Source organism: Pteropus medius, unplaced genomic scaffold (assembly GCF_902729225.1).
Source record: "Pteropus medius unplaced genomic scaffold, Ma_sr-lr_union100, whole genome shotgun sequence".
In the NCBI taxonomy this organism is placed as follows: domain Eukaryota; kingdom Metazoa; phylum Chordata; class Mammalia; order Chiroptera; family Pteropodidae; genus Pteropus; species Pteropus medius.
Window position 1 is genome coordinate 1 of NW_024342475.1, and position 71,191 is coordinate 71,191.

The 71,191-nt window shown below is 44.9% G+C and overlaps 2 protein-coding genes, 1 long non-coding RNA gene and 1 pseudogene across 18 annotated transcripts; 2 read left to right on the top strand and 2 right to left on the bottom strand.

Moving 5' to 3' along the window:
- Positions 1-399: 399 nt before the first annotated feature.
- Positions 400-8,530, bottom strand: LOC120605217 (uncharacterized). The gene is made up of 3 exons (XR_005653554.1): positions 8,298-8,530; positions 1,188-1,546; positions 400-803 (listed from the first exon to the last, which is right to left on the bottom strand). It is a non-coding gene; the product is annotated as an uncharacterized LOC120605217 (long non-coding RNA).
- A 2,772-nt stretch (positions 8,531-11,302) lies between these two features.
- On the top strand, positions 11,303-50,942 carry CD177 (CD177 molecule). Of its 16 annotated transcripts, none has more exons than XM_039866047.1 (8): positions 11,305-11,566; positions 15,094-15,159; positions 37,452-37,565; positions 48,293-48,430; positions 48,972-49,078; positions 49,820-50,005; positions 50,148-50,282; positions 50,484-50,942. In XM_039866047.1, exons 5-8 carry the CDS (start codon positions 49,039-49,041, stop codon positions 50,711-50,713), a joined length of 591 nt encoding a protein of 196 aa, XP_039721981.1. In that variant the 5' UTR covers positions 11,305-11,566; positions 15,094-15,159; positions 37,452-37,565; positions 48,293-48,430; positions 48,972-49,038; the 3' UTR covers positions 50,714-50,942. The 16 variants fall into 16 exon arrangements, 12 of the variants coding, with proteins under 12 accessions (XP_039721981.1, XP_039721982.1, XP_039721983.1 ...); XM_039866048.1 differs by having other exon boundaries at positions 37,465-37,565; XR_005653551.1 differs by lacking the exons at positions 37,452-37,565; positions 48,293-48,430; positions 48,972-49,078; ... (1 more) ...; positions 50,148-50,282; positions 50,484-50,942 and adding exons at positions 19,027-19,249; positions 19,511-19,656; positions 20,132-20,272; positions 20,605-20,752; positions 21,294-22,675 and having other exon boundaries at positions 11,303-11,566; positions 15,094-17,782.
- LOC120605371 (uncharacterized) lies at positions 42,323-42,441 on the bottom strand (annotated as a pseudogene).
- A 6,925-nt stretch (positions 50,943-57,867) lies between the features above and the next one.
- Positions 57,868-60,879, top strand: TEX101 (testis expressed 101). The gene is made up of 5 exons (XM_039866038.1): positions 57,868-58,636; positions 58,758-58,901; positions 59,033-59,218; positions 60,283-60,411; positions 60,574-60,879. Exons 1-5 carry the CDS (start codon positions 58,573-58,575, stop codon positions 60,801-60,803), a joined length of 753 nt encoding a protein of 250 aa, XP_039721972.1. The 5' UTR covers positions 57,868-58,572; the 3' UTR covers positions 60,804-60,879.
- Positions 60,880-71,191: the final 10,312 nt, after the last annotated feature.

A 71,191-nucleotide genomic window follows, 5' to 3' on the forward strand; every position in this document is an offset into this window, starting at 1 on the left:
AGCAAAAGGAGGGAAACGCAGGGCTCGGCCTTAGAGGTTTCCACACATAAAGCTCCAGCGTCCTCTCCCCCATGGGATCAGGACACGTTATCTACAGCCACATCAAAGTGTTTGCCAACCAAAAGCTTATCTGGGTCCACAGTGCATATTGGGCTTTCATTACACTGTCTGGTGTGATCGACAAGGGTCATTTCATCAACTCAGTCTCAATATCCACTTTTATCCCTGGCAGACAAGATGGCTCAAAACCAACCTCTTAACCAAATGCTAGGTTTGCCGAGGGAGCAGCCCCATCCCGAGACGTATGTTAGCATGAGATCATACGGGATCCTAGGTGTATTGAATGCAAATGGTGGGAAGTGCCCTGGGCTGGAGAGACTGAAGAAACAGGCTGACAACTCTAGTCTGATATCACGAGTTTATTAAGGAAACTTACAGAGGAGACGTGTCTAGATGGGCGGCAAATAATATCGATATCCTCCACAATGTGAGGCAGGATGGATAGGAGCACTGGGCCTAGACCGCTCCAGATAAGGGGACAGCATGTTACATGCTTGCCCCAGGGAAGGCAGCAGCCTTGTCCAGGAGCCAGCACAATGGGGAACGGTAGATCCTACAGTCTCTGAGGGCATTTAGGGGAAGCAATCTCTGTTCTGGTCCAGATCTGGCTGGGTCAAGCTTGTGGTTCCAGCAGTAATCACATCGGGAACAGTCTCTCCTCCACACTCCACCCCTCATGACCGGCTCTTACAATCTCACGCGCCCTCCTCTTCCGCAAGGTGCCCTGAGTGGTCAGTGAGGGGCTTCATCAGCACGGAGGTAGTTTGCCACGTTGCCGATGTTCCATGGTGGAGACAGAGATCACGGCCACAATAAAGACACGTGCGTGGAAACAAAAACACATTAGAAAAAGAAATCAAAGTGTAAAGAACAGTTTCCCAACATGCCCTCATGGACCAAAGCAGTGTGCTCCTAGGTTGCCTGGCCTGCGGTTGGATCGCTTAGAGCACAATAAACGTTAGCAGATTTATTTGGTTGTAACACTAAAATCAAATTAGATGATGGCACAAGTGCCCAGGCTACAACTTGATGCTACCGGAACAGCACAAATCCCAGGTCAGAGAGAGATTTGTGGATGCTAAAGTAGCTGCATGCTTGGGCATCTGTCCAGGCTTTGTGAACCTTACCTGTTCACCAGGGCAGGTGGTGCTTTCTGGATTCCAGAGGTGAACAGGGGGATAATATGCCAGACCAGGATCCCTATTTTCTCTCTATTTCTACGGTGTACGTACCAGTCCACGGATAGTTGCTTCCAATGGCCAGAGGATGACAGAGTCCCACCAGAGACTGAGCAATTCCTCCCCACCTAGGAGCATGAAGTGACTGACTCATCCCTGTGGAATGCCCCATTGCAGATTCGAATGAATGGTCCCTCTTCTAGGAACAACAGGGTTCGGCGCCTTCATTATCATAGCACATGGGCCCGTGGGAAGCGTTGGGTTACCACTATGTTCATTGTTTTCTGCACTTTTAACATATTGGGTACCTGGTGTCCCGACCTGCAGGACCTAGTTATTGCGTAGAACCCGAGGAGGACCGCACCTTGAAGAAAATATGGGCGGGAGAAAAGAGTGGAGGCAAGACAGTGTTCTGATCAAGCCTCAAAATTTTATTTTCAAGTGGTTATATTTATACACTCAGGTGGAGAGGGCAGGGGCGGGACTGATCAGAGAGTATTTCGTTACAAGCTTATTGGCGACCACCAGAGAAGGTGATTTCTGCCTGGCTGGTCAGAAACAGATGGGCTGTGTGAGAAGTTGCAGGCTCCCGCTCTGCAGGCGGCGGAATGGGGATCAAAGACACGAGATAAGGCCGGCACTTCCCAGTGCCCTGGCTGTCCAAATGGTCACAGATAGCAGAGTTTATTCAGGATGTGATTCTTATCTTTGGGTGCAGGCTTTAAGGCTCCCGACATCTCCTCCCTTTCTTTTTTAGAAAGGTGGGCTTTGACCGAGAGAGGGAACAGAGGCCCGACTCCTCCCGTGAGCTTTTAATGAACTCACCAGCTATGGCTCTTGGTATCTTTTGGGGAGGAGAGGCAGAGCCGGTTTGTGTAAGATTAATATGATACCAACCTCTATGCAAGTCAGGCATGTTCTCAGGAAGGACTAGAGAAGGCACAGAAGGGCCCTTCCTTGCGGTGCTTTGCCCGTCACTCTGCTCGGTGCCCATACCTCTAGACCCTCCTCCAAGGGTGAGGTAGGCATGTCTCTAGTTTCATGCCGCCCCATGTGCGGGGGGGAGCTAGGCCTTAAAGAAGTCGATGCAGGCGCAGTGGTGTTTTAGAGGGGTTAAGATTTCTAGGGTGCCGGGGATCTTGCTCCACATCGTCATCATCCTGAGTTGTCAAGTGGTGGTAGTGGACGGCAACAGCTGGTTTAACTAGTTGATCAACCTGTGCTTTAATAAAAGCAGTTAGTTTTTGCACTGCCCAGGGGCCAATCGACAGTAAAAGGAGGAACCCTGCTAGAGGTCTGAGAATAGTAGGAAGTAGGGTGGACAGCCAGGGGGTTTTAGAGGCCCAACTTTTATACCAGGCTTCGTCCTTTTCTCTTTGTTTTTGCCGGGTCTCCAGATTTTTCTTTATTTTTTCAATACTGTCTTGGACTAACCCAGTTTTGTCTTTGTAAAAACAACATTCTTCTTTAAGGGCAGCGCACAGACCGCCTTCTTTAAGAAATAGAAGGTCAAGACCGCGGCGATTTTGAAGCACTACCTCAGAAAGTGAAACAACAGATTCTTTAAGGTTATCAAGGCCTTCTTGCAGATTTTGAATGTCTTTATCTATGGCCAAGCTAAGGGTATGGAATTGTTGATTTGTAGTAATTATAGAGGCAATGCCGGTCCCTGCTCCGGTGGCCCCCAACCCCAAGAGGACTGCCAGAGTGATGGCAGTTACAGGTTCCCTTTTGACACGCGGGGCACTATGATAAAAGGGAATCAAATCTTCAGGAGGATGTATTGAGACCTTAGGTAGCAGCACAACTAGGACACAATATTCATGATTTTCTACCAATAACTGGGGAACAATAGATGGGGTTATTCCAAAAGAGCAAGCAAAATACATTCCTTGGGGAGCAACAAGGAAATGGTGTTGTGTTAGAGGCGTATGGGAGGTATTGCAAATAGGCAATAATTCAGAGGGAAGAAGCAATGAGGTACTATGAATGCAGAGGCCAATTCCTGACAATTGGGCCAATGTAAGCCCGGGAGAGGACTCAGAAAAAGGAGAGTCCACCCAGCGTGTCTGCCGTGAATCATTGGTATAGGTCATGTCTGGCGAGACAGTTGCAATGCCTTCATAAAGAGGGGGAACAGGGGAAAAACACATCCAGCAATCCTCATAGGTCGAGGTGTTAAGGGACTGTGCAGTGGCATTAGCTAGGGCCTCTAGGGCCTCACCTGTGGAAAGCCTAACGGGGGGCAAACGGGCTTGATAAGCAGTGCTTTGGGGAGGGAGAGGAGTATTCTCTTGGAGGGGTGTTTGGGGGCTTTGCGGCCGAGACAGGGCTTTATTTGGGCCTAAAACAATTTTTGGTTCAGTATTAGGTGAGGAGCGAATTAGCTTCACCTTGAATGTGAACCCTGGATCTGTTCCACTTACATAGGCTCTCAGGCCCCATTCATGTCCCCTTGTCCATCCCTCAAGGGGTGCTCTTTTCCCTTTATCGGTAAAAGAAGGGGAGTGCACCATCCTTGGGTTGTATGTGCACTCTGGCATTCAGGGGTGGGTGTATTGTTACGCCGGGAGTTACTCCAACCCTTTTTAACGGTTATATAATCCCATGTAGAGACAGGGTGCCAGTAGGCGTCGCCAGTAGTTTCACATCCCCAGGAGGCACAAAAGGAGGAATCTCTGAATCCACATCGATAATTAAGGTTTCTACTTCTGTGCCCGCCTGGGCAGACATAAAAATCAGATTCTCTAAGAAAGGTCCTCCTACGGGGTGTATTACACCCTGCAGGGGCAAAAAATTGATCTCTCTGGTGGAGGCTACTAGGTGCCTTGGAAAGGGGGAGAAAAGTATCCGGGAGTCCCCAGGCTGGTGCGGCTCCGGCAGCTAGGCCGCATAGGTCTGGAGTAAGTGTAGGCCATGGGGTTGTACTTGCCAAAGTTGAGGTAGTATAAGCAATGTCACCCGCTTCATTGACGACAGTCCAAGTAAAGTTGAATATTCTATGCGCGATGCAGGAGGGCAGCAGAAACATGAGCAGAAGGAACATCATTCTGAAATTAAGCAGAGAAAGCTTCTCAGGGGTCACCCTGGGTAGGGTTAAATGGCTTAATTAGCCTGTGGGGTAACCAGTGTGTTTTTTTGTGTGGCTGAAGCATTATATTTATATTATTTATATTTATATTATATTATTATTTAATATTATTTATAATATTATATTGTTTATAATATTATTTAATATTATTTATAATATTATATTATTTATAATATTATTTATTGTTATTTATAATATTATATTACTTATAATATTATTTATTATTATTTATAACATTATATTATTTATAATATTATTTATTATTATTTATAATATTATATTATTTATCCATAATATTATTTATTATCATCTATAGTACCATTATGTTATTTATAATATTATTTATTATCCAGTTAATATTTTAATCATTCCACTATTACTCAACATTATTTATTATCATCTATAATATTGTTATATTATTTACAAGACTATCCATCACCATTTATAATATTATTACATCATTCATATTCATATTATATTATGTTGGGAATAGCAACGGGGGAAGGCAGCCCAGGCTGTAAGGGCCCCATGATTTGCATTGTTTTATTAACTTCTCTTAGGTCCTGTAAAAGCCTCCAGGTACCATTCTTGAGATTACTGGAAAAAGAGGGCCCCAAACGGCCAGCCTGTAATTGTTCCTGCACTAAACGGAGGGCGGCCGAAATCTTATAAGAGGGGAGGGGCCACTGATCAACCCAGACAGGATCCCCTGATTTCCAATGGATCTTATCCGCCTGGGGTGCAGGAGGATCAGTAACCCTTATGAAAAATGCTCCTTATACCCTAGACCATGACGGTTTGTTTTTGGGGTGGTCTCAATGGGTGAGTTAATTCCCTGATTAGATTTTCCAAGTCCTTTACCAGGTATGAACCCAGATTGTAACATTTGTTTGGTGACCACCTCGTTAGGGCTGCATAATATTGCCCCCATTTGTGCCAAAATATCTCTCCCCCACAAGTTAACAGGTAGACCTGGGACCACAAAGGGTTGGATTTGACCAGAGTTTCCTTCTCCATCTGACCACGTAAGAATCTTGCTACTCTGTAGGGTATTATGAGATTGGCCAATACCTTGAAGGTGGGTGGAGGAGGGCTGTAACGGCCAAGAGGAGGGCCAATGTTCTTGGGAAAGAACAGTGGAATCTGCACCCGAATCAAGTAAGCCCTCAAAAGACTTTCCATCTATAGACAGCATGAGAAGGGGTCGCTCCTTGGTAAGGGGTTGGACCCAGTATGCATCCGAGGACCCGGGATTTGAAGCACCGCGGTGACCCCCCTTATGAGGGAGCCCCTTTGTAAAAGGCACAGGGAGTGCTTGAGCAATTCTTTGGCCAGGAGAAATATTTAAAGGCCCTTTCGTGGCCGCCGCCAGGACCTTTATTTCCCCCTCATAGTCAGCATCTACTACCGAGGGAAAGATGGTAATACCAGATAAAGTGGCTGAGGCCCGTCCCAGAATTAGGAAGTATGTTCCAGAAGGGGGAGGACCGAAGACCCCAGTATTAATGACTTGGGGCCCATCCTCAGGTATTAATATTGTACCGGAGGTGGCACAGAGGTCCAATCCTGCGCTGCCTGGGGTGGCTCGTTGGAGGGTGCCTGGTTGTTCGGCTGTCGGGGCCCCGTAGCCGGGAGGAATTGGATGGGCATTGGGCCCCGGGGCTGGGCCCTCTTCCCGTTTCCCGACAAGGGAAGAAGTGGGTTGCCCGCGACATCAGTTTTAGAGCGGCACTCACTAGCCCAATGCTTCCCTCTCTTACAGCGCGGGCAAAATCCCGGAGCGCGGAGTACGGGAACAGGAACTGTAGGGGGAGCTAAGATCTGCCCGGTACAGGGAAGTGAGCATTGTCGGGCAACATGTCCAGGTTGTCCGCAGCGGAAGCAACACCGAGCGGCAATGGGGGTATTTTGGGGAACAGGAGTGTTACTATTAGCATGTTGCATTACAGCCCCGATGGCCAACTTTATTTGATGGGCGGTGGAATCGACATCATTGCATAAGCGAATCATCCCATGAATATCGAGATTTCGGATGTGCCCCTTTAAAGCCGCTTTACAGGCAGCATTAGCATTTTCATAAGCAAGCTGTTTTACAAGTTTCCCTTCCCACATATCTTATCAGCAGTCCAGGTGGCCATGGGAGACCGGGGATTTTTCTGGTTGCTCACTGCCTGAGTTTCCCCCCTGTCAAAAAATTCTGTTTTCCAAGTTAAAAACTCTCCCCTACTCAGCACAGATTGGGCCACTTTTGTCCATTCTCCCGGCAACAGAAAGCCATCGCCAGGCAAACTTTCAAGTATGGACAGGGTAAAGGGAGCTGTGAGGCCATAGCTCTTTATAGCACTGTGTAAATCTTTGACAGTTTTAAATTTTATCCGTTCTACAGTAGGCAAAAGGTTCTGATAGTCTCCCTCATTTTCAGAATCATTATGTGGGCTTTTCTCTTCTTCCTCAGATTGTGCCACATCCTCACAAGCTGGGTCATCAGGTGTGCTGGCTCTAGAGGCCTCTTGGGCGTCAGTAGACGCCTTCTGAGTTGTATCCGGGTCCTGTGAGGGTTTGGTACCGGATGGAGTCATGATGGGGAAAACAAAGGGTTTGGTCCGGGGTCCCTTAGGGGGCTTAGATTGAGGCCCCGAAAAAATAGAATTTTGTAGAGCGGAGACTTCTAATTGTAAATTAGCCAATTCACTCTGTAAAGTAAAGACGCTTTTGAGGCTTTGAATTTGTTGTTGCAGTTGTTTCTTTGTCTCCAAAAAGGGGTCAAGAACCGCCTGAGGGATATGGAGGGGGTTGTAAGGAGGGGGGCACGTGGCAGGCTTCCCTGCAGCAAAAAGGGTATGAGATGAAGGCCAAACAGGCTCATGATATTTGGCGGCCTCGTCCTCCAGAACAGTTGCATCTCCGGGATCAAGGGGTTCAGGGCCGGGTTTTGGGATTATGGGGTATATTTGAGAATAAGGGCCTCCAGACGGAGACGAGGGCTCTATGTCCACGACTACAGAAGGACGGGGGAAGAGGTAGCTCCACCTTTAACGGATGGGGGGCGAGAGAGCTGTTTGAGCGTTTCAGTGGCTACCGATAGCAGCTGTCTCTTATTACTATCAGTTTCGGCCCCTTCAATGATATCTCGAATGAGTCCCCAATAACTGAGACAACTAACAGGGACAGCATTTGGTCCCTCTCTTTCTAGTAATCTATTTAAATCTTTTCCTACTTTTTGCCAACTCAAGGGATGAATATCTGGGCCGCTAAGAATGAACCACGGACATTTTTCATCAACAAAACAGAAAAAACTAACCAAATCCTTTTTCTTAACCCTAACTCCTCTCTCCCTTAACGACTTCTTTATCTCTTTGATAAAGGTCTCCTCTCTGGAGATTGAATGGCCCATGTTAAAAATGGGACAGCAATGACTTACCCGCCGTTCCGACGTCTGGGGGTCGCAGTCGCCGGGAAGGCACTCCTAGTTGCGTGCACGCCTTTTACTTGTTGCGCTGTCCGGTGAAGGTCCGTGCCTCGAGCCCCACGTTGGGCGCCACTTGTCCCGACCTGCAGGACCTAGTTATTGCGTAGAACCCGAGGAGGACCGCACCTTGAAGAAACATGGGCGGGAGAAAAGAGTGGAGGCAAGACAGTGTTCTGATCAAGCCTCAAAATTTTATTTTCAAGTGGTTATATTTATACACTCAGGTGGAGAGGGCAGGGGCGGGACTGATCAGAGAGTATTTCGTTACAAGCTTATTGGCGACCACCAGAGAAGGTGATTTCTGCCTGGCTGGTCAGAAACAGATGGGCTGTGTGAGAAGTTGCAGGCTCCCGCTCTGCAGGCGGCGGAATGGGGATCAAAGACACGAGATAAGGCCGGCACTTCCCAGTGCCCTGGCTGTCCAAATGGTCACAGATAGCAGAGTTTATTCAGGATGTGATTCTTATCTTTGGGTGCAGGCTTTAAGGCTCCCGACAACCTGGGTCAGAGTTCTGCATCTGGCATACCAGGCAATAGGCCCCACAGGTTCATCATTGAAATGTATTAATGCCTGGAAAGCACCTTTGTCCACTTGACCAAGGAAGGCTTCCCAGTTAGTAATGTTATCCGTTCTTTAAGGACATTATTTCCATTCCACCAGCCCTCCGGCTTGTGAATTATTATGGAAGTAGAACAACCGTTCGTTATCCTGTTTTTATGCTCACTCTTGTACATCACAGCCTTTAAAATGTGCCTAATGGTCAGTATCTACCAATGGGGTACATATACATAGTCATTAGATATATTGTCCCTTTATGCTAGTGGCCTGGTTTTCTCACCAACCTGGGAAGGTTTCAGTGAAATCAGATGCAGTGTTGACACACAGCAGCATGTTGGAAGCCCTAGCTCAAGGGAAGATGCCCGTGCAGTCAAGTGCCTATCCATTACCAGTTGGGGGCTTTGGTGCGTAGATAGGCTCAAACTGGGGCCTTTGCTACTCCCAAACAGGTGGCTTGGCTTAGGCTCCAGCACCTCTTTCTTAGCTATGTCCGATGCCACCGGGCATAGGGTGCCCATTTTTCTAATGTGTAAAACCTGCAGTGTCCACTGACAGGTCCGTCGCTAAAGTATGTATATCTGCCCGGGCATCTGCTTCCCGATCACCTCGAGGTGTGGATGCCTTATGAGCAGGGACGTAGAACACAATGAGATCCACCTCAGGCTCTAGGATGTGATCTCAGATACCTTTTTACGTCTCTTACTTTCATAAAAGTTTCGTCATGATCATCTCCACCTCCACCTCCCATTGTCCTCACCACAGAATCAATCCTCTTAGAATAGCCTGTCAGTTTCCAGGGCTCATGCGTGATTACCAACCCTATCACTCTTATCTCAGCCCATGGATCCTGTGATTTGTTCCTCTTTTTTCCAAGATAATATCAGTGGGTGGTTCAAAAGAAGATAGAGAGGCTAACTCGGCTACAGCCATCGGGACATTAAGCCCCAGTAGAACTTCCCTTGTTCCTTCTTCGCATGTTGCAGGATTCGACAAGGCATGGGGCCAGGAGCGCTTGGAGGTTTCACAAATTCAACTGAGTCTGACAGGATCTCTAGAGAAACAGGACTATGTGACAAGCACTCGTCTCCTCTAAAAAGGCATGCCATTTGCTTCGTGGAAGATTCTGAGCCATAGCAGAGGCTGGTCAGTAGATCATGTTCTTGACACACTCTCGATGGAAAGAAAAGTTTTTACTGTAACTGGTCGTCCTATTAGGGTGTATATCTGATCTGTGCCCCCTTCCATCCTTGGGAGAAAAACCCAAGGGACCTCGATCCTTTTGGTGTTTTTGCCATAATGCTTATGCCATGCCTTCCGAGGTTCCTGAACTATCTAATGCATGGCTATCCTGCCTGTGAGACTCCAAGAGCTTTAATCTGTCAGACTAGTATTTTTGCCTTCTCAGGCAGCCAGTTGTTCGGGTCCCCACTTCTATATATGTCCCTCCTTAACTGGGTGATGAAGTGGGTGAAGGTATCACGGTCAATGGGATAGGAAGGCTTGCTAGTGTCCCAGAATCCCCAGAAGAGCCAGTGCCTCTTTTATATGTTTTATATGGCATAGGCTCATACTTTGTTAATGGTAGGCTTGGGGACAACATTTCTCTTACCTGACAACATGACCTCGAATGAATTTACTGCAGTGCCTGGACCTTGAATTTTCTGCAGACTCACCACCCTCGTTCTTTGTTATAGGTGGTCCAGCAAAGCCTGCAAGGTTTTCTGTAGCAGAAGCAAATCCTCACAGATTAACATTATCTCATCAACACCAGGAGCCTATTTCTCAGAGGTCAGGAAGAAAAACTGTGACAGGTCTCGAGCCACCATCCCGTGGCATATGGCAGGCTGTGAATACCCCTGACAGGAGCTCTTGGAAAGCAAACCCCAAGAGGGAAACAGGTTTTCTCACGGTTTCTTTTCTACTGGGAGGGCATTAGCCTCTGGCAGTAGAATCATTCAGAAAATATACACACAACAGCGAGAATATATCGGTAACCCTTACTAAGTGGCAGCTGAACAGAGTCCAGCTTAAATGCGCTGTGGTGCGTGAAGGTATCCTGAAACCGAAAAATAGGGCTAGATCTTGAGCAGGGAAGAACCCGACTGTAGTCTTGGTTTTCCCATTGCCCCGACTCTTTGAGGAATTGACAGCTGTTGTTGACCCATACAATATACCCTAGAACTTTATCGTTGTCTTTTTACAATGCATCATAAGCAATTCAACACACCCACTAAGCCTAACTGTTTAAATATCTTTTCAAGACTCTATCGTCTGAAATTTGGGAAACTTGTCAAAATATATAAAAATATGTGGACATTGACTAAAAAGATCACCTTACAACTTTAACTGAAAGCATGTCATACTTGCATGCTTTCAAAGTTGTTTTCCTTATCATTCCCATTCGTTTTAATGACATACGCTGCAATTTAACTCTTAAGATTCTCAATTTCTAATGAAAACTAAGAATCAAACAATAAACATTCTTTGGATGGCCAATTTATCAAGACATATAACCCTAGAACATAGGCTATTTCACCGTCTAATATATTGCATGTGTGTTTCTGTGTGTGCGATTGTGTGTATGGTTGTGTATGTGTGCATGTGTGTGATTGTGTATGCGATTGGGTGTGTGTTTGTGTATCTGTGTGTCCACCCATGGGCATGAAGTGTGTGCTAAGGGCATTAGATTGAGGGACACACAGAAACATGCCCCTAGGGGCACTGGAGCTCGCACGTTAGGAAGGGAGGCCTGATGAATGACAGGCCAAGAGGGGACAGGGCCCAGGGTGTAAGGTAAAGAGAGTGACTGCAACCCAGATGGTGTCAGATATCCAGAGAGTGAGCAGAGACTGAAGAATGACATGAAGACCCTGGGGAGACAGAGGCTGTGATCATTTCAGAAGAGGAAGTGGGTTAAGCGTGGGGTGCAGAGCAGAAGGGGGTTTCAACTGCCTTGGGGGAGCATAGCCAATGAAGAACTGGCTTGAGGTGGTGAAAAAATACCCAAATTTCAGTTTCCAGAGCTAAGGCAGGGTTTCAAGTTTTCAGTTCTTAACAAGCTGAGACGTGCGCACTTGCTCCCAAAGCTGCGTCTGGGTCTCGTGGTGGCAGCATTTCCTGTTGTGCTGTGGGAAAGTTAATGTCGACCTCCAAACATCAAGTCGTCCTTCTGCGGAGCTTTCCACTTATGAAGATACCAAGATTTATGAGTAAGTGAACCAACCGAGGCCCAGTTGGAGGCGGTACAGGAGCCTGGGCATGAGAAGCGGGCAGGGGAGGGCAGAGGGCGCCAAGACCTTGGCGTGTTCAGAGCCCAGAGAATCTACAAAACTGCAGACGGTAGGGCCAGGAAGTCGAGCACCAGCCAGAGTTTGGAGTGTATAGAGCGCAGAAGAATCTTGGAAACCTGGGGGATGGGTGGAGGAAGGAGATCAAGAACTAGGAAGACCTGGAGTGTGGGGAGGCAGATCTAGAAAAGATGAGTGGAGGGAGGAGAAGCATGTGGGTGGCCAGGATGAGCCTGGTGTGCGCAGAGCCCAGAAGAATCTAGCAAGGAGGAGCGAGGAGAACAGAAGAAGGAAGGGGAAGGGGATGAAGAGAGGGCTCTACCCTGGAGCACTGGAGTTGAATGTCAAAGTTGATTGATTCTAAAGGGGTTGAGAGAAGTTGCCTGCACTTTTATTTCTTTATGCAAAAGAAATGAGGACTTAATTCTATCCTGTGGTGCTTCGATCTTAAACCTTATCATTTTTGTGACAGCACAGAGGCTTGTTCAATTCCATAGGCTTCCCCATCCAAACTCTGTTCTCACAGGTTTGGGGGTTTCTTTAAGAGACAAAGCTTAACCTTCCTTCTCTGCCGACCACATTTTGTCCCTCCCCAAGTCACCCGCTCTGGGCCCTCTTCATTGCTCTGACTTCCTCATGTGGCCATTTTCTGTCTGCGGCCATTTTCTGTCTGCGGCCTTTTAAGCTTACCTCCCAAGTCTTCTCCTCCCCTCACACCCGGAAGTGCCCTCTTCCCCGCCACGCTGTTGCTATGCTGCCCAGGCAGGTTTACAAAGCCTCCTGAGGAGTCCGTTCTAGAATTTTACCTTTGATACCTCCCATGCCCTACAGCCCACCCTGGCTCACACCTCTCGACCCTCCTGCCCCCATGTGGATGTCCACCCTGCTCGTCATGTTTCTGTGCCAGGTGGAGACCTCCCCTCCTAGTCAAAGACCCACCGGACACTCACCCCCAAACGAGAAGGCAGTCACCGTACAACCAGCTCTGAGACCACATTCCTGTGAAGCCATCCCTCATTCTCTCACTTTCCAGTTCTTCTTTGTCAGGCAGGCGGACTTAGGACCATGACGAAAGCAAAGTTCAGAGTCAAGATTTCATGCCAGTAGTTGATGAAACCACATCCGAGAAATCAGTCCACACAGTTAAGACAGAGATCTGTGGGTGCTCCTGTCGATGGTTACTATAACGAACGAGATTGATAGTTAAAGCCGCAATCTCCTCTGTTGAGTTTTCACGATGTGTCGTCTCATAAAAAATAATATGTCAGGTTATCTTTTAAGAATTCACTAGGAACAAATAAAAAATGAAAACATCAGAAAAGTAAAAGAGACTTCTCAAAGATTTTGTAGGTACAATCTAGATCCATACACAAATTTTAAAGCAGGCTCATATTCTAAAAATTTCCATAATGTTATTTTTATACAGATGTTTAATAATGAGGCCGCAATCTCCTCCGTTCGCTTCCCTCGAGGTGTAAAATCATAAACATCATACGAGGGGTTGCCTTTTAAGAAGTCACAGGATTGTGCTGGGTAGCTACCTACCTGGAGCACAAGCAGAAATTAAACCAGAATCTGACGTTCTGGTTGGCGATGCATCATCCTTTGAAAGAAATGTGTGATCTTGTTCTTTAAACCGTTCACATGAGAGAGGTTGCATGCAGCTGACGCTATCTTGGGGAGTAGGAAAGTCAGCCCCTTTTCAATGAAATCTGGACACACTTTGTCCAAGAATGGCAAGGCTAGCCGCATTCCGTAAGTCATTAATTTACCTCTCACAAATTTCCATAGCACCATTGAGAGCATCATGGCCACAAGAAGCACTACTTTCTCCTTGGCCATCTCTAAGAGATATGAAGGAAGTGAATCCATTGAAACCACCGAAAGAATTTAGCGTCAGGGTCCAGAGGTTTCAGGCCAACAATGACTGCATGCTGGGAGCGCCGGCGTATTATACGGAAGTCTCAGATAGGCCTCTCCCCCAAAGAAGTCTGGCCAATGAGAGTGTGGAGCATAAACGCACCCCACCAATGTGTGGGCGCCACGTCAGCTAAGTACAAACAGGGCAGGCGGTGAGGCAAATCTCCCTCTTACAGGGCATGAGGAACGTACAGCGGTTTAGCAGAAACGGAATAGTTCTCATGTGTGAGGAGTGACCATTTTTAAGTTATAGTAGTATTTCTAAAGAAGTCCCCAAAGAAGCAGGTGTTGTTCTCATGAGCCCATAGATGCCGGGAGGGGTGCACCACAGCCACAGGCCTTATGCCGACACCCTTCTAACTCCATGTACACTTTCACTTCACCTTTAAGGAACCGCATGGCAAGTTAATGAGAAGTACTCTCATGAATCTCACAGACTCTTGACTGGAACAAGTTTTGAAATAGCCATAGTGTTCACTCCCTAGAGGACGAAAGAGCCCGGCTACCGACACCTGCCTCATGGCCTCACCGAGTGCTCACTCCCCATTGGTCACTTGGGCATCCACCTCGGGGCAGACATTTCTGTTCTCACCTCTTTGCTTTCATTGTCACTGTGGCAATCTCAGTGTGCTTGCCTGATAGAGAGTCAACAAACAGGACACTGGATGGGAGAAAGAGCTCCAATTGGGTGAGATGCCTTGTTTTTATGCCTGCTCTTGTTGGCTAGTGGGCATTGGGCTGAACCATCAAGAACCTGCCCCAGTAATGGAGGTTTAAAGGCCGAGGGAGGCAGCAGGGAAAGGCACGGAGAGAGAGGGTTCTGTTCAGAGTCGCGATGGGAAATTGTAAATCCCGGGATTAGGAGGATCTACTGGTTCCATGGAAGACGGCGTTTCCGAGGAGTCTAAGCTTGCGGCTGAGGATACTGATTCGGGGAGCGGGGTGGGTTGTGGACCTACCATGTAAGGGGGCGGCAGCCAAAATTATTGTGATGAAGTGGAGGGTGCTGTCCTTCCAGACTGGGGTGGGTTTCAGAATGCAATATTGAAACAGAGGAAATGTTAAGGTTCTTGAAATCACACAACACTGCCCGGGCATAAAGGACAAGAAAGAACAGCAGAGGCACAGGCCAGCAGGAGGCATGGCACAGGGGCTCCGTGGGAGAGGTCGGTGAGCATCCGGAGTGGGGCTAAGAGTCTGGGAGTGACAAGGGATTGAAGGGCTGAGGACACCATGAACATAAGAGACTTGAGGTGAGGGCCTTAGAATGAGTCAGGAAGGGAGTTTGTGAAGTAGTCTGACTGTAAAAGAAAAGGAATTGCCGTCTGGCAGAAGGTGTGAGTGCAGGGCAGGGGACAAAATGCACAGGAAGCTCTTTGCAGAGTGTTTTTCACTGTCCGCCTCTGACCAGGGTGACGTGTGCAGCTTGTTTAAAGCGTGGTTTCAGGTCAGATGCTGTCAGCATCTCTTGGGAGTGCTGCAGGAAAGCAAAATATCACCCCCTCTTCCCAAACCCTCCTCCATCCTAGCCAATAAGCATGCCATGTCCCAGGGATCTGTAGGTGAATGTGTGAAGGCGATTGGAGTTTGCACAGGTGTGTGTGCCACATGGGTTAGGGATTGAGGTGAAGAACACTTTGGGAGCATGTGGGGCCTTTCCTTCTTAACTAGTCAGAGTGAACATTCTGTGAGTCCATAGGTGAGAACTGTGTGACAGGACACAGCGCTTGAGTGGTCGGTGCTAGTGCTCTTTGTAACCTACTTCTGTGTTACCTGGGGCGTATCACCCCCATTTATTATAACTGATGCTGTCTCCACCCAGCCTTGTGTTAGTGAGTGTGATAGAAACCAGGCAATAACGATGAGTCCTGGCTGCCTGCACGTGTTACCTCCTACATTCAGACACTCGGTCTCTCCCGAGGCCAAGAATCTGGTTGGCAGCTATGGATCTATTGCTGTAGAAGGCATGGCTATGCTTTAGATGCCCAGGAGTCTGCACGTAATTCTCCTATTATGTTTCAACAGAGACTTGACAAAGCATTATTCTCCTAACATGATCAGACAAAGGTGCAAGTGCAGTAACTCGGCCTCTAGTCTCGAGAAGATGTCCAGCGAGGCTAAGGCCACTGGAGCCATTAAAGCTTCACAGTCGTAGCAGATCTTTGAGTGGTCACAGATGTGCATGGTCCTACGGCCCATGGAACTGTCACCCTTTGCTGAACTTGCTGATCTCTAGATCTGATCCTGTCAGTGGCATCATTCGTACCTCTGTCCTTACCGATGTCATTTTCATTGATCATTAAGGAGAACACGGGTCTCGTGTCTTCCAAAGCCGTTTAGAATCCTAGTCATTTCTGATTCAGCTGGTCCGATTATCATGTCGTCATCCATAATACTCATTGGGATTATGTGATGTCCTGCAGCTTCTCTCGAACCCTTTGGAATGCATAGGCAGACAGGAACGTACATGGTAGTTGTTCCCATGTAGATGCTGACAGTTGCTGATCCACTTCCAGACCAGTTTTGGAAACACTGTTTTCCCATGAAAAGCCGTATGCCCCGCATTTGAGAATATGTCTGGAACTACTCTAGTTAAGATGCATTTGTCACAGCAGGTATATTTTGGTTCAATAGGTTATTTTCGTAATCATGGGCCATTATTTGTCTGGATTTTGGAGAAACGAGACTGATGAATTAAATGGGCTAATGATGTAGACCATGATGCCTGTGTCCTTCAGTTTGATGGAGGCGCTGATCTCTGTCACTTGTCCTGGGACGTGATAGGTTTTTCTTCTCTAGAATTGTAATTGGAGGGGACAGAGAGGTTTATGTCTCCAATGAACATCACTTTTGTTTCCTGCTGTAAAATCTTTTACTTACAGGTGTAGAAACCACTGTGAGAATCGTATTCACAACTCTATATATGCATTCTTATTATATAACAACAGTGGAGGAAATGACCACAAGGTGCGCCCACAGACCCAGTGGGCCCAACGTGAGACAGACATATGTATCCAAATGGTTCAGGAATCCATGAATTTCTGACCCCTTTATGTCAATAATCTATGGTGGTGTTTTGATTCATTGAATGTCAGGTGAACCTGGGCTCGATATCCAAGAGCTCTGGAAATACCTGCATATACTCCTTGGTTCCAGGTGTCCAGTTACCCAGATGATGTCTATGCGTCCCCTTCAAAGAAGCACCAAGGAAGCACAATGCTACACCTAACTCGGTGTTGTAGGCACACTACTCTTCAGGCATCGGACATCTTTATCATTTAAGAGTCTGGGTGGGAAGGACTCTCAGGCGTTATCTTGGCAAAGGATCATCACTTTGTATTGGGGCAGCTGACCCCTGCCTTCTGCTCCTCTAACTTCATGTCTTGATTTTGTCTATCACGTGACACCCTTGCTGGCCTTTCATGCTGCGTTCCTGAGGACGCCATCTTCAAGAAGCCATCTCCCTCCCCGGTCTCTGCAGACCAGGCTGCCCTCAACAGTGCTGCTTCTTATGTAACCATGCCCATCTATCTTCTGAGGACTACATGCTGACCTCTTGCCATTGCCAGATCCTGTTTCCTGTTGCTACTCTAGAGCCGCGTCTGGAACAGCACCACCTGTTTCCAGCACTGCTCTCTGAAGGTTGCCATCCACTTGCATCTCACTGATGCTCTGGTCCCTTCATTAGTGCTGTTCTCATAGGCCCGTCTGAGCATTCTAGTTGTCTGGTTGCCTTTTGACTTATATGAGGCCCGTGCCAGCATGCCCACTTCTAGATGGATTAGTCCCTGACCTCACGCAATATTGCGGTGCGTTCCAGTTCTGACGTGAACCATGTAGAGTCAGCTTTGACCCCGCTTGTGGGTGCAGAGGGGTCCACAAGACTAACTTCAGATCTAGCACTGCTCCCTGCTTTGGAGTTCCCAGGAATTCCTCACTCTTACCCATTAGGTTGCGCTTAGCAGGACCCGCGCTGGCTGGATTTTTGCTAGAAAGATTTATAGGACTCAGGAATGCTATCATTATGCTTACAGTTTTCTTATGGCAAAGGGTGCAGTCAGATTAGGTCTGAAGCGCTCCTGAATCCCACAGATGACGTAGCACTCGGAAAATTCCAAGGCTTAAGAATTTAACATCCTTCACCTGGGACCGAGGGCAATGACCAGACAACTACTTGATCGTACAACACTGATATATGCCGTTCCTGCCTTGTGAGAGGTATTTCAGTATCGTTACCAGAATACATGCCAGGCCCTTGACGTGGGGTTACAACCTGTGTGGCATGAAATGGCCGTATGAGGACACGCTCCATTCTTCAGCTTTGTGGTCCATCTCCAGATGAACTCTTATATCTGGTTCACAGATATAAGGGTGTTTGTGCTCTTGTTTATGCATAGGAGCTGCATTCTGTTGCTCCTGTGAGGTTTATCCCCTCTCCTCCCTATGGCTAACCAAATAATTTCTATTTTTGGTGTGCTGAGGCTTGACCCTTTTGTGAGTCTGGGGACCATAGTGGGGTAGGGACAGCCTTGATGGGCAAGTGTTGTCTCAAAAGACACTTGATTCATCTGAAGCTCTGCAAAGCCTCTCATGAATGGGTATCTTAGTTTTCAAAGCCGTTGTAACAAACAACCACACAAGTAGTGACAGAACCACTCACACATTGAATATCAGAGTTTGAAAGGAGCATGATATGGCTACAATGAAAGTGTAGCATAGCACTGCTCTATCCGAATCCAGTGAGTAGGAGGGAAGAGGTAGGGCTGTCGGGATGAAGGCGTGCGGGAGGAAAGGTCATTTTCTTGGTACTTTTTCAAATTCTTCTGGCTTTATAACAAAGGAAAGGCCAAATTTTTTACGTATCTGTGATAGGCCAAATAAGGGTCCGCGGCGACATTCATAGCCTAGTACCTATGAACTGTGGAAGTTACTTCAAGTGATCGAGGGGCCTTTGCAGATGAGATCAGGTTAAGATCTTGCCGTGGGGAGATTATTCTAGATTATCCACGTGGACGTTGGACAGAATCTCAAAGTTCTTGAGGGCTATCAGGACATAGGGGGAAGAAAGTGATGTGAGGACGGGGCGGGGAAAGCAAAGGTGATGCGATCGAGGTCCTTGAGCCAAGGCAAGAGCGGAGCGTCCACCAGCTTCCAAAGGCAAGAACTCCGTTTGTCTTCAAGGGCCTCAGAAATGAGCACAGTCCCGCAAACACTCTGATTTTATCCCAGAGACAGCGACTGGCAATTTTAGGATCACAGCCTGTTAGATATGAATCGGTTGTCCGTCAATGACATGAGTCCTAAGGTGTCACAGCATCATTGGCAACCTAACAACATTGATAGCAGTAAAAACTATAAATAAATTTCAAAGTAGTAAGCCTTGAGACGAAATTGTTTATTTTTTGCAGAGCTGCTTTTTATGTCATGTAAAATACAGTATATATTTATCTTTGAAACAACAGGGCCTGAGAATCACACCTCTGAGAATGAAAAAGAGAAAGAAAAAAAGACTGTGCAGCCTAGGATCTGTTAAACTGCATTTCATAACTAGAGGAGCAGAGATCTGAAACCAGCACAGAGGGATGTGTCTGTGTAGCAAGGGCTCGAGGAGGAACTGTTCAGCCACAATTCAGAGGCCAAGAGACAAATGTCTGAGCACCGATCAAAGTCCAGTGCAAAGTCCAGGTAGAGGGTCTGGTGGGTGGAGAAGATGTGATTTATTAAGGCAGGACCGGGAAAGATTCCCAGAAAGGAAGTTCAGTTCGACGTGTTCAGGGCTTAGGAGTCTGTAGGATGGTGCCAAGGAACAACCTTCTATGGTCAGAGCTACCCTGTGAGGGTAATAAACATGATAAGAAATTGTGTTAGGGTTCTCCAGAAAAGCAACTTGTATGTGCGCGTGAGAGTGACTGAATATACATTTAAAATTAATTTTGTATTGACTAGGAGTTGCCTCACAGCATCATGGAGTCTGGGAAGTCTCATGATCTGCCATCGGCAAGCTGGAGACCCAGAAATGTCGGCGCTATAGATCTGACCCAGGCCGGAAGTTCTGAGAATAGGACGGCCACGGTAGAAGTTCCAGTCCACAGGTAGAGGGGAAATGTCTTTTTTTCCTATTTGTGTTCTATTCAGCCTCTCGAATTATCGCACGATGCCTACCCCAATAGGGGAGAACCACCGGTTGACTCAGGCCACAGACACAAATGTTAACTCACCTGGGAACACCTTCACGGACATATCCTGATAATGTTTCACTAAATATTGGACCACTCATGGTCAGCCGATTAGACACCTAAAAGTAGCCATCACAGAAGTCAAACCTGTCATTTAAAAATATGAAGAATTTTTACTTTTGAAAGAGGTAAGGTCCCTACAGGCGATTGACTTCCAGTGTTGACTTTGAAAATCTTCTCCCATTTGACATGCCACAGATACAATCAAATTTCCTCCTCAGTCTCATTGTTCAGGTAGTGTACTCTCTTCAGAGAGGACTCGTAGGCGAGCGATCAAACTTACGTGAACCACAGCTAATTTAAGTCCTTTTCCCTCTACACATCATTGTAGACATTGAGATGCTACCATGTGACTGCGTCATTATCTACTTGGGGGCAGAAGGCTGCTGACTGAGATGGAGCAGAACAGACGTGGATTCCGGGGCACCGAGAGAAGTGGAGAATGACGGTGCTGGGGCTTGTTTGGAATTTGGTATTCCTTAAGGTTCTATTTTCTCGAGGAAGGAAACTCTACTTTTCTCTTATGCTATCATTAACTCATGAACACTTAATATACCATCCATCGTCATGAGAAATAAAACATTGATTTTTTTTTCTGCCTGGTTTCCCACCGGGATTTCAGAAGTCTTTCTTAGTATGCTTATTTTCATGGCCTTTGGTCTTCGCGTACGTTCGGTAAGACTGTGCCATCCCCGTGAATAGGATGTAACTGGAAACGTTGGGGAAACAGCCACGACTTTGACTCAAATGTCTTAGCTGCCAATGATGCCCACATGATCATTAATGATCCCACACTTTAAGGAGCTATGATCGATCCGATGATGCTATTGGAACCTTGAGAATTCAGACGTCAACCCAAGCAATAGAGAGACGGGTGAAATCCGAAGGTGAATCCTCCCAAACGTGAGAGGCTCTGAACGGGTCAGTCTGACAAAACGACGGAACCTAAGCGGTGAGTGCCCAACCCAGTAAAAACTATACAGGTTCAGGACAAATTGAGTGACCTAAAGCAGCCAAGCTTTAGCATTCAGATTACCCTTCCTTGGAGATGATGTTTGATCACAAGGGACGTAACGTTAGAGAAAAATGCACTTCCATGGAAACGGCCAGGAAGCGTAGGATTCTGAGAGATGTGGTCGTGGCCCCGTTAATGGTCTCTTGGCTATTTGGCACCTGTAGATCAGTGGCTGGGAACCTCTAACCCTTTGTAGATTTGAGGACCCGATGGAGATGCAGACTGGGTTTTGGCTGAAAAGAGTTCATTGAGCTTCCCTGCACTGTGCATGTGGCAGTTTTGCTACGACCCAGAGGTCTTCATGTTCCGCTCAGAGTCAATGAATTTCGGACAGCTGCTTCCTGACTACCGACCACTGGCCGCCATTTCCTGAGAGCATTTCATGTAGAAATGTAGTTGCAATGTTGCAATCACAGAATCTTTCTCTGCCCTATTGCAATGTCCACACGTCTTCTTAATTGTTTTTTACTTGTTCCAGGACTCTGGCAAAATCTTTCTCAAAGGCTCAGTCTCATCTCTTTGAAATGTCATGCTGTTGGAGCTTTAGGAACCCTCCTGGTGGCCCTCTGCATGGGAGTAGGAACCCAACTTGGATGAGTACTCTTACAACCAAGATGGAAAACTGCATCCCGTCAGGATTTCATGAGAAGTTTTATAGTACAGCCGGTTGGCCACGCAAAGGCTTGTGATTCCCTCTCCCCAGTCTGATGATCCCTCCAGCCCCATGTTTCAGAGAGTTCAGTTTGTTCTCATGGCCTTATTATGCTTGTCTAAATAAAGTCCTTCTTGCCTCTTTCACTTTGTCTGATGCAAGTTTTAATGTGACATTACCCTCCTGTAATGAGCTGATCCTGTCATCTGGCACTTGGTGTCAATCCTTCCCATACTTTCAAGCCTTCCTCCTTCGTTCCTCATGTGGCTGCCTCCTCCACAAGAATATTTCCCATGTTCCTCTCTCCCTTCTGACTCGGTGTCCACAACAGTAGACAACCTGACTGCCCAGATCCTTCTGGGACCTCAGGTAATCGAAACATCATGGTCCTCAGAATGAAGAGCACTGTGAGTCAAAACCTGTTGACACGACACAAACCTGGAAGCGCACACCACCCCGGGAGCCCTCCCCATCCATCATTTCTCAAGCCACATGCATTTTCACTTTGCATTCAAAAAACAATATCACACAGATGTAAAAAGTATATCATGTCAAAGATGCAGGACAGCCTGATGACGATACTGAATCCTGAATAAGGCCCCGGCATAAACCCTGTAGTGGACTAAAGGTCCTGGCTACCACCTCCCACTCGCATGGCCTCCCTGTACGATTAAGCCCCAGAGTCTCCTCCTCGGGCATTGATCTAGATCAGACATTTGTGTTTTCACCTATGTGTTTTTCCCCCCACAAATTCGGTGTGCCGGTGTGAGTGAGAGATGACAAACAGTATGTGGAAGTAGAAAATAGCTTCTACCAGGTGGAGTGTCTTTCTTTTATGACTGTTCCTTTGGGCTAATGAGCACTGGGCTCAATCCTCAAGAACCTGTCCTGGAGGATGGGCAGTGGTGAAACCCGGGGTCAGGCAGCAGGGAATGGCATGAAGGGATCGGGTCCCATGGAGAGTCGGAATGGGAAACTGTAAAGCCTGGGAGGGGTTTGGCGTGTTGGCTGTGATTTAGGATCAAGAGGGTGCACTGGTGCCATGGAGGAGGGCTCTTTCAGGGCACTTCAGGATGAGTTTGAAGAGTCGGGGTTGGAGGTGGGCCGACCAGTTGATGGAGAGCAATGGGAAATGTTGCAGTGAATTTGGGAGAGCCATATTTCCACCCTAAAAAGGGTGTGAGTGATGAGAAATCGAACATGAGCAAAATGGCTAAGTGTCTAGCAGACTCAAATAAGCATACTTATGTTAGGGACAAAAAAAGCACCAGATCGGAGTACCCGCTGAAAGGAGACAAGGGATGTAGCCAAGTTGGAGAGAGAGGTAAGCATCTAGTTGGGGACCAAGAGTCTTGCCAGTGATGATGGATTGAGGCTATGAGCACTTGAGCTGAAGGCATTCGGGAATTTGAGTTGGGAATTGAGTTCGAGCGCAACGTCCTCAGACTGAAAAAGGGATTTGGGATTGCAGCCCGGGGGAAGGTAGTAAATGCAGGGGAAGGGAGTAAATTCCATTGTGAGCAGTTTCCAGGACAGTGTCAGACTTTTACAGGGTCTGCCTCCACCAGGTCGACCCGTGTGTGGATGCTTTCTTAATGAAGTCTGACGTCCAAGAGTTTCGGGATACTGTGGGAGCACTGCAGAAAAGGGAACGTCATCCCATTTCTCAGGTCTCGGTCACTCTGGTCGGCCTATTGGTCCTGCCCACAGGGAATTGTGTGGGAATGAAGGTTACAGATCCTCTGAGTAACGGTAAATATGAGCCTGCGGACAGGAAGTGTAGGGCTGTTTGCCAGCTGGGGTGACTATGGAGTGAGTGGAGTCTTTTCTTCTTTGTTGGCTGGTCGCAGTGAATATCCCATGAGTGTGTATGTGAGATCCGTGTGACAGGTATCACTGCTGGAATGGTAGGTGCCAATGGTCCGGGCCACGTGTGCTTGTCTAATCCAGGAGATATAGCTTCCATTTATGAGGCCAGCTGCTGTCTCCACCTGACCTTCTGTTGGTCGCTCGAGGACTCATGTCATCATGAGCACTTCTGGCTCCCTCGTCACATCACAGCCCACATTCACACACTCCATCTCCTCTGAGGCTTGGAAGCGGGTCGGGACTTGTTTGCTTTTTGCTGTCGATGGCCTCACTGTGCTCCAGAAGTCTGGGAGTGGGCACTGTCAGCCTCTCATTAGATGCTGCTAGAGTTTGCACACAGCACTTTTAATCTCTCTACGTGGGCTGCACATGGTACACGTGCAGTAACTTGCCCTCAGTTCTGGAGAGTATGTTCCACTTTGCCCAGATTCTTGGAGACCTAAAGATTTCCCAGATGCAGCCGATTGTGGAATAGTTACAATATCGATGGCCCTACATACCACGGGACGCTCACCTGTACTTCAGACACATGAACACTAGTACTCTTCCCGTCACCGAAGTAAATCTTTGTCTCCATTGTCATCAACAGCTCAGGAGCAGCAGCAGGAAAGGATTCAGAAACTTAATAAAAGGTAATGAATTATCTGATTTCAGGCTGAAGGAGGAAAGACAGCTTTCTCACACAGAAATGCTACCAGAGGCCATTGCTCCTTCCTTGAGCCCTCCGTCCATCCAGTCTGCTCCCGCTGGTGATCACCATATCTGAGTCTCCGATACCTTGGCTGACTTTCCTTGCCCCAATGCAGTGATTCCCTGAGATTTCAGCTCATTTTCCTTACAGGAACAACCAAGGTGTTGTCAATGGCTCTTCCACACAATTTGCCTATCCTGACTCATGCTGCAGAATTTCTTAAACCTGTCAGAGGCTCACAAACTCCCAAGAAGCAGCATCTGGCCTTGCCTTCCCCCATAACCTTTGCTAAGCAGCCCCACACCGGGACCTACTGGCAACAAACCTCGTTTCACAGTTTCACTTCTATCAAGAACCTTCTATTTAACTACAAGTGGCAATCCCTGGCAGATCACTTTTTTTTTAGCTCATACCAAGAGGCCCAGAGCAGGGCACAAGCAGCGACCAACTTGGCTTGCACCTGAGCCCCTCCCATGATGCCCTAGAACCAACACCTTCGCAGACTAGGTGTTGACCAAGCCAGAGTAACACACGACCACCTCCAAAGTGGTAACACCCAAATGGAAGGCTGGAGAAGCACCAGCGTCCCGCTAGAGCGAACCCTGCTCCGTACCATCAGCCCCTACACAGAAGTCCCTTCACTGTAGTCCCGGCCAGTCCTCACAACCAATTCACGAGGGCAAATCCCTCCCATTACTTTCAAATATTACCAAGACTCAAGTAAAATAGGAAGGCTCACATGACCCACACAAGAAACACATAGAAAGCACCTGGCTCAGGTAACCAGGGAGACTGCTTCATTGAATCCACAGGACACCTACTACACAAGCCTAGTCTTCTAAGATCGGGAGAAGTAGCACCCAGAAAAATGTAGTTACTTACCTTGGAGGTCCCATAAAACTGTCAGCTGATTTTTCAACAGAAACCTTGAAGGCCATCAGAGACTGGCACGAAATATCAAAAATGATAAAAACTAAGGTTCTACAACCAAGGTATCTCCTCCCGGCAAACCTATCCTTTAGAATCAAAGACCTGGTAAAGAGCTTCCCAGACAACAAAAAGCTAAAGAAGTTCATCACCACCCACCAGGATTGCAAAATGTTATTGTACTTCCTTCAGAAGAAAAAGAAGAAGTAAGAATAAAAATATGAATAATAAAATGGGAATAAGTACATATCTTTCGAGAATCACTTTAAATGTGACTGGATTACATGTTCTCGTCAGAGACATAGGACAGCAAATGGGCGAGAAAACAACACCCTGACATATGCTGCCTAAAAAGGCGTACATAGGACAAAAGACACACGCAGAACCAAAGTAAAAATATATATATATTGAAAAAGAGATTTTATAAAAATAAAAACAAAAAGTTAGCTGGGATAGCAATACTTATACAAGACAATTTAGGATTTAAAACAAAGGCTATAACAAGAGATAAGAAGGGCCCAGCAATTCCCCTTCTAGATATTTATCCAAAGTAATAAAAAGCACGAATTCAAAAAGTCACATGCATCCATATGTTCATGGCAGCATAACTGACAATAGCCAACATATGGAGGCAACCTGGGTGTCCATCAGTGATGAATGGATAAAGAGGTGGTACATATATATGATGGAATATTAGTCAACCACCAAAAGGATGAAATCTGGTCCACTGCAACAACGTGGATGGACCTAGAGGGTATTGTGCTGAGTGCAGTGAGTCCGACAGAGAGGGACAAATACCATGTGACTTCACCTATATGTGGAATCCAAACAACAAGGTAAATGAACAAACAGAGGAGAAACAAACGCATAGATACAGAGAACGTTTTGATGGTTTCCACATGGGTCCTCTGTTGGGTGTCTGGATGGGGGAAAAACGGTTAAGAAATGGAAATGGGTGGACACAATATTATAGTCATGAGGATATAAAGTATAATAGGGGAACGTAGTCAATAATATTGTAATAATTATGTATTAGATGGATACTAGATTGAAAGAGAGATTGCCTTGTAAGTTATAGAAATGTCTCCTGGCTATGTTGTACAACAGAAATTAATATACAGTGATATGTGAACTGTCACTGAAAAGTAAAAACATTTTTTAAAAATAGATGTCATTTTTTGATGATCGTGTCTGATTTTCATGTTGTCATCAATATCATGGACCAGTGTGATATTCAGCAGGTTTCTAGATCCCTTGTACTTACCAGGGAAGATGGCAGAGACCACGAACATGTACAGTTGTTGGTCAAGTGTAACTGCACGCTGTTGCTAATCAATCTCTGTTGCTGGTATGTTTTGAAAAAGTACATCTGCCAGATCAACAGCTGCATACAACATATCAGCGGGAGTATCATCACCCAACCTAGGTGAGATTCAACAATCTTCACAGCAACTACAATGGCAGTTAAAACGAGCTCATATTCGTAGTCGTGAACTGAGACTGTCCATCATCCATCTGGATTTTGGAGCTATCGGATATCAGTGATTTAAATAGCGATACGATGAAAATCGTCCCCACCATATCCTCGCATTCTTGTGGGTGTCTCAAATCTCTACATAAGCTCTGTACAGTGGTATGGTTTTCTTTGATGGAACATTTGAGAGTGGAAATAGATAGATTGAAATGTTTCCACTAAACATCTGTTTATTATACTACTACAATAAGCTTATACCTTCAGGTCTAAAAACCACAGTGACAATGATTTTAACTGCTAAGTGTAGATTCATTCATTTTATCCAGCTTTGGAAGGAAAATAACCACCGGGTGCTTTCATGGACAATGTGGGGTAGAATGACACAGATGTGGGCAGGAAATCCTTCACTCTAAAGGGACCATAAGGGTGGGTTGAGTCCCCTGATATCATGCTAAACCAGGCACCATGTCCAAGAGCTCTTGAGATGGGTAGGTCTTTTAGTTTTCCAAGTGTACAGAGACTTAAAATTCCTGTAGGTCTTTTCTGAGATGGACTGCAAAATCACGATGGGTGTACACGTGCCTCGGCGGTGCACATACCCTACTCTGAAGGATGGGGTCTCTTTCTCAGTCAAGAGTCTGGTTGTGAGGTTTTCTCGGGTCTGAACTCTGCACAGGATCATCACTTTGTATTGATGTGCCTGACCTCAGCCTTCTGCTGCTACAGCTTCATCTCCTGATTGTATCTAGTGAATGACACCCTTGCTAGCCATGTATCTCTTGTCCGTAAGGACACCAGGTCTTTGGGGCCCTGTCCTGCTTCTCAGCAGTCTGATCGTTCTGCCTCATATGGTATTTGTGTCCAACTTCTTTCTGATGGCTGCCTGCTGGCCTCTGCCATTCCCAGATCTCAACGACCTGTTGATGCTAAGGAGCCCAGCTCTGTTTCAGCTCAGACCTTTGGAAATTGCCTTCCCTCACGTCTCAGTGATGCTCGAGGACCCTTCACCAGTGCTGTTCTCACCAGCCCTCCTGAGGACCCTACATGGCTGGTGGGATTCCAACTCATATAAGAGACTTGTTTCAACATTCCCACTTCTCTGAGGTTTTTGATCTCTAATCCCACTACAATAGTGTAATGCATTTCAATTCTGCAGCAAACCATCCAGAGTTAGTGTGAATCCCACTGATTCAGAGCAAACTCCTTCATAAAACGAGTCTCACATCAGCGCTGCCTCATATTTGGAGCTTCCTGGCCATGCACCCTTCTGATGAATGAGCCACAACTTTTGGTTCTGAAAGCCCCGTTGGGGAAGACGTTTTATTCAAAGGACTCATGGAACTCGGCAAAGTGCTCTATTAAGGATTACGGGTTTCTTACAGCAAAAGAATACAACTGGGAACCAGCAAAAGGAGGGAAACGCAGGGCTCGGCCTTAGAGGTTTCCACACATAAAGCTCCAGCGTCCTCTTCCCATGGGATCAGGACACGTTATCTACAGCCACATCAAAGTGTTTGCCAACCAAAAGCTTATCTGGGTCCACAGTGCATATTGGGCTTTCATTACACTGTCTGGTGTGATTGACAAGGGTCATTTCATCAACTCAGTCTCGACATCCACTTTTATCCCTGGCAGACAAGATGGCTCAAAACCAACCTCTTAACCAAATGCTAGGTTTGCCGAGGGAGCAGCCCCATCCCGAGACGTATGTTAGCATGAGATCATACGGGATCCTAGGTGTATTGAATGCAAATGGTGGGAAGTGCCCTGGGCTGGAGAGACTGAAGAAACAGGCTGACAACTCTAGTCTGATATCACGAGTTTATTAAGGAAACTTACAGAGGAGACGTGTCTAGATGGGCGGCAAACAATATCGATATCCTCCACAATGTGAGGCAGGATGGATAGGAGCACTGGGCCTAGACCGCTCCAGATAAGGGGACAGCATGTTACATGCTTGCCCCAGGGAAGGCAGCAGCCTTGTCCAGGAGCCAGCACAATGGGGAACGGTAGATCCTACAGTCTCTGAGGGCATTTAGGGGAAGCAATCTCTGTTCCGGTCCAGATCTGGCTGGGTCAAGCTTGTGGTTCCAGCAGTAATCACATCGGGAACAGTCTCTCCTCCACACTCCACCCCTCATGACCGGCTCTTACAATCTCACGCGCCCTCCTCTTCCGCAAGGTGCCCTGAGTGGTCAGTGAGGGGCTTCATCAGCACGGAGGTAGTTTGCCACGTTGCCGATGTTCCATGGTGGAGACAGAGATCACGGCCACAATAAAGACACGTGCGTGGAAACAAAAACACATTAGAAAAAGAAATCAAATTGTAAAGAACAGTTTCCCAACATGCCCTCATGGACCGAAGCAGTGTGCTCCTAGGTTGCCTGGCCTGCGGTTGGATCGCTTAGAGCACAATAAACGTTAGCAGATTTATTTGGTTGTAACACTAAAATCAAATTAGATGATGGCACAAGTGCCCAGGCTACAACTTGATGCTACAGGAACAGCACAAATCCCAGGTCAGAGAGAGATTTGTGGATGCTAAAGTAGCTGCATGCTTGGGCATCTGTCCAGGCTTTGTGAACCTTACCTGTTCACCAGGGCAGGTGGTGCTTTCTGGATTCCAGAGGTGAACAGGGGGATAATATGCCAGACCAGGATCCCTATTTTCTCGCTGTTTCTATGGAGCACGTACCAGTCCACGGATAGTTGCTTCCAATGGCCAGAGGATGACAGAGTCCCACCAGAGACTGAGCAATTCCTCCCCACCTAGGAGCATGAAGTGACTGACTCATCCCTGTGGAATGCCCCATTGCAGATTCGAATGAATGATCCCTTTTCTAGGGACAACAGGGTTCGGCGCCTTCATTATCATAGCACAGGGGCCCGTGGGAAGCGTCGCGTTACCGCTGTGTCCATTGTTTTCTGCACTTTTAACATACTGGGTACCTGGGTCAGAGTTCTGCCTCTGGCATACCAGGCAATAGGCCCCACAGGTTCATCATTGAAATGTATTAATGCCTGGAAAGCACCTTTGTCCACTTGACCAAGGAAGGCTTCCCAGTTAGTAATGTTATCCGTTCTTTAAGGACATTATTTCCATTCCACCAGCCCTCCGGCTTGTGAATTATTATGGAAGTAGAACAACCATTCGTTATCCTGTTTTTATGCTCACTCTTGTACATCACGGCCTTTAAAATGTGCCTAATGGTCAGTATCTACCAATGGGGTACATATACATAGTCATTAGATATATTGGCCCTTTATGCTAGTGGCCTGGTTTTCTCACCAACCTGGGAAGGTTTCAGTGAAATCAGATGCAGTGTTGACACACAGCAGCATGTTGGAAGCCCTAGCTCAAGGGAAGATGCCCGTGCAGTCAAGTGCCTATCCATTACCAGTTGGGGGCTTTGGTGCGTAGATAGGCTCAAACTGGGGCCTTTGCTAACTCCCAAACAGGTGGCTTGGCTTAGGCTCCAGCACCTCTTCCTTAGCTATGTCCGATGCCACTGGGCATAGGGTGCCCATTTTTCTAATGTGTAAAACCTGCAGTGTCCACTGACAGGTCCGTCGCTAAAGTATGTATATCTGCCCGGGCATCTGCTTCCCGATCACCTCGAGGTGTGGATGCCTTATGAGCAGAGACGTAGAACACAATGAGATCCACCTCGGGCTCTAGGATGTGATCTCAGATACCTTTTTACGTCTCTTACTTTCATAAAAGTTTCGTCATGATCATCTCTACCTCCACCTCCCATTGTCCTCACCACAGAATCAATCCTCTTAGAATAGCCTGTCAGTTTCCAGGGCTCATGCGTGATTACCAACCCTATCACTCTTATCTCAGCCCATGGATCCTGTGATTTGTTCCTCTTTTTTCCAAGATAATATCAGTGGGTGGTTCAAAAGAAGATAGAGAGGCTAACTCGGCTACAGCCATCGGGACATTAAGCCCCAGCAGAACTTCCCTTGTTCCTTCTTCGCATGTTGCAGGATTCGACAAGGCATGGGGCCAGGAGCGCTTGGAGGTTTCACAAATTCAACAGAGTCTGACAGGATCTCTAGAGAAACAGGACTATGTGACAAGCACTCGTCTCCTCTATAAAGGCATGCCATTTGCTTCGTGGAAGATTCTGAGCCATAGCAGAGGCTGGTCAGTAGATCATGTTCTTGACACACTCTCGATGGAAAGAAAAGTTTTTACTGTAACTGGTTGTCCTATTAGGGTGTATATCTGATCTGTGCCCCCTTCCATCCTTGGGAGGAAAACCCAAGGGACCTCGCTCCTTTTGGTGTTTTTGCCATAATGCTTATGCCATGCCTTCCGAGGTTCCTGAACTATCTAATGCATGGCTATCCTGCCTGTGAGACTCCAAGAGCTTTAATCTGTCGGACTAGTATTTTTGCCTTCTCAGGCAGCCAGTTGTTCGGGTCCCCACTTCTATATATGTCCCTCCTTAACTGGGTGATGAAGTGGGTGAAGGTATCACGGTCAATGGGATAGGAAGGCTTGCTAGTGTCCCAGAATCCCCAGAAGAGCCAGTGCCTCTTTTATATGTTTTATATGGCATAGGCTCATACTTGGTAATGGCAGGCTTGGGGACAACATTTCTCTTACCTGACAACATGACCTGCAATGAATTTACTGCAGTGCCTGGACCTTGAATTTTCTGCAGACTCACCACCCTCGTTCTTTGTTATAGGTGGTCCAGCAAAGCCTGCAAGGTTTTCTGTAGCAGAAGCAAATCCTCACAGATTAACATTATCTCATCAACACCATGAGCCTATTTCTCAGAGGTCAGGAAGAAAAACTGTGACAGGTCTCGAGCCACCATCCCGTGGCATATGGCAGGCTGTGAATACCCCTGACAGGAGCTCTTGGAAAGCAAACCCCAAGAGGGAAACAGATTTTCTCACGGTTTCTTTCCTACTGGGAGGGCATTAGCCTCTCGCAGTAGAATCATTCAGAAAATATACACACAAAAGCGAGAACATATCGGTAACCCTTACTAAGTGGCAGCTGAACAGAGTCCAGCTTAAATGCGCTGTGGTGCGTGAAGGTATCCAGAAACCGAAAAATAGGGCTAGATCTTGAGCAGGGAAGAACCCGACTGTAGTCTTGGTTTTCCCATTGCCCCGACTCTTTGTGGAATTGACAGCTGTTGTTGACCCATACGATATACCCTAGAACTTTATCATTGCCTTTTGACAATGCATCACGAGCAATTCAACACACCCACTAAGGCTAACTTTTTAAATATCTTTTCAAGACTCTATCGTCTGAAATTTGGGAAACTTGTCAAAATATATAAAAAAGATGCAGACTTTAACTAAAAAGATCACCTTACAACTTTAACTGAAAACATATCATACTTGCATGCTTTCAAAGTTGTTTTCCTTACCATTCCCATTCCTTTTAATGACATACACTGCAATTTAACTCTTAAGAATCTCAATTTCTAATGAAAACTAAGAATCAAACAATAAACACTCTTTGGGTGGCCAGTTTATCAAGACATATAACCTCTAGAACACAGGCAATTTCACTGTCAAATATATTGCATGTGTGTTTGTGTGTGTATGATTGTGTGTATGGTTGTGTATGTGTGCATGTGTGTGATTGTGTATGTGATTGGGTGTGTGTTTGTGTATTTGTGTGTCCACCCATGGGCATGAAGTGTGTGTTAAGGGCATTCGACCGAGGGACACACAGAAACATGCCCCTAGGGGCACTGGAGTTTGCACATCAGGAAGGGAGGCCTGTTGAATGACAGGCCAAGAGGGGACAGGGCACAGGGTGTAAGGTAAAGAGGGTGACTGCAACCCCGATGGTGTCAGATATCCAGAGAGTGAGCAGAGACTGAAGAATGACATGAAGTCCCTGGGGAGACAGAGGCTTGAGCTGAGGCTGTGATCATGTCAGAAGAGGAAGTGGGTAAAGCGTGGAGTGCAGAGCAGAAGAGGGTTTCAACTGCCTTGGGGGAGGGTAGCCAATGAAGAACTGGCTTGAGGTGGTGACAAAATACCCAAATTTCAGTTTCCAGAGCTAAGGCAGGGTTTCAAGTTTTCAGTTCTTAACAAGCTGAGACGTGCGCACTTGCTCCCAAAGCTTCGTCTGGGTCTCGTGGTGGCAGCATTTCCTGTTGTTCTGTGGGTGAGTTAGTGTTGACCTCCGAACATCAAGTCGTCCTTCTGCGGAGCTTTCCACTTATGAAGATACCAAGATTTATGAGTAAGTGAACCAACTGAGGCCCCAGTTGGAGGCGGTACAGGAGGCTGGGCATGAGGAGCAGGCAGGGGAGGGCAGAGGGCGCCAAGACCTTGGCGTGTTCAGAGCCCAGAGAATCTACAAAACTGCAGACGGTAGGGCCAGGAAGTCGAGCACCAGCCAGAGTTTGGAGTGTACAGAGTGCAGAAGAATCTAGAAAATCTGAGGCATGGGTGGGGGAAAGAGATCAAGAACTAGGAAGACCTGGAGTGTGGGGAGGCGGATCTAGAAAAGATGAGTGGAGGGAAGAGAAGCATGTGGGTGGCTCAGATGAGCCTGGTGTGTGCAGAGCCCAGAAGAATCTAGCAAAGAAGGAGAGGGGAGAACAGAAGAAGGAAGGGGAAGGGGATGAAGAGAGGGCTCTACCCTGGAGGATTTGGAGTGACCGTCGAAGTTAATTTACAGGGGTTGGGCAAACTTGTCTGCACTTTTATTTCTTTGTGCAAAATAAATAAGTAAACAAATAAGGCCTTAGTCCTATCCCGCATTGCTTAAACCTTAAACCTCATCATTTTTGACACAGCACAGAGGCTTCTTCAATTCCACAGGCTTCCCCCATCCAAACTCTGTCCTCACAGGTTTGGAGGTTTCTTTTAGAGACAGAGCTTAACCTTCCTTCTCTGCCGACCACAATTTGTCCCTCCCCCAGCCACCCGCTCTGAGCCCTCTTCATTGCGCTGACTTCCTCATGTCGCCATTTTCTGTCTCCCGCCATTTTAAGATTTCCTCCCAAGTTTTCTCCTCCCCTCACACCCGGAAGTGCCCTCTTCCCTGCCGCCATATTGTTATGGCGCCCACGCCTGCTCCTCCTACTGAGGCAGATTTTCAAAGCCTCCTGAGGAGTCAGTTCCAGAATTTTACCTTTGAACCCCCCACACGCCCTACTCTCCATGGAAGCTCACACCGCTCATCCCTCCTACCCCCATGGAGATGTCTATCCTGCTCGTCACAGGTCCAAATCCAATGAAGACCCCCTCCCCTAGTCAAAGACCCACCAGAGACCTATCCCAAAAGGAGAAGGGAGTCATGGTAGAACCAGCCAGGAGACCACATTCTTAAGTCATCCCTCAAATCGAAATTTTATTCCAGTAACTGATGAACCACAGCTCAGAAATCAGTCCAGGTAGTTAAAACAGGAATGTTTGTGTCCTCCTGTCGATGGTTATTGTAACATACGGGATTTATATTTAGTAATAAAGCACAACCTCCTGTTAACGTCTCGTGAGGTGTAGAGTCATACACATAAAATGTGATCTTTTAAGAAGTCACAGGATTGTGCTGGGTAGCTACCCAGATGGATCATAAGCAGAAATTAAACTACAATCACTTCTGCTGGTTGGTGACATCTCATCCTTTGATTGAAAAAATGTGTGATCTTGTTCTTTAAACCGTTCACGTGAAGGAAATTGTATGCATCTGAAGCGATCTTGCAGAGTACAAATGTCAGCCCCTTTTCGATCAAATATGGACACACTTCGTCTAAGAAAGGCAACACTAGCTGCATTCCGTGAGTCATTAATTTACATCTTGCAAAGTTCCATACCACCCCCGAGAGCCTCATGGCCACAAATTTCCTTACCTCCATCATCACAAATGTTGCCACAACCCACACTTGGTCCTTCAGGGCCATCTCCCCGAGAAACAAAAGAAGCGAATCCACAGAAAAAATTCAGTAACAGGGTACAGTGATTTCCCGCCACGAATGATTGCATTCTGGGAGCGCCAGCGTATTAGACGGAAGTCCCAGTTAGGCCCCTCCCCAAAATAAGTCTTACCCAATGAGGGTGTGGCAGCACCCCTGTCTTGAGGTTGCGCACCACCAATGTGTGGGTGACACAACAGCTGAATACAAACAGGGCAGGCAGTGAGGCAAATCTCCCTCTTACAGGGCAGGGCGAACATAGAGCAGTTCAAGCACAGGCATAACGATTCTGATATGTGAAGTGACCATTTTGAAGTGGTTTTAATTTTGTGGCAGCCTAAAGAAGTCCCGAAGAGGCAGGCAGTGTCTTCATGAGCCCATAGAGGTGGGGAAGGTGCACACCGCAGCAGCCCTGACACTAACTCTCTTCTATCTCCACATACACTTTCAACTTTAAGGAACCGCATGACAAGTTTATGAGAAGTACTTTCCTGAATCTGACAGACCTTGACTTGAACAAGTTTTAAAAAAAGCCATAGTGTTCACTCTCTAGAGGATGAAAGAGCCTGGCTACCGACACCTGCCTCATGGCCTCACCGTGTGCTCACTCCCCATTGGCCACTTGGGCATCCACCTCGGGGCAGACATTTCTGTTCTCACCTCTTTGCTTTTATTGTCTCTGTCACAATCTCAGTGTGCTTGCCTGATAGAGAGTCAACAAACAGGACACTGGATGGGAGAAAGAGCTCCTACCAGGTGGATTGCCTTGGTTTTATACCTGCTCTTTTTGGCTATTGGGCATTGGGCTGAACCATCGAGAACCTTCCCCAGAGATGGAGATTTGAAACCCCAGGTAGGCAGCAGGGAATGGCATGTAGAGATAGGGTCCTGTGCAGAATCATGATTGGAAACTGTAAAGCTTGGGGTGAGGTGCGATGTTGGATTTGATCTGGGATTAAGAGGATCTACTGGTTCCATAGAGGAGGGTGTTTCCAGGGAGCCTCAGCTTGCAGCTGAAGAAACCGATTTCAGGGGGGCGAGGGGGAAAGACCTATCATTTAAGGGGACTGCAGCTGAAATTACTGCGATGAAGTCGAGGGTGCTGTCCTTCCAGAATTGTGTGGGTTTCAGAATGCAATATTGAGAACAGAGTAAATAATAAGGTTCTTGAAGTTCACATTACTGCCCTGGCATAAAGGACAAGAGAGAACACCAAATGCACACACCAGCAGGAGGCATGGGACAGAGGCTCAGTGGGAGAGGTCGGGGAGCATCCAGAGTGGGGCTAAGAGTCTGGAGAGCAATAAGGGATTGGAGGACTGAAGACACCGTGAACACAGAAGACGTGAGCTGAGGGTCTAGAATTTGATTAAGGCAGGGAGGTTAACAGGTAGTCAGACTATAAAAGGAAAGGAATTGCCGTCTGGCAGAAGGTGTGAGTGCAGGGCAGGGGACAAAATGCACAGAAAGCAGTTTGCAGAGTGTTTTTCACTGTCCACCTCTGACCAGGGTGACGTGTGCAGCTTGTTTAAAGCGTGGTTTCAGGTCAGATGCTGTCAGCATCTCTTGAGAGTGCTGCAGGAAAGCAAAATGTCACCCTCTCTTCCCAAACCCTCCTCTATTCTAGTCAACAAGCATGCCAAGTCCCAAGGTTCAGTGGGTGAGTGAGTGAAGGCGATTGGAGTTTGCACAGGTGGGGAGTGGCGCATGGGTGAGGGATTGAGGTGAAGAACACTTTGGGAGCATGGGGAGCCTTTCCTTCTTTGCTAACTAGTCAGAGTGAGTCTACAGGTTGGAGCTGTGTGACAGGTCAAAGTTCTTGAGTAGTAGGTGCTAGTGTTCTTTGTAATCTACCTCTGTTTGACCCAGAACGTACCACCCCCATTTACTATACCTGATGCTGCCCCACCCAGCCTTGTGTTAGTGAGTGTGATAGAAGCCAGGTAATTTCAATGAGTCTTGGTTCCTCGGACATGTTACTACCCACGTTCAGTCACCTGGTTTGTCTCGAAGCCTAGAATCCTGCTGGCAGGTGTGGATCTATTGCTGTAGAAGGCATGGCTAAGCTTCAGATGCCCAGGACCTGCATGTAATTCTCCTATTGTGTTTCACCAGAGACTTGACAAAGCATTATTCTCCTAACATGATCAGACAAAGGTGCAAGTGCAGTAATTCATCCTCTACTCTGGAGAAGAGGTCCAGCGAGGCTCAGGCCACTGGAGCCATTAAAGCTTCACAGTCGTAGCGGATCCCTGAGTGGCCACAGAGGTGATGGTCCTACAGCCCATGGAACTGTCACTCTTTGCTGAACTTGCTGATCCCTAGATCTGATCCTGTCAGTGGCATCATTCGTACCTGTATGTCACTGTCCTCACTAATGTCATTGTCAGTGATCATCAAGGAGGACATGGGCCCCCTGTCCTCCTAAGTCATTCAGAATCCTTGTCATTTCTGGTTCCTCTGGTCTGATTATCATGTCTGTCATCAATAAAACTGACCCATGTGATGTCTTGCCGCTTGTCTCGAATCCTTTGGATTACACCGGCAGACGGCAAGTGACCATGAATGTACACTGTAGTTAGTGTGTTTTCACATCAACTGCTGACAGTTATGAGTTAAGTGTCTGGTTGTGAGGGTTTCTGAGGTTTAACTGGGCAAAGGATTAGGACTGTATTGGAGTAGCTGACCTCAGCCTTCTGCTCCTCCATTCCATATCTTTTTATTTTTTATTACTTTAGTTTCATGTGTGGACCACAGTTATTCAACATTTATATACCTACATCACATATAATTGCTCTAGTTAAGTCACAACATTTGTCACAGGAACTACACTTTTGCTATAAGCTAGGTTATATACGTAGTAATGCACTTTTATTTGCCATTATTTATTTGAATTGTGGAGATACTAGACTAATGAATCAAGTGGAGATATTATGGGAACCATATCTCCTTCCTTTTAATTCTGTCCCTAAGCTCTTCCATTTGCCCTGGGATGTCATAAGTTTATTTTTTTTTGTTGTTTTTGTTTTCTTTTTGTATGTGAGAGTTGTCAGGGGAGGCAATATGTGGATTTAGAAGTTTCTACTAAAATATATTTTTTTCCCTGGTAATAGCTTTTTCTTACAGGTCAAGAAACCACTGTGAGGGTTCTCTTATCATACCTCTGGAGCAGGTGAAATGACCACCGGGCGGCTCCACAGACCCAGCGGACCCAGTATGAGAAAGATGTGAGCAAGGAATTCATGAATATCCTGACCTCTTTATGACAATATTCTAAACAAGGGCCGTGGCGGCACTTTATTTCCTTGAGTGTCATGCCAACCTGGGCTTGACATCCAATCACTCTTGAAGTATCTGTGCATTCCTCTGTTCCAAGAGTTCAGTATCTAAATAGGTCCCTTTGGAGATTGACTGGGAAATCAAGATGTTGTACGCTTGTCTTGGTGTTGCAGGCACCCTCTTCATGGGGACTGAGCTGTTTCTGGTTGTAGGATTTCTCTGGTTTTAACAGAGCAAAGGATCATGACTTTTTTTTTTGGTTTTGTATTTTGTGTGTTTTGTTGTTTTTGTTTTTGTTTTGGGTTTTTTTGTTTTGGAGTGGGTTTTATTTTGTTTTCGTTTTTTTCTGGGTTTGTTTGTTTGTTTTTTGGTGACCCCAACATGACCTAGGATCATGACTTTTTATTGGGACAGCTGACCTCAGCTTTCCGTGCCTCCATTCTTGATCTCTTTATTTCTTTATGATATTAGTTTCACGTGAATGCCATAGTTATTCAACATTTATGTTCCTAAAGATGAGATCACCGTGATAATTCTAGTAACCATCTAACACCATACAACATTATTACAACATTATTGACAATACTCCCTATGCTATACATTACATCCCCATGACTTTTTTATTTTATAACTGGACATTTGAATCTCTCACTCTTCTTCACTTCCCCCCTCCCATTTTTGAATTTTCATTTATAATTGACATTCGATATTTTTTATATTCGTTTTGAGTGTACAGTACAGTAGTTAGACGTTTATAGAATTTATGAAACAATCTCCCTGACTAGTCTAGTACCCATGAGGGACCATACACAGTTATTACCATGTTATTGACTATGTTCCTTATGCTGTACTTTACATTTCTGTGACTATTTTGTAAACCCTTCACCCTTTTCACTCAGCCCCCAAACCTTCCCCCATTTGGGAAACTTCATTTGGCTCTCTGTATCTATGAGTCTGTTTCCGTTTTGTTTGTTCATTTATTTTGTTCTTTAGGTTCCTCATATAAGGAAGTCGTGTAGTATTTGTCTTTCTCTGTTTGACTTATTTCACTTAGCATAATACCTTTTCAGGTCCTTTCATGGTGTTGCTAATGGTAAGATTTTACTTTTTTTTTTATGGCCTAGTAATAGTCCTTTGTCTATAAGTACCACCTCTTCTTGATCCAGTCATCTATTGATGGGCACTTAGGTTGCTTCCATATCTTGGCTATTGTAAATAGTGCTGCAGTGAACATAGTGGGTCATGTATCTTTGTGAACTAGTGTTTTGGATTTCTTCAGAAAAATACCCAGAAGTAGAATTGCTGGGTCATAAAGTAATTCTATTTTTAATTTTTTGAGGACCCCTCCATATTGTTTTCCATAGCGACTACGCCAGTTTGCAATTCCACCAACAGTGCATGAGGGTTCCTTTTTCTTCAAATCCTTGCCAACACTTGTTGCTTCTTTCATTTATTGACGATAGCAATTCTGACAGGTATGAGATGGTATTTCATTGGGGTTATGATTTGTATTTCTCTGGTGATTATTGACATTGAGCATCATTCGATATGTCTATTGGCCATCCATATGTTCTATTTGGAGAAATGTCTATTCAGGTCCTTTGCCCTTTTGAAAGTTGAATTATTAGTTTGTCGTGTGTGTGTATGTTAAGTTACATTAGTTCTTATAAGTTCTGGATATTAAACCATTATCGGATGTATCATAGTGACTATCTTCTCCTATTTGTAGGTTGTTTTTCTGCTTTGTTGATAGTTTTCTTTGCTGTGCAAAAACTATTTAGTTTGATGTAGTCTCATTTGTTCATTTTTTCTTTTATTTCCCTTGACTGAGGAGATATATCAGAAAAAAAAATAGTACTAAGAACAACATCAGAGTTTACTGCCTATGTTTTCTTCTAGGAGTTTTATGGTTTGAGGTCTTAAATGTAAGGCTTAATCCATTTTAACTTTATTCTTGTATATGATGTAAGAAGGTGGTCTGGTTTCATATTTTCGCATGTATCTGTCCAGTTTTCCCAACATCATTTTTTTAGTAGACTGTCTGTACCCCATTGTATATTCCTGTCTGCTTTGTCATATAGCCATGGGTTTATTTCTGGTCTATTCTGATCCACTGATCTATGTGTTTATTTTTACGTCATTACCATGCTACTTTGATAACTAGAGCCTTGTAGTGTAGTTCAATATCAGGTGTTGTGATACTTCCAGCTTCGTTCTTTCTTAAGATTGCCATGGACATGGTTCCATAGTGTAGTGGTTAGTACATCTGCTTTATACACAGAAGACCCAGGGTTCGCACCCTAGTGGAGCCACAGTCTACTGTCTACAACCATGGCCGATGTCTGATCTTGGAAGCTAAGCAGGGTCGGGCCTGGGTAGTACTTGGATGAAAGACCACCTAGGAAGACCAAGTGCTGTAGGCATAAATAATAATAATAATAATAATAATAATAATAATAATAATAATAATAAAAAAATATTGCTTTTATGGTTCCATATGAATTTTAGGATTATTCGTTTTAGTTCTGTGAAAAACCCTTTGGTATTTGATAGAGATTGCATTGAATCTATAGATCGCTTTGGGTAGTATGGACACTTTAATGATGTTAGTTCTTCCTGTCCATGAGCACGGCGTATGTTTCCATTAATTTGTATCTATTTCCATTTCTTTCTTCAGTAACTTATCTTCTGAGTACAGGTCTTTCAACTCCTTGGTTAAATTTATTCCTAGGTATTTTACTTTTTTTGATACAATTGTAAGTGGGATTTTTTTTCTGAATTTCTCCTTCTGGTAATTCGTTCTTGGTATATAAAAATGCAACCGGTTTCTGAATATTTATTTTGTATCCTGCTACTTTTCTGAATTCATTTATCAGTTCTAACAGGTTTTGGTGGAATCTTTAGGGTTCATCTGCACATAATGACAGCTTTACTTCTTTCTTTCCAATCTGGATGCCTTTCTTTCTTTTTCTTGCCTGATTGCCGCGGCTAGGACTTCCCATACTAAGTTGAAGAAAAATGGTGAAAGTGGCCACGTTTCTGAACTTAAAGAAAATGCTTTTAGCTGTTCCCCATTGAGTATGTGGGTTTGTCACATATAGCCTTTATTATGTTGACATATGCTCCCTCCGTTCTCACTTTATTAAGAGTTTTTATCATAAATGGATGCCAGATTTTGTCAAATGCTTTTTGATCATATTATCAAATGATCATGTTTTTTATCCTTCATTTTGTTTATATGGTGTATCCTATTAGTTGATTTGAGGATAGTGAACCAACCTTGGATCCCAGGAAGAAATCTCACTTGATCATGTTATATGGTCTTTTTAATGTATTACTGAATTTGGATTGCTAATAATTTCTTAAGGATTTTTTTAGTCTATGTTCATCAGGGATATTGGCCTATGATTTCCTTTTTTTGTAATGTCTTTGTCTGGTTATGGAATCAAGGGAATGCTGGCCTCATAGAATGACCTTGGGAACCTTCCCTCCTCCTGAATTTTTTAGAGTAGATGTTAATTCTTCTTTGAATGTTTTGGTGATATTCACCAATAAATCCACTTCATCGAGAGATGGGAGGTTTTTTGGGGAGGTTTTTAAATTACTGATTCGATTTCATTGGTAGGAATTGGTCAGTTAAGATTTTCTGTTTCTACTTGACTCAGTCTTGAGAGATTGTATGTTTCTAGGAATGTATCCATTTCTTCTACATTGTCTAATTTGTTGGTGTATAATTACACATAGTATTATTACGATCCTTTGTATTTCTGTGGGGTCTGTAGTTATTTTTCCTCTTTCATTTCTTTTGCCTTTTTTTAAATTTTATTTATTTATTTATTTTTATGGTGACATTGGTTAACGAAATCCAGTAAGTTTCAGCTGTACACTTTAACGGTAAGGCATATATATATTTACACAGTGTGTTCACCTCCCACAGTTAGATTTCTTTCTGTCACCACATATTTGACTCCCTTACTCCATCTATCTCCCCCTTCCTCTCCCACCCTCTGCCTTCTGGTAACCACTAGTTTATAGTCCACGTCCATGAGTCTCTTGTTTGTCTGTCCTGTTCATTGGTTGCTTATAGGTTTATATCCCACATAGAAGTGACATCATGTGATTTTCAACTTTTGGTGTCTGGCTTATTTCATTTACCATGATTAACTCAGGGTCTATACATGTTATTGCAAATGGCAGTATTTCATCTCTTCTTATGGCTGAGTAATATTCCATTGTATATATGTACCACAGCTTCTTTAGCCAGTCCTCTATTGTAGGACACTTTGGTTGCTTCCATGTTCTGGCCTCTGTGAATGATGCTGCTATGAACATCGGTGTGCAAATATCTTTTTGGATATGGGTTTTCAAGTCTTTGGGGTAAATATCCAGTAGAGGGATTGCTGGATCATATGGTAGATCAATTCTTAGTTTTTTGAGGAACCTCCGTACTGTTTTCTATAGTGTCTGTACCAGTCCCATCAGCAGTGTATGAGGGTTCTTTTTTCTCTTCATCCTCTCCAACATTTGTTATTGCTTGTCCTGTTGATTACAGCTGTTCTAACAGGTGTGAGATGATATCTCATTGTGGGGTTTTTTTGTTTTTGTTTTTCATTTATGCAAGGCAACTTTTTGTTGAACTCACAGATTGCAAGGGCCTTGTCAGCTTGTCAGCTTACAATCTCTTATTTTTTTTTTTTACTTTTTAAGCCTACAGCACCTAGTCTTGCTAGGTGGTCTCCCATCCAAGTACTAGCCAGGCCCAACCCTGCTTAGCTTCCAAGATCAGACAGGATCGGGCTTGTTCTGGGTAACATGGCCCTAGATCTCATTGTGGTTTTGATTTGCATTTCCCTAATAGCTAGCGATCTTGAGCATCTTTTCAAATATTTGTTGGCCATTTGTATGTCCTCTAGAGAGAAGTGTCTGTTCAGGTCCTCTGCCCATTTTTTGATTGGATAGTTTATTTTTTCTATTGTTATTGAGTCGTATGAGTTCATTGTATATTTTGGATATTAGGCCTTTCTCGGAGGTATTGCTTGAAAATATATTGTCCCGTTCGAATGGTTGTCTCTTGACCTTGTTGACAGTTTCCTTTGCTGAGCAGAAGCTTTTTAGTTTGATGTAGTCTCATTCATTTATTTTAGCTTTTACTTCCCTTGCCTTTGAGGTCAAATTCATAAAATTCTCTTTAAGTCCAAGGTCCTTGAGTTTAGTTCCTGTGTTTTCTTCTATGCATTTTATTGTTTCATGTCTTATATTCAGGTCCTTAATATATTTTGAGTTAATTTTGGTGTGTGTTGACAGACAACAGTCTAGTTTCATTCTTTTACAGGTGGCTTTCCAGTTTTCCCAGCACCATTTATTGAAGAGGCTTTCCTTTCTCTACTGTATGTTTTTGGCTCTTTTGTAGAAAACTATTTGCCCACATAAATATGGGTTTACTTCTGGACTCTCGATTCTATTCCACTGGTCCGTGTGTCCATTTTGCTGCCAATACCATGCCATTTTGATTACCGTTGCTTTGTAGCATAATTCGAAGTCGGGCAGAGTGATGCCTCCAGCCTCGTTCTTTTTTCTCAGGACGGCTTTGGAAATTAGGCGTCTTTTGTGCTTCCATACAAATCTGATGATTTTTTTTGTTCTATTTCTTTAAAAAATGCCGATGGAATTTTGATGGGGATTGCATTAAATCTGTATAATGCTTTAGGTAATATGGTCATTTTAACTATGTTGATTCTTCCAATCCATGAACACAGAATGTCTTACCATAAGAAATCTTCTTCGATTTCTTTTAACAGGGTCTTACAGATTTCATTATACAAGTCCTTCTCATGTTTCATTAGATTTATTCCTAGGTATTTTATTCTTATTCTTGCAATTGCAAAAGGAATGATTTTTTCCACTTCTTTTTCTGACACTTCATTATTAGAGTATAGGAACGCTATGGATTTGGGAACGTTGATTTTGTATCCAGAGATTGTACTGTATTTGCTTATTATTTCTAGTAGTGTTCTTTTGGAGTCTTTAGGGTTTTCTAATAGAGAATCATGCCATCCGCAAATAGTGACAGTTTGGCTTCTTTGTTTCCTATTTGGATGCCTTTTAAATCTTTCTCTTGCCTGATTGCACATGCTAGGACCTCCAATGTTATATTGAATAACAGTGATGATAGTAGACAAACTTGCCTTGTTCCTGATCTTAGAGGGAAGGTTTTTAGGTTTTCACAGTCAAGTATAATAATGGCTGAGGGTTTGTCATACATGGCCTTTATTATGTTCAGGTACTTTCCTTCTATACTGATTTTGTTAAGTGTTTTGATCATAAATGGATGCTGTATCTTGTCGAAGGCTTTTTCTGCATCGATTGATACGATCATACGATTCTTATTTTTAATTTGTTTATATGGTGTATCACATTAATTGATTCACAGATGTTGAACCTTCCCTGTGCCTTTGGGATGTAGCCCACTTAATTGTGGTGTATAATATGTTTTTAATATGTTGCTGTATTCGGTTCGCTAGTATCTTACTTAGGATTTTTGCATCTGTTTATGAGAGATATTAGTCTGTAGTTTTTATGTGTGTGTGTTATCTTTACCAGGTTTAGGTATCAGGGTGATATCGGCCTCATAAAATGTGTTGGGAAGTATTGCCTCTTCTTCGATTTTTTTGGAAGAGTTTGAGGAGAATAGGCATTAAATCTTCTTTAAATGTTTGGTAGAATTCACTAGTGAAGCCATCTGATCTCGGACTTTTACTTTTTGGTAGGTTTTTGATGATTGTTTCAATTTCCATACTGCTGATTGGTCTATTCACTCTAGGAAGGTTGTATTTTTCTAAGTACTTGTCTGTTTCTTCTAAGTTATTAAATTTGGTGTTATATACTTTATCATAGTATTCTTGCATGATCCTTTGTATATCTGCGATGTCAATCGTAATTTCCCCGCTTTCATCCCTAATTTTGTGTATTTATGTTCTTTCTCTTTTTTCTTTAGTGAGTCTAGCCAGGGATTTGTCTTTGTTGCATTTATTTTTTCTATCGTTTTTATTTGTTTGTTTTGTTTTCAATTTCAGTTATTTCTGCTCTAATTTTGATGATTTCTTTCCTTCTGCTGATTTTTGGCTTCATTTGTTCTTCCTTTTCTAGTGTTTTTAAGATGAAGCGTTAGATTGTTTATTTGGGCTCATTTTTGTTTTTGGAGGTAGGCCTGTAATGATATGAACATTCCTCTTATGACCGTTTTTGCTATGTCCCAAAAGTTTTAATATGTTGTACTATCATTATCATTCGTTTCTATGTATCTCTTGATCTGTCTTTTTATTTCTTCTCTATCCCAGTTACTCTTCAGCAGCATATTGTTTAATCTCCATAAATTTGCGGTTGTTCATGCTTTCTTTTCCTTCCTCCTATTCACTTTTGGCTATGTTAGCTCTTATTTTTCTAGTTCTTTTAAGTTTAGATCGTTTATTTGAGGGATTTCTTTTTTCTTGAGGTAGGCCAGTATTGCTATGAATTTCCCTCTCAGAACCACTTTCACTATGTCCCATAGATTTTTAATCATTGTGTTTTCATTTTCATTTGCCTCTAGGTATCTTTGGATTTCTTCCCTGATCTCTTTGATAACCCATTCATTGTTTGGTAGCATGTTATTTACCCTCCATATGTTTGTATATTTTCCAGTTTTTTTCTTGTAGCTGATTTCTAGTTTCTTATCATTATGATCAGAGAAGACGGTTGATATGATTTAAATCTTCTTAAAGTTATTGAGACTTGTTTTGTGTCCTAACATGTGGTCTATCCTGGAAAATGTTCCATGTGCACATGAGAAGAATGTATATTTTTCTGCTTTGGAGTAAAATGTTCTGAAAATATCTATTAAATCTATCTGGTCTAGTGTATTTCATAGGCCATTGTTTCTTTATTGATTTTTTTGTCTGGAAGATGTGTCCATTAGTGTCAATGGGGTGTTAAAGTCTCCTACTATGAGTGTATTACTGTTGATCTCTCCTTTTATGTCAGTCGATAACTGTTTTATGTATGTAGGTACTCCTGTGTTGGGTGCATACATGTTTATTAGGGTTATTGATCCCTTTATCATTATGTAATGCCCTTCTTTGTCTTTTATTATAGCCTTGTTTTAAAGTCTATTTTATCTGATATAAGTATCGCTACCCCAGCTTTTTTTTATTGCCATTTGCATGAAATCTATATTTCTATCCCTTTACTTTCAGTATGAGTGTCATTTGATCTGAAGTGTGTCTCTTGTAGACAGCGTATGCATGGGTCTTGATTCCTTATCCATTCGGCTACCCTATGTCTTTTGATTGGAACATTTAATCCATTTACATTTAAAGTTATTACTGATAGGTACAAAGGTACTGCCATTTTGTTATTCGCATTTGGTTTTTTCCTTTTTATCCCTTCTTTTCTTACAGAAGTCCTTTTAACATTTCTTATAATACTGGCTTGTTGGGAAAGATTTTTATATTTAAAGTTATAAAGGGGTAGTTTCACTGGGTTGTTTCTGAAGCCTGATCTTACTTGTCTTTGACAGACTCCCAAGATCATGTGTGGCTAATACTAACTTGGGGTCGTTTTGTCTCCTGCATGTTTGTCCAGGCCCTTATGGTTTCCCTCATTCTCAGGAAATCAACTCTGTAAAGCAGATGTTATGTTCCAGCTGGACCCAGAAGAATAGGTTTGCATGATGGAGAGAGAACCCCCCAAGAGTTCTAGTCAGGTCTAGGTGGGAACCTGCGGCTGAGAGTTCTGGCAGGTGCTGCTCAGGTCAGCACTGACCAGTTTGGGAGTCACCCTCACATGTGCCTACTGAGCCCATGACATGAAAAGGGGGACAGTGTTAGACCGAGTAGTATTTCTATTTCTTAAGAATCCTGAAACCTCTGCATAATTGATCACATAATTGCTTGGATATTGTGGTTTAGTTCTATAGATGAGGATAAGGACATTTTTGCAGATCTCTTGCAACCCGTGATATGGCAATGATTTGTCCTACTGGCGACACAACTAAATTACACTATTTAAGGAAAAGTTTCTCATATTCTCACTGGCCTTGAGAAATGCCGGAGGGGCTTGTTGATTATAAAGAGCCACAGACTCCATGTTCTTATGGTCGAGCCTGAGATAAATGGTGTGTGTGTGGTTGGGGGTGGCGCAGGCGGCGGGTTATGCTGTCCTTCTAGTGGGAAGAGCTATGAGGGGCAGGCATAGGGGTGGACATGTCGTTCTAATGTTGGGAAAGCAGTAAGTTTAAGAAGAGTGGTTCAATCTACAACATAAAGCTTTGTTTATTAGATGTAGAAGACCTAACCATGAATCCTTGCATTTAAAATAAATATTTGTTAAATGACTCTCAACTTCCCTTACCTGGAGATTTCACATGTGTGCTGGGGCCCACTACACACACACACACACACACACACACACACACACCACTTCAGGGAACCTACATGGTCATGGACAGTACCAGGCAGGCATCAGGAGCAGAGCAAAGAGAGAGAATAACCCCCAAGATGTCCTTGAGGCAGTCATCTCAGAGACTGCTGTGAGGGCTGAGATGGGATTGGGGGAGGGTGGAGCCTGCAAGGCGTGGGGAGGGTACCAGGGGACTGGGTACTGCCAACCAGGGAGGAGCACTAGTCCCAACAGAGCACACATCTCTCTGCAGCAGCTGCGCATACACATCCCCAGGGCCAGGCTGCCAGCGCATTGCCCCAATGCTAGCCCTGCCCTAGGGAGCGGAATTTGCAGTCCATGCCTCAGATGGGCAGAACAGAGCTGGACCGTGACAAACCAGAAAGCTAATAATTCCAAACTCAAAAGCCTGTCATACGGAATAAGAAAATATCCACTCATTCTCTATTAAATTCCCAAGACATACACTACCAACATCTAAATGAGCTGGAAGTCCAGTGTCTCCTGGACTCCTCCCCAATGGGACGACTTGCAGATACATGGGGTGGCAAACAATTGTCTCAGCTCTCTCCTTTGTTCAGCTGCTGCCACCTCCTGGAGGATGGTTGATAACCAGAACCGTTGAGCCTGAGAGCCTGGTTCCACAGCTGATGTGGAAGGCAGGCCTCCGGACTGGTGGGGTCAGGGGTAGCAATGACCATTCTGAAGACCTGGGGAGTATTGGGGAATTGGGTACTCAGAGCTGCCCAAGTGTGAGGGGAACACAGAGCTGATGTAGGACTGTGCTGGGGGACAGGCTAGGGGCCTCAGCTGGAAGCACTGAAAGGAGAAGTTCTTGAATGTTTGCAGGAAAAAGGCTGGATTCTTCCAAGGCAATGCTCGCCCACTGACTCAGCTTCAGCAGCTAAGTAAGCTGTGCACCTGTGTCTGCCCATCGCCTCACTGCTCCCACCCCCAGGAGGAAGGCCTCTCCTCACATACACCTGCCCTAACTCACCTGTGTGCCTTCACTGTCCTATTCTACGTGAAGGGACTCTGGGGACCCTTTCCTGCACTGCAGGGAGGGGAAAGGGAGGACGTGTTCTCCACACACAGCCCAGCAATGGTGTTCTGAGAGGTGGGGGCAGGCAGGACCTCACGCTCCCACCTCCTGCATCCTGAACTGGAGTTGATGAAAAAGCCATCGGGTCCTGAGAGAACCAGTGCCACAGCTAATGACACATTCTCCTGATTCTTCCAGGTATGAAGGTCCTTGAAATACTCAAGAAGACATACCTCGCACTGAGGAAGGCCCAGCCAAGGCCATGTGCACAGATCCTGTGACAGGGCCCTCAAGACCACAGGATCATGACCACTGTCCCATGTTACCACCCCTGAGGCAGGGGCATCTGGGCCCTGAGTGCCTATCCTACGTTGCCCACTATCTCTAGAACCATCTCCTTCTGCAATGACTTGGGCCCTGGGGTAGGTCCCGGGTAACCAGTCCATGCTGCCACATGCTCCCATGTGAGCTTCTTCTCTGGAGACCCCAATGTGTGTTCCAGGAGCTACACCCTGAGCAAATCTAACGTGTATTACAGGGCTGGGGATTCTGGCAGTAAAAACACTTGCATTTATTTGTCTCAGGCGATGGAAAAGGTCCACAGGAGCTCAAGGAGGAGTGTGCGTGCCCCCTAGTGGATTGTTCCTGCTAGGAGAGGCGCACAAGAGGCGGGAGACAGCCATTAAAGCTGACCTTGGGCAAGAACACCGTCAGGTTCAGAAGGAGGCATATTTAGGGCTGATTCTGATGGCTGCCTGTAGCTCACCAGCTGGAAGCCTGGAGCTATTCAAAGGGTGGAACCACAAATAAGAATGACACCGCTGGGTGATACTAAAAGACTGGGCTTACGCAGACCCTTGTCGTTTCTTCTCCCCAGCTTTTCACACCTGTCAGCGGGGCGCCTTTTCTGAGATTTAACCATACCTGGCAGTGAAACCCATCCCATGGCGTGGGTCCAAGAATGTGACATGCGATTTGAACGAGGTGTGTCAGGAGACACTTCTGCTCATAGACGTAGGTGCGTGTGCTGTGCGAGAGACGGTGAGACCCTGCATGGGGTCCTGGGTCTCCTGTCTTTGACCCTGTCCCCTGAGCTTCCTGCCTGGTGCCCCCACCCACCCTCGCTTTAAGTTCTGAACCCAGCTCTTTCTCTTTCTGCACCTCATTTTCACCTTCTGAAAGTGGGTGGGGTCAAGGTGAAGGCCAATGTTACCTAGTTTGCCGGGTAGGCCTGAGGAGGTGTGCGCTGCTCCGTGCCCAGAGCTGAGTGGATGGGATGACTTTGTTCAAGGTTCATTGTGTGCCTGGCTCTGTAGATCCCATAGCATCTGCTTTCTTGCGGTTTTACCGACTAGTGGGAAAATAGATAAACAAAACAAAACAAAAAAAAGCAGGATATGGATATAAAGATAAACCCTAGGATTGGAATTCCACAGAGAAAGGAGACAGAGAGAGAGAGAGAGAGAGTGGAGGAAAGTTGTAACTTGAGAATGGGAGATCAGGGGAAGCTCTCCTGAGAAGGTGACATTTGAGCAAGAACTGTGAGGTGGCAGAGCTGCGAGGGGGACCCAGGCTCAGGCCCCAGGTTTGCCCTACCAGCCGCGACCTGTGCCCTTGCACTCAGCGAACCCGCCTTCTCCCTCTGCCTGCTGAGCCTCGGGGCTGGCTCCTGCCTCCCTTGGAGTCTCCCCCCTCCCAGCCCAGCTTTCACTGTCTCACCCTCAGGACCCAAAGCCCTCATAGTGGGGAGCAAAGGCTGCAGCGAAGCCAAGACAAAGGATTCCAAGAACTTCTCCATATACTCGGAGCCCCCCGGAGTTTTTGTCGCCTCCTATGCCCATTTCTGCTCCTCTGACGGGTGCAACAATGCAGGCAGTACCAGGGTGCTGCTGGACTCCCTCCCTCGTCCAGGTATTGGAACTTGGAGGGCTGGGGTGGGGTGGGGGAGGGACCAGGTACATGAAGAGATAGATGCCCAGAGACTCTGAGGCTCAGGAAGGGTGCTGCAGCTGGGAGCACAGCCAAGCACCCCGACCCTCTCTCTGCTCTCCAGGTTTTCAGGCCCTGGGACACTTCCAGTGTCCCGTCTTCGTGGACGTCAACACTTTATATCCTGGTGACTCTGAAAGTGTCACCTGCCCTAAGGGCAATACTCATTGTTATAGAGGTTCCCTTCTACTCAGTGGAGGTGAGTGCTGAAGGCCAGGTCCCAAGGATGAAGGTTTGGGGGCCTGCATTCACTGGCCCTGCAGTGAGGAGGTGCTGGAGGCCCTGACTCAAGGTCTTGAGGGTAAAGACGGGAAGGGAGGTAGAGTCTGGGATTCCTGGGTCTTAGGACTTTAAGTGTGCACTATTTTGAGCCCTCTCTGATTCCATTTCCATTCTTTAGGTGGGCTGTCTGCCACAATTGCAATTCAGGGCTGCATGGCCCAAACTTACCTGATGAACCATACCCAGAATATTGGGGAGTTGACTGCATCTGAGTATGCTGTTACGCTTACTTTCCCTGCTGGAGCTCCGCCTCCCCCAACCCTGGCTTGGGTGGTGGGGCTGGGTCTGTCCATAGCCCTTTGGTATGGGGTACCTTTACTCCTGACTCCATTTCCCCATGACTCTTAGCCTCTGCTCATCCCGTGTACCCAACCCTCTCTCTGGCCTTATAACCAGACACTGAGTTAGTGTCCCATCGTCTCCATGACTTCCCAGGCAGCCACACGCTCACACGCTTTGTGGCCTGATAACAACACATGGAAGGGCCTGGGAGACGCTCGCCTGGCCCTGTGGGAGCATGAACACTGAAGCAAGGGCCACTAGTGTCTGATAAATAAAGACATCGTTTTTCCTCCCAGTGCTGTGGTTTCTCTATGGGGGGTGGAGGGGGCATGGGGCCTGGCATGGGGAGGAGGGGAGTCCAGTGAGGGAGTCACCATCTCAGGCCAGCCCTTCACTGATCTGCCGCACGTCTCTGGTCCAGCTCGGGTGATAGCGCAGCCTTCAGGGTGCTGCGGTCAAAGGCATTTGGGAACCGCCGTGACCTGGGCGGTGAAGGTGCGCTTCGACCACTGAGGCTTCTGTCTTAGGAGTCCGGCTCCCAGCACAGACGAGGACTCACTTCACTTGAGTTACTTGACATAAGGGTTTGTGTGAAGTGGGAAACAAGAGGGTGTCACAGTGTCCTCAGGCTGGTGCTGCAGGGTCTGCCATTGTCACCCTAGGCCTGGAAGGCTCCGGAGAAGCCATGACCATTGCTAGAATCTGGGGTGAGGGGAGGTCAAGAGGTAGCTGACTGACAGGAGCTCAGTGAAATAGGATCTCAGGCTGAGTCCTCAGTCCAGACCACAGTTACTCTGTAGGGAGGGAGCTGGGCAATTAGTCCTCCAGCCTCACTCATTGTCAGCCCTCTGCTCTCCGGTTGGGGCTCCCCACTGACTGCACCAGCTGGAAGGCAGGAGATCCATGGACACAGTCCCCATAGATCTGCCACCCACAGCACAGAAAGCCGGCGGGTTTAGGGGAGAAGGGGAGACAATGAATCTGGACAAGGAAACACAGTGTCCACACAGCTCAGCCCTTCTCTCCTCACATCTCCCCCTTTCCTTTGTCCAGATGGAAATCAGAGCCTTCAATACAGAAGACACAATTCCCATCTGTCACTTCCTCATAGTAACATGGTGTGCTAAGGACAACAAAGCCACACTCCCACAGTGCTAGAGGGCCAGCTCTTCACATAGCACAGGGAGAGGAAGATGGGGGAGGTGACGTAGAACTTAGCTGTGGAGGTGTGGGGTGTACTGGTGGCAGCCAGCACTGCCTTCTTCCACCGCCGGCCCCATATTCTCTCACTACCTGCCAATGCCTCCTCTGGACAATTGTCGTGGGACGCAAAGCTTCGTTCTTAGGGGAAGCGAGTGTTTGATGGTCTTGCCTCTATGGAGTGTCTGTGGTTTTCCACCCCACAGGGCCACTGGTCAATGAAACAGGAAGATGTACCCCCAGGAAACCTCCTGGCTTCCAAACATAGTCCTCCTTGAGCCAGCCACTCGTCCTCCTTCTGGCAGTCAGGTTCCGTCTAGCAACGAGCAGAGCGATCCTCTTCTTTGCCCGTTTCAGCAGCATGAGGAGCACAAAATGACCAGGGCGCGGGTGTGGCTTCCACATGAGTAGAACTGTGATGGGATCCCTCAGCCACACTAACCTAAGCCTGGTCTGCCCATTCCCTCCTCTGTGAACAGATCACCTGGAATCCCGTGAGCCCATAGGTGTGGGTGGAGGGCGGGGCAGGAGGAACAGGTGCGATGTGTGTCTCACCCAGCACCTGGGGCGTTCGCCTCTGTCCTCCATTCCTGCTTGAGTCTGAATTCATACACACCTTTTCCATGGATGATGGACGCTGCTGTACATGCTAAATGTCACATTTTAGTGGCCCAGACAGCACCCACTGTGATGTGCAGTTCAGGTCACGATGTCCTTTGTGTCCTACGGTCAGAAATTCAGACTCTTTTGAAGTAATAAGTCAGGAGCTCTCTCCAGAATGAGGCTAGTTATCTGCAGAAGAAACATACTTTTGCTCCAACATCCTCAGGTTCTGCACTGTGATTACCCTATTATCTCTTTATGTCACAGATACGTTTAATGACGTTAGGTCTGTTGTGTCATATGGCTTGAGGTTCAGGACAGCTGAGTTTCCGGCCTGAATCTTCACTGGAGTCCTTTCCTGCTCAAGGATCCAGCGATAACCAGCCATCTTATGTGTTCCCTCAGCAATGAGCAGGGGAAGCATGTCAAAATGTGCTATATTTGCCCCCATAAACCCTAAGAGACCTAACTCTTTTCTGAAGGCAGCTGCACAGGGTGTAGCAAATTGTCTCTCAGTTTAGAAGGAATCAGGGGTACATGCTCCGGACCTGTAGGATTTACACCACTGTGTTGCACAGTTTCTCTTCCACCCTCTGACACAGTCTCATTCCTGAATCATCAAGGATGCTTGCTACATCTTGTTCAGTGTGTCTGATTAAATAACATAAATTCATCAGTGAAGTGGACCGGTGTGATATTCCGCAGAAAATCAGATGATCAAGGTCCCTGTGGACCTTATTATAGGAGAGAGTAGAGAGGACCAAGCCACAAGGCCGGAAAGTAAAGGTGTGCTCTTGACCCTGAAATATGAACATAAGTGATTATCTCTGCCACCAAATACAGAAAAATGAATAGTTCCATCTGTAGCTGTCTGTTGAGAGTGTATATGAAACCACATCCAGAACGGCTGCTGCACTACTCATTGCCACGTACATTCACCATAACCTGTTATCATTTTCCAGACCCCGCTGCTTTCACAGTAATGAAGCACAGTAAATGGAGATGTGATAGCACTCGAGACTCCTTTATCTCTCAAGCTTTGGTTTTGGCACTAATCGCAGAAATTCCCCCAGGGGTCCATTACCGATTCCAATTTACTATGTTGGTAGGGATGCTGACAGTATCAGAAGCATCATTTGGCCTTTCCTACCATAAAAGCCGTCACTCCGAGTCAAGAAAACGAGGCGGGGGCTTTCCAGTTACCTATTCCTATTATACGCTCTGGGATGACATAAACAACAAAAAGATGAGTCTGTGGGCCCACTGGGAAAGGAACTAGACCTAAATTCCATCTGAGCCCTGACCTGGTTCACGGTGGGGATCAGCACCCATCCCAAGCCACCACCGAAATAGCTCCAACAAGGTCTGAGCTTTTATTTCCTTTTGACTGGAACCCAACTCCCCAAGATCAATGGCCTTTATTCTCTCTGATGTGGAGGAAGTTTCACTGTCTGCTCTTGTGTTTACACTGCAGGGTCCTTCTCAAATGGACCTGGCCTCCCCCCTCATTCATGGGGTTCCAGGTCTATGAGCTGGCTTAGTCTGGGAGCTGGATAATAAGTCATAAATCCCTGTTATGGTGACCCAAATCCTATTTGTTCCCATCAGAACCAGAAAATTTTTATCTATATCGAGCAGCTCCTTAGGTTTCCCATTGACTTCACTTTTGGGAAGCCCCCTGGTTATTTATTCATCACAGATCCCTGACTGTTAAAACACTCCAATGACCTTTTTGCTCCTTAATTATCTCCATGATCAGGGCCACTTTGTCTCTGCATGCTCGTTGTCACCACTTGGCCACTCCGGGATCCTTTTTTTTTTTCAGCAGGTCCCATAAGCATCTTCTGCCTCAAAGGTGAGTCACCTTAGAGCTCTTGGTGTCCCCTCCTCTGTGTTCATAATGTCTTCTCAGAGGATATAGTAAGGAGGTGATTGAGGAGGCTGTACATGACAAACTCATTCCAGCTTTTCCATGTCCCCAAACTTAGGACTCTATTTCTCTTCGATGCACCAGAGAAGCTCTAGCATTGAGTTCAGAGATTAACTGACTAACCTAGCAGACTAGTAACGATAGTCCCAGATACTTGAGCCAATATTTTAAAATCCTATATCCCATGTGAAAGGATCTGGCTCATCAAGCCTTACTCTTGGTCCTCTGTAGTCTCATAGCGTCCAAGCAGAGTCAGAAACCACACACTAATTTTAACAGGGGAAGCTTAATATAAAGAATTATTAACTACTGACAGAGGATTAGAGTTAACGTGGGGTTTGGTTACCAAAGGGTAAAGAGAACTCTAAAGAATAGAGCATAAGAGATGTAGGGAGCAACCTCTCCCCCTAGGGCTGGAAGAGAAGCCCATCCTTCTGCAATGTTCCTCTATCACCCTCTGCTGGCAAAGTCTAGCATTGCGCAAGGAGGACTGAAAAATGCTTGGCAAGATCCGGTAGGGCGATAAAGAGTGATCTGGAGCTGAGAGGCAATAAATGGATAACTGGCACAGAATCTATTCATATGTACACTCCGAGACTCCTGCCAGTGCCGACTGGCGAGGTCCTGTAAGGCTCTCGGTGTGTGGCGTGCCCACCTCAGACAGAGCCCTGTGCTTCTTTAGACTATGTTGGAAACTCACTCTTGTGGTTCTGGAAGAGAAGCATTCCCTTGTGAGGGGACTATCCCAAGTGCATCATTGGCAGGCTTTTGTTCAGGAGAGAGCTGGTTCTCTCAGATGGAATTGGGCGGCAATTGATGTGCGAGGGGGTGAGGAGAATGAGGGGGGATTAGTCTGTCCAAGGTCTCCATCCCATGTCTGAGGGTCACCTGTGCCTTCACGGTGCATAGTCTGGCAGGGGCGTCTGGCAGTGCAACTCTGCAAGCTTTTCATTCAAGTTCTGGGCTTGGTCCTCAGCCATAGCCACCCTGGGACTAGAGGAGACGAGGGACGCTCTGCCAAGGAAGCTTTCTGATTGACCATCGCATTTCCATTTGGACCTTCTCAACTTTCAACTGCTCCTTTCCCCATGTTTGCACTCTGGTATCATCCAAAGAAACCAACTGACTTCACAATCAACACAGTCACCACAGTTGTCACAGTAACAAAGTGCTACAGCCACTTCAACTTCCAAACCCTTGCTTTCCACCTGCACTTCTCTCACTGCTCAACAGTGAAATTATCACATGATAATCTGAACAATCATGAGATTACCATAGGTCTTATTTCATCTATGCTCCATCCTCCCCCATCAAGGTGCTTCTCGCTGTGCTCCTCCTAGGTGATGGAAATCCCCAGAATACAATATTGTGGGTCTGTTTCCAGGTGCCGCTCCTCATCCTAGTTAGTGAATTGGTCAAGGTCCTAGCAGGACACTAAGATGAAAGAAATCACAAAATGGTACTGGGATGCCTCTGGAGTGCTGTTCGGCACTCACTACTTCATCTGTAACACGAGTCTCTCTAGCAGGCTGTTATGGGTGGAATTGTGTCTCCCTCACCCATCAAATGAATAAGTTGAAGTCCTAACCCCCCAGCACCTCAAAAAGTGACCTTATTTGGACATAGGGTTTTTAAAGAAGTAATCAAGTTAAAATGGGGTCATTAGGATGGGCCCTAATCCAATATGGCTGGCATCTTTATACAAAGGGAAGACTTGGACACATATAGAGGAAAGATGATGTGAGGACACAAGAAATGAGCCATCTACAAGCCAAGGAAAAGAAACTGGGACAGATCCTTCCCTCTCAGAAAGAACCAACCTTGCTGACACCTTGGTTTTGGGCTCCCAGCTTCCAGAACTGTGAACCAACTCATTTCTGTCATTTAAGCCCCCCAGTCTTTGGTACTTAGTTGCAGCAGCCACAGGGAACAAATACATAGGCCAAGTGTCAGTTTAAGATGACCTTCACTATAGGTGCTAGAAGCCAGCTGTGGGGCCAGGACTGAAAAGTGCTAGTAATAGAGATTGGAAGGGATGAGGGACCAGAGACAGGATTCTGGAGCTGGAAGCAGGTGGCTGTGCAGCTCTCAACTACCCTCTTGGGTCTCCAGTTCCCTCTAACCCTGCAGTGGCAATTGTGGGCCAAGATCTGGGATCCTGCCCCATGCCTCTGCCCCACAAAAACCATCTATTGTTACAGATCAAGGGAAGTGAGAGTTGGAGCCCTAAGTCCTGAAAAGAAGGGAGGGTGACTCAGATTCCTAGGTCCTCAGGGACAGAGTGTTTGGGACCAGATCTCTTAATATTTATATTAATGGTCTCTAATATGTATGTTAATAATATTAATAATTGTATTCTTAATATTAACTGTCCACCACTGAAAGTTCTTAATATATTTTTACATAGAATTAAGAACTTTAACAAACACCATTCTTATTGTGGCATTTTCTCTACTGAAAATAATAGAACTCACTGAAACGGTACCAAGTCTGAAAGTACACAAAGGGCATCTTTTCTTCCTGTTACATCTGGGAATTTTATATATACATGAAAGTATTTTCCACATGAACAAGAAATCTGAATGACACATCTTGTTCATAGTTCTGACATAGACATGACCGCAACCTGTGCCACCACAGTTACTGCTCATGCCTATTCTGGGGTGCTGGAAATAACACTGAAGCCAGCATTCCTCTATTCAGCCTTCCAAAAGACCATGGACAGGGCTGGTGCCATGATGCGATCAATGGAAGACGCCATCACAGGATGACGCCTGGGCTGAGTAGGAATCACTGCAAGTGAAGAGTTAGGTCAAGTTGGCTACGACCACTGGGTGGGTGCTGGGACAGGGGCCAGGTTGGAAACATGAGAGTCCATCTGGGCAGAGAGAGAAGTTCAGTGGGTGAGGGCCAAGGGTTTGACCTCCTAGAGTGGCTGGAGAAGCAGAGATTCCACAGCTCATGGAGAGAAAGAGGTGAGGGAGGTCGTTCAGGGAAGCGCTGCAGGTCTTGCAATGCAAGCCAGGCATTGAGAATATCAGTGAACTCCGCTCCCCGACCTTGCCCGCCGCTCGCCACTTTGCGCATGTGCCCCTTCCAAGACTGCCAGGAAGAGGCTTCTCCAGGGCCAATGGGGCGTGGCGTTCCTCCGAGCTCATCCAATGAGCTCATCGGATGCCTTCGCATTGACCAATGGGGCTTCGAGTGACCCGTGCGGCGATTCTGGCCCCGCCTTCCGTGCGCCTCAGAGCCTCCGAGGGAAAGCCGGGTTGGTCAGGAGGGGCGTTCCGGAGCGCACCGTCAGCACCGTGAAATTCTTGTGAGATCATCTGAAAACCAAGAGGAATTTGGTCTCTTAAAGAGGCAAAGAGGGCCGAGGACCCAGATTCTTGGGTCCTGAGGAAAGAGACAAGTGGGAACCAGGACTTCAGGGTCTGAAGAGGGTGGTGAGGCCATGAGGCCCGGACTCGGGGATCTGGGGGAGTAGGGACTGGGGGCCTGGACCCCGGGGTCTGAGGGAGAAGGGGCTGGGGGCCGGTCTCCTGGGTCTGAGGGCAGAGGTGCTGGGGATGAGAAGGCTGGAGACCCAGACTCCCGTATCTAAGACAGGAAAGAGCGCAAAGCCTGAGCTCTTGGGGGTCAGGGAGGTGGGGCTGGATCCTGTACCTATGGATCTGGGGGAAGAGGAGGCTAAGATCCCTAATAGCTGGATCTAGAGGACTACTGAGGTCCGAGAGAGGAGGAGCTGGGCCCAGAATCACGTGTTCTGCAAAAAAGGGAACTGAACCCAAACTCCCTGATCCTTAGGTAGGACAGGCTGGGATCTCAGAACCCTGCGTTCTGATGGAGCTGGGGGCGGGAGACTGGGTTACCTGGGCCTTGACAGAGTATAGTTTTGAACCTGGTCTCCAGAATCTGAAAAAGACACCTTTGGGCCAGAGTCCTCGTTCCTGAGGTTAGGGAGTATTGAGATGTTGAACTAGTGTTAAGGGTATAGGTGGCCGGGTCTGAGAGTTACAGCTAGATTGGGACAGACTGACTTTAGAGGTCATAGTTTTATATACCATAAACTCTGCCCTGAAGTCAGTACTTGCCAGAACCTAGATTTAATCTCATTTTATATGGTTGAAAAGTTTTCTTTTCATCACATTACAGATCTTGATCAGCTTTTTCAGATCTCCTAAAAGAAGCCATGGGAACTCATCACATCCAGGGTTTGCTGTTCCTCTTTCTCCTAGGAGCCTCACTCTTGACTTGTATGTATGGGGGTGGTGTGGGGGAACAGCTGGATCACAGAAGGGATTTCTGGTGGAAAAGATGTGATTTGGGTCCCACAGAGAGGAGCAAGTGCTTATCTTTATCTCATTTTCTCCCCAGTGGCACAAAATTTGTACTGTCACAAGGGTATATCAATGAGTATAAAAGAGGATAACAGCAGTGCATTTAACTGGACCTCAGAGAAAGTTGAGACTTGTGACAATAACGCACTTTGCCAGGAATCTGTGCTGATGATTAAATCAGGTAACATGAGAAAAGGACAGTTGGGTTGGGTGGGAAGAGAGGTGGATTGTTTCCTTGTCAAGGCTGTTCCCCCTTCCCCAGGCTAACCTTAGGTGCACTATCTACTTTCTTTCCCTCTTGTCTCATAACAGGGGCCAAGGCAGCAGTGTTTGTCACTAAGAGCTGCGTCTCCGAAGGGATACCGTCCATAACATTTGCCCAGCACTCTCCACCCCCCGGCATCGTTGCAGTCTCCTACAGTAACTACTGTGAGGATTCCCTTTGCAACAACAAAAGTGACTTACCCGACTTTTTATGGAATTCAGATTTGCCCTCAGGTATCTTGGGAGCAGGAGATTGGTGTTAAGAGAAACTCTATAAACCTCTTCTTTGAGACTATAGATCTCCCTTCTTTGTGTTCTTACTTGGCTTAGGCCCAAGCGGGCCATACACAAAAGGACCTCAGACCTTTTGTTTGTCTTCCTTTCTCTAAATTGTTACCTTGGGGTCTAAACACTGCTCAGAACAGAGAGACATCAATGAAGGCTAAGGTGTAAATTGGGTTTCGTGTTTATTAAACAATAAGATATAGGTGGAAGTCTCTGAGCAGAGTGGTGGCATAATCAATCTAACAAATATTGCTCTCCAGTTGCTGCATGACCACAGCCCAATTCCCCCATTTGGCTTCAAGGCTTATAAATAATCTGGTCCTGCCTATCTTTTCAGTTCACTTCCTTCTCTTCCCTCTCTCATTTATTGTGTTCTAGCTGGGGCTAGTATTCGAAAACACTTAACAAAGGAAATGATGCTAGCCAATCAGAATGGACGCTGGCTATAAAAACAAATCCAGCCCTACCTGTACCTACCAGCTGAATATCAATACTGCAGTTTCTCATAGTTCTGCATACTCACCAAGCTGGTTTGCACCTCCTGGCTTTTGTCCTTGCTGTTTCCTTTGCTACTCCCACCCAATCCCCATTTTCTCATAGTTAATCTCTATTCATCCTCCATCTCAACTCAGGTATCTCTGTGAAAATGCTTATCGAATTCTTCTGAGTAGTTAGGTGCTCCTCCAGTCTTATGCTGTAATACCTAGGACACAGTGCTTACTGAGTTGTATTGTAGTTAATTACTTACATGTCTTTCTCCTTCTGGACGGTGATCCTAGATGGAATGTGTTGTTTTCATCCCTTTATCTTTCACACCTAAACAGAGTGTGGAAGTCATATTGGATGGGGTTCTAACAGTAAAGAAAATTAGTTGGAAAGGGGTGGGGAAGTTGCAGTATAGGCCTTGATCAGAGTATCATCAGCAGGAAAGACTTGGGGAAGAGAAAGCAGCAAGGTGCAACAACTTCAGAGGCAAGACATACCCTTAATTATCCTTCTCTTTTGCCCTCCAGTTTCCAAAGCATCAACAACCCTCCGTTGCCCAACCTGTGTGGCTTTGGGGAACTGTTTGAGTGCACCTTCTCTTCTCTGTCCCAATGGTACAACTCGATGCTATCAAGGAAGACTTGAGATCATTGGAGGTAAACTGAACATCTGATGAATTCAGAGGCTGGAAAACCAGACATCTGAGTGGATTCCAAGAAGTTCTGACACTCAGGGGCCCAGGAGTGAGCGGGGGGACTGGATTCTTCTCTGATTTCCTAAAACATTTATGTATCTCTCCATTCCTCCTTGTTCCATAGGAGACTTCGACTCAACTTTGGAGGTCAAAGGTTGTACATCTGTAATTGGTTGCAGGCTGATGTCTGGGATCTTAACAGTAGGACCCATGTGGGTGAAGGAAATGTGTCCATACCAGTCTCTCATTCAACCCCGAAAGATTAAAAATGGGGCCACCTGGCTTCTCATTTCAATTAGGAAGTTAGAGCTACTACTGCTGCTGTTGCTGCAATTGCTTGTCCATTGTTCCTGACAAGACACATTTGTCCCAGGTGACAGGACACTCTTTTGACTGGGAGCCTTCTGACTCCTGGTCATGAACTAGTTGATGAGCAGGTGGAGATTTGAAGAACAGAGTGTCCCTGTGGATGTGTTTGACATTTATAATAAAGTTTCTGCTGTGATCTGTGTATGCTCTAAGACTAGAAGTGGAATTTTAGTGCTGAAAGGGAAATTAATCTTCTCTAACCTGCACCTTTGGTAGAAAGGGAATCAGAGATCTGGAAAACTTCAGTGAGTTTCGCGCATTACATAGCTATAAGCAGAACCAAAATCAGAACTTTGATATTTTGACCTAAAGTCTGGTTTTCTTTTCACTCTTAATAGGCTACCTTCTCTTGCTGGCTAATCAAGAGACTAGCATTAACCATCTCCGAAACACTCTCAGTCAAATATTAAGGCCAAAGTTGGCTGCTTGAGGGTTCTGGTATATAAGAATGAGAAAAATCAGACTCCAAATTCTTCAGTTATAATGGGCCCATTTCCCTATGTCCTGTCTGTCCCTTGCCTGCTTTATATCATTCCTTCCATTCTCTGCTGTCTACTTAATGCTTCTTCAGGGAATGTAGGAGGGATCTAGGCCTGAGACTTGGAGGGGAGATTTTTTTTAGAGTCTCATGCTTATTTATTTATTTACTTATTACTTAAGAATACATAAAATCTATCTTATTGCAAAAGTCTCAAATGATATTGGAGCTGTATAGAGAAAACAAAAAGTAGAGAGTGTAAGGGAGAACAGACTTTCTTTTTGGAAAACATCTTTATTGAGGTATATTTGACATACAGTACACTGAACTGGAGGTGGGAGGAGAGGCTTTTAATGCAAACTGTTGGCCTTTCCCACAAAGGACAAATTTGGCTGTAGTTCCAAGCCAAGTTCTTTCTAGAAAGTTTTCTAGTTTTAACAAACTCTTTTGAGTTAAAGCCTTATTCCAGTTAATATTTCATTTTTGTCTCTGACATCCAATTTCCTATTATGTCAGTTTGCTGAACCTCTCCGAAGAGGGAGAGGAAGCACAAACAAATTTTAACTTAATGAGGAGGCATATAAGTTTGGGAAATAACAAGCATTCAGAGCCATGGCTGGTAAATACTATTTGGGGCAAAAAAAAAAAAATTCTTTTAAATTTTAAAAACAAACAAAAGCAAAGCCAAGTAAGTATTTCTCATGGGATACTGGCTTTCTAACAGCTCTGAAGACAGTTGCAGGAGAAATTCCTGAGTGACTGGAGGAAAGACATGATATTAAAATATTTGGCCTGTGAGTTGTTTTGGCATTTAAAAAATTGTAACTATCATATGCCAAAGAACTTTATGCAGCACATAGAAAATTTTCAGGCCACAAGTTCAAGTGTGCAAACTTTCTAATATTTTGATATAAACCTATAATATAGAAATCTTTTAAAAGTATTTTTTATTTTTGTGATAATATTATTTTTAACAATTTCCCCTTCTACCTAGTGGTCAGTTTACTCAGTCATTTCAGACTTAAATTCAGACAATTCAGAGCTTTTTTTCCTTTTCACTCTCTTCACCCAAAGCATTGTTACAGTGCTGTTTGGAAGGAAGTGACTATCTAGTTTTTGCCCTGGTGCTGCTGCTCATGTCTTAAATTCTTCCTGATGCCTGGTACTGGGCTTCCATTCCTGCTGGCATCCGTTGAGAAACCTCCAACACTGTCAGGGCACACATGGGCATCCACACAGGCCCTCTCAGTTACGCTATCCCTCTCAACTACCTCTGGGCTTCTTCCAACGGCTCTCAAGCCCCACTGGGGTACTTCAGGAACCCGAGGCTAACCTACGCATCCCCTATAGCTGATGAAATTCCCCCAAAATCTGGAGAAAAGATAACTTAATAGGGACTTGCTTCCTCCCATGGTACTAAGAGAGATGGGGACTGATCCAGGAATGTATCACCTACCTTACACAGACCAATATCACACATTCTTCTCAAATCTGTTGTTTTTTTGCAACAATCATGCCATAAGGCCTTCATTCTTAGAGGGGAACTTGAAAAGTGCAGGTTTAACAAATAAAAAGTTAGGCCTTTGGAAATTATTATTTCTACTTCAATTTATATAGCCTACTTTGAAACTTAAAGGCTAACATTAAGATATTTCTGGCTCTTTGAATTTCTGTGGTAATAGCCCTACTGACTGAATGGAGAGAAAGGGCAAGAGGAGTAATATAAAAAGTTGGGGAGTAGGGAGACAACAGTCATAGCATAATATAATCCTGCCATACATCTACTCCTTCATCCATCTGGATTTAGCTTGTCATCACACATGATACTCACTGCTCCCTCCAGGGCTGTGTTTATGCCCTTCCCTCTCTAAAATTTCATCTCCTCTTCCCACCCACCCACACATGAGGGCCCCACTAGACATCTCACTGTCAATCTAGCAGACCTTTCCCGACTTCTCTGGCACCCACTGATCTCCCTCAGTGTAGCCCCAGCACATCTGGCCGCCTTATTTCAATATTTTTTTTTCTCACACAAAGTATTGTCTTCCCTGACAAGGTAACAGCACCTTAGAGACACACCTTATTTCCAACAGCTTTGTAATTTAACAGCACCCATAAGATGTGACTGGCAACTTGATGTTATGGGTCTTCCAATAACTTCTTATCGAAGCAAACCAACTCTCTCTCTCTCTCTCTCTCTCTCTCTCTCTCCCTGCTCTCTCTCTCTCAACACACACCCTCTCCAACAACTAAACTAAACCACCACCAACTGCAGCCAGTTACCTTAAACTTGATGCTAATGTGGAGAAAAAAAGGAAGTAAGTTCTAGAAGGTAGAGAAGAAAAGAGGCTGATGTTTAAGAAGGATGGACACTCAAACAGGTAAGAATTTGAAGATTATTCTATTCCCTCAATGATGTTATAGTGACTATGTGGGCACATCCTGGTTTGGAGCAGTAATGTCAGAACAGGAGGTCAGTTATTTTTGTTGTGTTTTTGTTTTAATATTTTTTCAATTACAGTTGATATACAATATTATATTACAACATAGTGATTAGACATTTATATAACTTAGAAAGTGATCACCCCAATAAATCCAGTACTTATCTTATACCATATATAGTTATTACAATATTATTGACTATATTCCCTATGCTATAGTTTACATCTCCATGACTATATTGTAAGTAACAATTTGTACTTCTTAATCCCCTCTTTTTCACCCAACCCCCAACCCGTCTCCCATCTGGCAACGATCAAAATGTTCTCTGTATCTATGAGTTTATTTCTGTTTTGTTCGTTTGTTTATTTTGTTCTTTAGATTCCACATGTAAGTGAAATCATATGGCATTTGCCTTTCTCTGTCTGACTCCACTCACCACAATACCCTCTAGGTCATTCCATGTTGTTGCAGCTGGAAAGATTTCATTCTTTTTTGTGCCTGAGTAATATTCCATTGTATATATTACCACCTCTTCTTTATCAATTAATTCATTGATGGCCCCCCAGGTTGCCTCCATATCTTGGCTATTGTAAATAATAGCCAAGAACATATAAATTCACATGCAATGAACATATAGATTCACATGTCTCTTCAAAGTAGCGTTTTGGGTTTTTTCAGATAACTAACTACCCAGAAGTGGAATTGCTGGGCCCTTCTTTGTCTCTTGTTACTGCCTCTGTTTTAAAGTCTATTTTGTCTGATAAAAGTATTGCTACTCTAGATTTTTTTTGTCTGTTTCTATTTTCATAAAATAACTTTCCCATTCCTTTATTTTCAGTCTGTGTGCCTTCCAAGCCGAAGCGAATCTCTTGTAGGCAGGATATGTAAGGGTCTGGTTTTCTTATCCATTCAATCACCTTAACTTTTGATTGGAGCATTTAATCCATTTACATTTAAAGTAATTGTTGACAGATATGTAGTTAATGTCATTTTATTATTTATATTTTTGATCTTTTTTTTTCTTCTTCTTTTCTTAAAGAAGCTAACATTTCTTGCAATACTGGTTTGGTTTTTCTTGTCTGGGAAGCTTTTTATCTATCCTTTGATATTAAATGATAGCTTTTCTAGGTAGAATAATCTTGGTTGTAGGTCTTTGCTTTCATTACTTTGACCATTTCATGCCAATCCTTTCTGGCCTGTAAGTTTCTGTTGAGAAATTAGCTGACAATCTTATGGGAGCTCCCTCGTAGGTAACTAACTACTTTTTTCCTGCTGCTTTTAAGACTCTCTCTTTGCCTTTAACATTTGGCATTTTAATTATGATGTGTCTCGGTGTGAGACTCTTTGGGTTCATCTTGTCTGGGACTCTGTGCTTCTTGGGCTTGTATGTCTACCTCCTTCACCGTGTTACAGAATTTTTCTATCATTTCTTGAAAGAGGTTTTCAATTCCTTGCTCTCTTTCTTCCCTTTCTGGTACCCCTATGATGCAAATGCTGTTATGCTTGATGTTGTCTCGGAGACCCCTTAAACTACCCTAATTTGGGGGAGGGGATTTCTTTCTAGTTGCAGCCCTGATTGGGTATTTTCTGCTATGACAATTCGATCTTTTGCTTCATCTAATCTACTACTGATTCCTCCTAAGGTATTTTTCATTTCAGTTTTGTATTCATTTCTGACTGATTCTTTTTTTATGTTTTCTATCTCCATTTTTATCTCTTTGTTAAAGTTATCACTGAGTTCATCTACTTTTTCTCTAAGGTCATTGAGCATCCTTATAACAAGTGTTTTGAACTCTGCATCTGGTAGATTGCTCATCTCCATTTGTTTAGTTCTTTTTCTGAAGCTTTGTTCTATTCTATCGTGTGGGACATATTTCTTTGTCTCTCTACTTTGGCAGCTTCTCTGTGTTTGTTTCTATGTATGAGGTAGGGGTGCTATGTCTCCCAGTCTTAGTAGAGTGGCTTTATGTACTAGGTGTTGCAGGGCCCAGTGGTGCAGTCTCCTTGATCACCTGAGCTTCAGGTGTGTCCCTTATATGTGTTATGTGTTCCCTCCTGTAATAATTGAGCCTTGTTTGCTGTTTTCACATCAGTGGGAGGGATTAACCCTCAGGCCTGTTGGTTGTGAAGCCTGGCCAATGAATACAGTGGAGGAGCTGTTGTGTAGTTGCTGACCCTAAGAAGGATTCACTTTAGCAGGACTCTGGTGCCTGTCCAGTCTGCCCTTTGAGTGTCTTGTCCTCAGATAAGGCCCTAGGTGGTGCTTGAACTCAGACTGAAACTGGCCACTGGGCATACAGTCCTGGGCCTCCTGGGAGGAGTCTTGCCACAAGTCAAATTTAGCCACAGACTGTGACCTGCCTGGGGCCACCTGGCATGAGCCACCAAGCAATCCACAGATGGCCGCCACCCACGCTGGGCTTGGAGGTGCCTCGAGAGGCTAAGTTACAAACCAAGGCCAGCTGCCACTAATGCCAGGCTGCTCAGCCAATGGTATGGGGCACACTGAAGCCATATGTTGCTTGTTTAGGTTTTTCCTACCTTTGAGAGAGTTTAGAAAAGTCCTCAGCATGAGCCAAGACAGGCCATTTGTATGGAAAATCCACTGGAAACAGCTTGGGTGGGCCTGCAAGTTGGGTGGGGCAGGGTCTCAGGGAATCACCAACGTGGGATGACCAGTGGTGTTAGCCAGGTTGATGGAAACTCAGATGCGGCACCTACCTATGTGTGCACAGTGTGAGAGGTTCAGGCTCAACAAAGGAACAATGGACTCTGCCAACACTTCTGTCTGGGAGAAAGCTGCCTCTCCAGTCCTCCTCATGAAACCAGACAGTTCAGTTCCTCCCTGTATGTCCCTGGGAGGAAAGGTGTCCCTGGCACCTTTCAAGTTGCTGTCCCAGTGCTAGAGCTCAGAGCAAGTGAGCCCCTCAGTGAGTAAGTCCCTGTGCCCCTTAAAAAGAATGTCTGCAACTTCAGCCACCCTCTGCCTCACCCAGCCACCATCTTCACTAGTTTTTACAGCCAGAAGTTGTGGCAACTTCTCTTTCTGGCACTGTAACTCTGGGTTGGGGAGCCAGTGTGGCGCTGGGACCCCTCGCTTCTCCAGAGTGACCTCCGCAGCTGAGATATCCTTCCCAATTGTTAACCAACCCTCGTGGGTGTGTGATCAGCTTGTTTCACATCTCTGCCCCTCCTACCAGTCTCAAGGTGGCCTCCTCTGTGTGTCCCCAAGTTGTAGGACTTCTCTTCAGCTAGACTTCAGGTGACTCCTAATTATGGCTGTTCTGTAGTTTAGGTGTAATTTTGATGTGGTCATGAGAGGTAGCAAGCACAGCGTTTACCTACTCAACCTTCTTGACAGGTTGAGAGGTCGATTTTGATCAGGGGCTAGGAAACTAGTTGTTTGGGTCCTTTTATTATGCTTTAATGTTACTAAAAATAAATTTATTGGGCAATTGATCTGTTTCTCGATCTTTGCTAAGCACTTTAGAAATACAATTTATATAATCCCACTGTGTGTTTTTGGTGGGGAATTGGAGGCAACTTAAATATCCATTACTAGAGGAATGGATAGGCAAAATGTGGCAGACACATTATTGGGATGTGCAATGCTTATTAAACCAGTATTATGGGTTTTCTTTTTTTAAAGCAAGACATTTCTCTTGCAGCAGAATATCATTTGTATATATTAAACAATGCTACAATAAGAATATGGGAGTTTCTTCACCCTAAAAACTCTCTTATTCTACTCCCTTGGAGCTACAGCCCCTTACCCCAGCCTTTGACAACAACTTATATGTTCTCTATTACTATAGATTGGCCTTTTCAAACATGTCACAGAAATGGAATCATACAGTGTGGAACCTTTTGAGACCAGCTACTTTCCACTCAGCATAATGTCTTTGAGATTCAGGCATGCTGTTGTGTATATCAACGGTCTGTTCCTTTTTATTGATAAATATTATTCCGTCATCTGGACATACCAGAGTTTGTTTATCCATTAACCCATTGAAGATGTTTGAGTTGTTTCCAGTTTGGGGCAGTTATGAATTAAACTACTATAAACAGTCATGTACAGGTTTTTATGTAAACATAAAATTTTATTTCTCTAAATTAAATACTTCAGAGTAGAATTGCTGGGTCATATAGCAAGAGTGTGTTTAATTTTACAAGCTATAGAAAAACTGTATTCCAGAGTGCTTGTATCATTTATTATTCCCACCAACAGTGTATGAGAATTCTAGTCTTGTAGTGTTCAGGATATAGATCCTGCACATGTATTGTTAGATTTGTACTTATTTCACCTTTTTGGAATTATTGTAAATGGTATTTTTAATTTTCAATTTTTAATATTTCATTGCTAGTGTATAGAATAAATGCAATTGATTAGTTTCTGTGAGTCGACCTTATATCCTACCACCTTGCTAAACTCATTTATTAGTTCAGGAGCTTTTTTGTAGACTCCATGGGATTTCCTAAGTATATAATCATGCCATCTGCAAATAAGGACAGTTTTATTTTTTCTTGCACTGGTTATGACTTCTAGTACAATGAATAAAAGTAATGAGAGTGGACTTTTTTTTGTTCCCAATCTTAGAAAATTTCTTTAAAAATTAAACATACACTTACCATAGGGTTCAACTTTTCCTCTCCTAAGTACTACCCAAAAGAAACAAAAGCATATGTCTATACCAAGATTTTTATACGAATGTTCATAACAGCTTTATGTATAATAGCCAAAAACTGGAAAAACTCAAATGCCCATCCAGTGAAAGGATAAATAAATTATGATATGTCTTTATAATGGAACACTTCTCAGTAAAAAAAGGAATAAACGATTGATACATACAGCAACGTGGATGAATTTCAAAGTAATTATCCTGGATGAAAAAAGCTAGACGAAAGAGTCCGTACTGTATGATTCCATTTATATAAAACTTTAGACAATGAAATTTAAATCTACAATGAGATAAAGCAGATCTGTGGTTATCTAGAATCAGGTTGTGGGTGAGGGGAGAATGGATTACAAAGGAGCACAAAGAAACTTTCAGAGTAATAGATACATTCATTGTCTTGACTGTGGCAACAGTGAGGTTTCTCAGGTGGTTACATATGTCAAAAATCATCAGATTGTATGCTTTTAATATGTGCAGTGTATTGTATGTCCATTATACCTCAGTAAAGCGTGTATAGATGTGACTGTGAACAAAAATCAACTCTATTTTTGTGTCCTAGATCATGCTGTGATCCTTTAACTTTTAACCAATCTTATTGTTCTATGCAAGCGTACCAAAGGCTTCTACTTGATGAGTATCTGTGTTCTTTAAACTTACACAATGTAGCCCTAAATATTTGTGTTAGTAATGGCTGGAGTGGCATGACAACCGAGATAAATATCAAACTGGTTATAATATCGATTATAAACAATCATCTATCACAAGATCACCAGGAGGTATGGCCCCTGGCGCTACTGCATTCTTTGTCCCTTTGTCTTGTCAGTCATTAGTACCTGAGTTATACTATTTAAAAAAAAGTTCTGTAAATTAAAAAAAAAAATAGTAAAGACAAAAGGAAAAGTACTGTAACAGGGGTCTGGAGCAGAGAATAATTTTTGTAGAACTGCCAGGCCATCTGTCTACTCCAACTCTATGCTTCTGTAAGTAAATTACCCTATAATAAATTCTATTATATTCTATAAAGTTGCCTGCATTGTTTTTTTGGCCTGAAGATACATTCTTGTTATGGTGGATTGTGCCTTTGCCCCATCATCGGATAAAGCTGTAAAAAAAAAAAAAAAAAAAAACCACACATGCACACACGAACTAGAACATTTTCTATTTTTCAGTCCTACCTTAAATTACCTTTTTTTGATAAAATCAGAGTAGAGATGAAAGAGAGAACTGTTATGCTGAAAAAATTAATTTTGTGTTTGGTGATTGCCAGACTCCAATCCATCCCATCTGTTCCTGATGTTGCCAATAAACTAACTAGCTTCTTCTTGGCACAGTAAAATCTCTCAGTCTTTGACAGATTTTCTCCTTTACCTCCCAACTCACAGACCCAGCATTTGCCTTAGGAAGCTGCCACGGCTTGCTAATCACCCATGAATAGTTCTTTTTTATGTAATCAGAAATGCTTTCTTATATCGTTTATCTTTAATTTTGCAATAAATGTGTGTGATGTATTATAATATCCAGATACTTCTCGGTGTCATCACAAAAGTGAAGGTCTTCCATGTTCCCTCACATCCTAAGCTAAAGTCTAAATCTCAATATCTGTTTTAGCCTGAGGAAGCTATCTCTGGTCCTGGTCAAATACCACTCTCAATTGCTTTGATTTCATGCCTTCAGAATCAGACTCTATCACATGCTACCTTTTCTTGTTGTCAGCATCAACCAATCCCCCTAAAATGTCCCTTAATCAATTTATTATTTCACACGTGTCCACCATCTTTCCCCTCCATTCTTTCTGTTATTATCCAGTACCCAGGTCTCCTCCCTCGACTACTTCACCTCTAAAGGCTTTTCTTTCTGTCCTCCCAATTGTGACAAGACCATTGAAAATACTGTACCAACCTCGAAATCTCAATTAAATGCCTCCCACATTAACAACTATAACATAAAGAAAGAGAATAAAGGAATCTATGTGATTGTAAAGCTTCCACATTCCACTTGAAGTGGTAATTGATTCTAATCAGATTGTGAATAGTTAAGTATGAATATTATACTCCCTAAAACAACCACTAAAAGTGCCACAAAAGACCAATTTTTCAATTATTAAAGACCAATTATTAAAGAGCAAGAATAATAATATATTTTTGAAAAAGCATGAACCAACAACTATATGCTATTTACAAGACATTTATTATAAATACAAGGTTACAGGTAGGTTAAAAGTAAAATAATACACCTCTGCTTGCACTCCAAATAGAGTGACAGGGACCCAATTTATCTTCCTACATGAAACAAACAAACAAACAAACAGACAAAATACATAAAATAATAGTTTTCAAGACACTTGACATGAAGTAACAAGGAGAATAATCTCTGGGAAATGGGAAAGGGGACGGGCAAATCCTATGATTACCAGCTCTCTATCTTGACAGAGTTTCCAGGCCATGGTACAGGACAAGAGAACCCAGGTGGAGCCTGGCACCCTGTCCGAGCTGAGGATAATCCAGATCTCAGAGTATAAAGAAATCAAGGCAGCTAGTGTGTATAGGGCAGGATACCAGCGAGGACTGAGCTACATAGAGAACTTTGAAGATCTGCAGAATATCGATCATCATGTATGTGTGAGGAAATTACCAGGACTCGGGTAAAAACAAAAAGGATTAGAGGCCAGGCACTCACGTAATGACTGTCCCGATCAGCCAAAATGGAAATATTCATAATTCATGGGGCATTGGATTCAGGAAGGGCTTGCCTCAGTAGAGGGAATACTTAGTCCCAGG

Excerpts from the sequence above, each read along its gene's own strand:
- CD177 (XM_039866047.1), top strand. The coding sequence starts at position 49,039 with ATGGCGTGGGTCCAAGAATGTGACATGCGATTTGAACGAG. Across the intron at positions 49,079-49,819 it reads TGACATGCGATTTGAACGAG|GACCCAAAGCCCTCATAGTG; the intron begins GTGTGTCAGGAG and ends TCTCACCCTCAG. Across the intron at positions 50,283-50,483 it reads TTCCCTTCTACTCAGTGGAG|GTGGGCTGTCTGCCACAATT; the intron begins GTGAGTGCTGAA and ends TCCATTCTTTAG.
- TEX101 (XM_039866038.1), top strand. The coding sequence starts at position 58,573 with ATGGGAACTCATCACATCCAGGGTTTGCTGTTCCTCTTTCTCCTAGGA. Across the intron at positions 59,219-60,282 it reads GAATTCAGATTTGCCCTCAG|TTTCCAAAGCATCAACAACC; the intron begins GTATCTTGGGAG and ends TTTGCCCTCCAG. Across the intron at positions 60,412-60,573 it reads AAGACTTGAGATCATTGGAG|GAGACTTCGACTCAACTTTG; the intron begins GTAAACTGAACA and ends CTTGTTCCATAG.